At 37.1% G+C, this 66208-nt stretch overlaps 2 protein-coding genes across 2 annotated transcripts; both read left to right on the top strand.

Annotated features, from left to right (window-relative positions):
* The first annotated feature begins 5903 nt into the window (after nt 1–5903).
* Nucleotides 5904–26459, top strand: LOC103514761 (homeobox protein EMX2-like). The gene is made up of 3 exons (XM_026827647.1): nt 5904–5919; nt 7369–7568; nt 26125–26459. Exons 1-3 carry the CDS (start codon nt 5904–5906, stop codon nt 26377–26379), a joined length of 471 nt encoding a protein of 156 aa, XP_026683448.1. The 3' UTR covers nt 26380–26459.
* Nucleotides 26460–26852: 393 nt separating this feature from the next.
* On the top strand, nt 26853–32479 carry LOC108253068. The gene is made up of 2 exons (XM_017446350.2): nt 26853–27044; nt 32159–32479. The coding sequence occupies exons 1-2, from the start codon at nt 26853–26855 to the stop codon at nt 32411–32413; spliced, it is 447 nt and encodes a 148-aa protein (XP_017301839.1). The 3' UTR covers nt 32414–32479.
* The last annotated feature ends 33729 nt before the right edge of the window (nt 32480–66208 follow it).

Here is a 66208-nt window from a genome sequence, read left to right as displayed (position 1 = left end):
CAAAAAAAGAGAATGAAAATGAATTATTAAGGGTTTTTTTTTTTTTTTTTTTTTCATATATTTATGAGAGTGTGCCAACATTGAATGATATTAATCTTGGTGTAAGGGCTTTAACTACTGGCCGATGGCATGGTCATTCACCCTGGTTCCGAGTTGCTGTTAGATTAATTTGAGGGCATCAATGCGTTTAAGGTAGGTAAATAGGGACTCTATGCCATCGGGGTCGTCACCTAGGTTCGGTTGAGGAGAGAGGGATATACGAGCAGGCGTTAATGTTGGGCATTCCAGGATGTGAACGACGGTTAAAACAGAGCCACATTGACAGATAGGAGGGGGTAATTTCTTGAAGAGGTGATTATGGGTCACTCTAGTGTGACCGATACGAAGTCTGGTGAGAACCACTTCTTCGTACCTATTGTTTCTGAAGCTGGATGTCCATGAGTCTACTGTCGGTTTTATTCTTTTTAGCTTGTTGCTAGGAGGAATAGAGTTCCACATATCAACAATGTCTTTTTTAACAATAGCTTTAATCCAAGGTTTTAGGTCATCTGTGGAGCAAAGATTGACGTGCCGGGGATGTGTATGATGATTCGCAGCTGAATCGACTGCTTCATTCCCGTCTATCCCACAATGGGAGGGACACCACAAAAATACGACGTCGGTACCACGAGTGACTATTAGTTTCCAAAGTTGGTATATTTTGGAGATGAAGGGGTGAGAAAAACAAATGTTGCCTAAGGCAGATAAGACACTAAGGGAGTCACTTATGATTGCGATACGAGAGAAAGAATGGAATTCGGATATCTCTTTTAAACATAGATAGAGCGCGAGGAGTTCTGCTGAAAAGATAGAATTTATTTTGCTCAAAGAGACGGAGGAGACGGTACCGTCGATACTGAACGCACAACTAGTGGCGGATGGTGTTTTCGAGCCATCGGTGAAGCAGAGGGTGTAATTAAGGTACTTGGAATGAATAAGATCACTATAATGGGAACGGTATATGCTAGGGGGAGTATCACTTTTCTTGTATTTAGATAGATGGATGTCAATTTTGGGAGTTTCGGAAGACCAGGGTGGGATACAAGGAGAGAAAGGTGCGATAATGTGCTGATCAAGGGCAGTATGGAATTCATTAACAGATTTGTACCGGACAGTGAGGGGAATAGGTTTAGAACCAAAGTTGTCGGGAAGCAGGTTGTTATCGAACATCAATTTGAATACAGGATTAAGGGGGGAGGCTGCAATTTTGGCAACATAATTCATCATGAGTTTCTTACGTCTAATGGACAGTGGCGGAATACAGGATTCGACATACAGGCTAGGTATCGGACTAGTGCGAAGTGCACCGGTAACAATGCGAATGCCCGCGTGATGGGCTGGGTTTAGTTTGTCTAACAAACTTTTCCTCGCACTACCGTATACCATGCACCCGTAATCAAAGATAGGTATTATATATGCACAGTAGAACCTCATGAGCGTTGCACGCCCAAGGCCCCACTTTTTATTACACACCATTTTCAACATATTGAGGGCTGCTAGGGCGCGTTTTTTCACGTATTCAATATGGAAGTTCCATTTTAATTTAGAGTCCCATTGGAGACCAAGAAATTTGGTATGAGAGAGAAAGTTCAGCTGTTGACCAGCGTAATAAAGGGATGGGGTGATACTGTTCCTTAGTCGGTTGAAATTCATACAGACCGACTTCTGAGGGTCAGTAGAAAAGGTTACCCCGCTCAGATTGGCCCAACTTTCAATATCATTAAGAGTAGATTGCAGAATATTTTGCATGTAGGTTAAATCTTTTCCTTTCAAGAGAATTAATAGGTCATCGACAAATAGAAGGCATCTTACAGGCAGTTTGATGACCGATAGTAGGTCATTTAGATAGACTATAAACAGCAGTCCGCTTAGACTGCTGCCTTGGGGTAAACCGTTACATAAGGGGTAGGGATCAGAAACAGTGCCGTTGCATTTCACAGAGATTCTTCTGTTTGTTAAGAAGCAGTGTAGGTATCTTAGTAGATTTCCGTTCATTCCAAAGGATAGTAAGTTCTGGATTACTTTATATCTCCACGTACAGTCGTACGCTTTTTGGATGTCCAAATAGAGGGCGAGACAATACTCACGATCCACTAAACCAGTGGCGACCATATGCTCTAGGTAGGCCAAATTATCAACCGTGGAGCGCGCCCTACGCCCACCACTTTGGAATTGATTCAGAAGGGTTTTTTGCTCAAGATGAAAGGACAAACGTTTGTTAACAATTTTTTCCAAGATTTTACTACTACAGTTAATGAGAGAAATCGGACGATAAGAAGAAGAATCTAATTTGTTTTTGCCCGGTTTAAGAAGAGGTACTATTAAGGAATTACCCCACGCCACTGGGAACCTCCCTGTAGACCAGATGAGATTATAGATATCAAGTAGTTTGGCGAGAGCATTGTTAGGTAAGTTTTTCAATAAAATAAAGGAAATACCGTCCGGACCGGCGGCTTTAGATGTGCAAGTTTTGAGGGCTAGAAGTAATTCATGAAGTTGAATAGGACTGTTATAAGATTCAGTATTGTTACAATCAAAGGAGAAAGAGTTTTTTTCACAGTCTTTTTTATGTAGGATGAATTGGGGAGGATAGTTCACATCAGATGAGACGGAAGAGAAATGACGAGCAAGTACGTTGGAGATATCCTTCGAATCAAATGTTAAAGTGGCGGGGTTAATATCACTCTGTAAGGCGGTAATGTGACGAGGTACATACTTTCCACGAAGTTTATTCATTTTGGAAAACATTTCACTAGAGGATGTGGACTGGTCGATGGATGAGACAAAATCTGTCCACCCTTTTTTCCTTTTTATCGCCATTGTCCTTCGGGCGGTTCTCGAGATAGAGCGATCAGTGTGTGAACTATGAAATGTGAAATGTGAATGAGTGAATGGATCTCGTTCTTATAATATAAGATTACCTCATTGCATGGGGTCTGTCTCCCCCTCCTTCCTTCACTTCCCCTTCCTCCTCCTCGTATATTAAACCCTTAAACCAAGAGATATTAGTTAAACCAGTTTAATTTTAACCATTAAACCTATTTAATCAGTTTATTGGCCAGTGATGTGTGCCCTGGACAATGTAACAAGATGGATCTTTGTGAGAATCGATTTTATTTTGAAAGGGCCTCTGGGGGATTGCCAGAAAATCTGGAGAGAAAATGGCTTTTGTGTAGAAGATACCTACTAAATCTCAACAAAATCAGACTAATGGTACGAGAGATATTGTGGAACAAATAGACAAATAAATAACCAAACAGATAGATTTACTAAATAAAATCGACCCGCAGACGAACTGAAAATCTGTGACTGTTTGTGTCCACTTTTACAAAACTCCAAAAGTCACCCTTAACGCTCCGCCACTGGCCATTGGTCGGCCTCCCCAAAATGCTATCTATAACCTAATGAGAGCCTCCCCAAATGAGCAACTTATCAAAGTCAAGATAATCTCTGCCAACATTGCTAACACAACTTTTCGGAAGCAAAGTAGACGGGTAATCAGGACGTAATGGGGGCGAAAACTATGTTTAAATTACCTTTGGCCCCCCCACCCGAACTCACCTTTGACTTTAGGGTAATATGGGGTACTGCCATTTCTGTGTAATTTATAGACGAAAAAGAGTGAGGGCATTATAAGTAATAGAGGGTAATTTTTCTCAACCTTTTGATTAATTGTTTATTGCTATATTACACTCGTGTAATATACCAAGTGCTGTAAGTATGCTTTAAGTACTGGTAGGCAGGAGTAATTCGTGCTTTTATAGACCTACCCAAGGCTTTTGACGAATGAGAGCCTCCCCAAATGAGCAACTTATCAAAGTCAAGATAATCTCTGCCAACATTGCTAACACAACTTTTCGGAAGCAAAGTAGATGGGTAATCAGGACGTAATGGGGGCGAAAACTATGTTTAAATTACCTTTGGTCCCCCCACCCGAACTCACCTTTGACTTTAGGGTAATATGGGGTACTGCCATTTCTGTGTAATTTATAGACGAAAAAGAGTGAGGGCATTATAGGTAATAGAGGGTAATTTTTCTCAACCTTTTGATTAATTGTTTATTGCTATATTATTACTGCCATTTCTGTGTAATTTATAGACGAAAAAGAGTGAGGGCATTATAAGTAATAGAGGGTAATTTTTCTCAACCTTTTGATTAATAAAATTGTTTATTGCTATGTTACACTCGTGTAATATACCAAGTGCTGTAAGTATGCTTTAAGTACTGGCAGGCAGGAGTAATTCGTGCTTTTATAGACCTACCCAAGGCTTTTGACGGTGTAGCATTCACACGAATTACCGTAAAGGTTACAATGATTTCGTTGTAATGAGCTTGTAATTCAGTACAGGGGATGTAATTAGACACCCTTAGGGGGTCTTAGGTAGGTAGGTAGGTATATGAGGTAATAGGTAAGTGTTCATATAGGGCAGAAGGAGTACCTCAGGGTTGGTACTTACCACATTGTTATTATCTTTATTTTGACGATTTGTTCATCATTTTTGCTTTGGCTTTTGACGGTGTAGCATTCACACGAATTATCGTAAAGGTTACAATGATTTCGTTGTAATGAGCTTGTAATTTAGTACAGGGGGTGTAATTAGACACCCTTAGGGGGTCTTAGGTAGGTAGGTAGGTAGGTAGGTATATGAGGTAATAGGTAAGTGTTCATATAGGGCAGAAGGAGTACCTCAGGGTTGGTCATTAGGTCATTAGAATTATTTTTTACTAAATTTTTAGGTATCTACTTACCACATTATTATCTTTATTTTGATGGTAGGTATATGAGGTAATAGGTAAGTGTTCATATAGGGCAGAAGGAGTACCTCAGGGTTGGTCATTAGGTCATTAGAATTATTTTTTTACTAATTTTTTAGGTATCTACTTACCACATTGTTATTATCTTTATTTTGACGATTTGTTCATCATTTTTGCTTATCATAACGTTAAAACCCTACAACGGAGTAGCATAATGTGGTAGATAATGAGCTATCTAATCTGAGCCTTTGCGGAAATGGCCAAGCCAAGATAATTACAAGCCTGTTATCAACAGATTTACTAGGATGGACGTGCTTATCATAACGTTAAAACCCTACAACGGAGTAGCATAATGTGGTAGATAATGAGCTATCTAATCTGAGCCTTTGCGGAAATGGCCTGGCCAAGCCAAGATAATTACAAGCCTGTTATCAACAGATTTACTAGGATGGACGTATAGATAATGAGCTATCTAATCTGAGCCTTTGCGGAAATGGCCAAGCCAAGATAATTACAAGCCTGTTATCAACAGATTTACTAGGATGGAAGTATTTTGTGATAATTGTTGCGTTGTTGGGAATATTTTTTAGGATATCAATTATACGGAGATTACATAATATCCTGTTAATTTTGTTATCTATGACTTTCTCATCGTTGTTTTTTTAGTTTTTGGAATACCCAAGTTTTAAATTGGCCATGGAATTATAAATGACAAAAATTTGTTTCATCTATTTACTATCCTCTTTTAAGTCTAAATTAAGATTCTAAATTTTCAAGACAAATGGAAAAACGGAAGAGGGGAAGCCATTTGGCGAAAATATAAAAATGAATAAATTAATCATTTAAAAAACATACATAGATTCTTAAGGGCTTATTATAAGTAAATATTCATAATTAAAAAACTACCTACACAGGTACCTACCTAATAACTAATAAGTGATGGGTACTTAAGTTACCTGCGGCGACTTAATACTTAATGAACTGCTCACTTAACCCAATGATTTTTTTTTTTTTACTTCCATGATCAAATAACTAGACATTAAGGCCTACGGATAATAATATGACTATTTGACTATCATATGGCTAGGTAATATTACAAGACTATAATATGGCTAATGGTATACGTAAGTCCTTTGGCCAATAGCCGTGTCTAATGTCTTACGTCCGGTAGGGAGTCTTACGTCCGCCTTACTTTACTAGTAGGTATTTACTGCGTTAAATACATAAATATATACATAGTTAAATACATGGGTGCAAAATAGACATAGAAGTAAGGTAGATATTTTAATGAATACACACTCATCGCTTGAACGTCGAACGAAGCAAGGTCCAAAATCCAAACCAAGGTAGAAACACACACACGTCACGTGAACTTATGGGGAGTCAGAAAGATGTGGTTCAAAGTTCTCCCATAATATAGTAGATGATTTTGTTCACGATAGCTGCACTGCCCTCACGTGACGTGACGTGACGTGACGTGAGGGCAGCGTGTTTCTACTTCTTTGACGAAAACAGACGATGAGACATTGAGACACTTTGGTAACTCTCCTGTTACGTGATTCCAGTCTAGACAAACAACACATTAAAATATGCATTTATGCATGTATAGTATATACCTCTATGCACGTATAGTAAGAAAACACGTAAGTATACCTATGGGTTTCTAATCAAACTCATAACTTATAATATAAGTATTCATGTACATAATTATGCATTGTATAAAATTTGTGTGTTACAAAATGATTATCAGTTATTACAATGATGCTGAGAAGGGGGATTGGGGCCTGATTTCAGGAGGGTTTTGCCCAGAACTCGTTGATTCGTATAAGCTTAACCCAACCTTTAGGGCTGTTTGCCCCTAACCTAAGCCTCAGCGTAGGCTTTTTGTGTACAAACACGAACAGACACAGTCTTATCGTCCCGAAATCGAAGAGAGAAGAAAGACAGAATAGGAGAAAGCCAGCCGTTCCGAGAACGACCATTATCAGTTCGGAATAAAATCCGCCCCGGGCGGAAATCCAACCCGCGGCCTATCGCTTACAAGGCAGACGCGCTACCAAGCAAGCTAACTAGGCTGGCAATTATCTGATGTGTATATGGAAATGATATTGTTTGGATATAATGTGTTAAAATTGAAGTGACAGAATATGATAATTTTACGCTAAACATTAACATTGTGTGTATATGGAAATGATATTGTTTGGATATAATGTGTTAAAATTGAAGTGACAGAATATGATAATTTTACGCTAAACATTGTACGAGTCCATATCATAACTAGAAAAACAAAGATTTCGCAAAATAATAAGAAAAATAAACGGAGCAGAAAAGTACGATGTGCACAGTTCGAAAGCTGAACTCGGAATCGTCAAGGAGTTTAACTCCGAAGGAAAACTCAAACCAAACTCGTATTTAGTGCAGTCATTTGGTAGGATTGTATGGAATACTTTAATAGCGAAAGGGGCCGAGATGAAACCAATGTTACTCGTAACTCGTAAACTATTTTTATTAATAATAATAAAAAATAAATAAATAAAACTATTTAGTAAAACGAAAATAAAGCAAAAAACTAGCTTTTCAATGTCTCCTTTTTTCCACAGGTCCCGACATTCCCGGATTTCTCCTGCAACCATTTCGCAAACCAAAGAGGATTCGTACTGCGTTTAGTCCGAGTCAACTGTTGAAGCTGGAGCACGCATTCGAGAAGAATCATTATGTGGTCGGAGCGGAAAGGAAGCAACTGGCGCAGTCACTGAGTTTGACGGAAACACAGGTAAGAACTCAATTCATCTTATTAGTATTATTATTTTCTCATTTCTAAACTATTCTAGGTATTTTTTTTTTTTTAATTTTTTCTATTCTATTTTTCTAAATTTTAAACTTTTTCTATTCTATTTTTCACATTTCTAAACTTTTTCTATTCTATTTTTCATATTTCTAAACTTTTTCTATTCTATTCTTCATATTTCTAAACTTTTTCTATTCTATTTTGCTTATTTCTATACTTTTTCTCTTCTATTCTATTCCAAGTTTTAGTAAACTTTGCATAGGTATTGGGTCTCTTTTAATTTCCAATGGATTGCTGCCATTTTAGATGGTTTGGGCCGTACTAATCGAATCGATTCTGTCTTTCTGTCGTTTTCCTTTTAAGTTAAGTACATCTAAGTTTAGGTAGTGCTTTTTTCTGTAGTTTAAGTTAAGTACAACTAAGTTTATAGGTAGGTAGTGCTTTATTTATTTAAGTAGATTTTGGACTGTCGATCCAGGACAGGAGTCTTCATATCAAGAGCACGTTTATAATTTAGATAACAGAAAGAATGGCACAATTAGGTAGTAGTAGTAATTGTAGCAACATTTTTTCTATTCTATTTTGCTTATTTCTATACTTTTTCTCTTCTATTCTATTCCAAGTTTTAGTAAACTTTGCATAGGTATTGGTCTCTTTTGATTTCCAATGGATTGCTACCATTTTAGATGGTTTGGGTCGTACTCGTACTAATCGAATCGATTCTGTCTTTCTGTCGTTTTCCTTTTAAGTTAAGTACAACTAAGTTTAGGTAGGTAGTGCTTTATTTATTTAAGTAGATTTTGGACTGTCGAAGTGTCGACCCAGGACAGGAGTCTTCATATCAAGAGCACTTATAATTTAACATAAAGAATGGCACAATTAGTAGTAGTAATTGTAGCAGTATTAATTCTCTCATGTCATTGTTACTGAAATTATATCAATGAATAGTTGTATTATAACAATTATAACAAATGAATATCTTATTTATTTATTATTATTATTTTTTTTTTTTTCACTTTCGTGGCTTCTGAATAATTACTATTATCTGGTTAATATCTTGGGTCTAATACTTTTTTTTGGTCTTGATTGTAGGGTAGAGTAAATTTGGTGATTTCCTATTTGGAAAAGCGAAAGCAATTAGTACGACTGTTGTTCAAATATTTCAAAAGTTAGTACCTACATATGGAGGTCTTATTTTGGTAGGTTTGAGAGACCCTACTGGTAGACTCATCTCATTACGAGGTTCCTTTTGCAGACCTTAGCTGTGGATTCTGATTATGTTTTGTCACCATTAATATCTTCCATCTTTTCAATCAGGAAGAATATCAACTAGAAGAAACAGGATTTACAAGCAGAAATACAGTAGCAACAGCAAAAAAATAACAGGAGAAATGACGAGTGTTGTATCTGTCGCATTAGAAACACATGATGTGAACAGAGTAGGAATTGAATTTGTTGACTTTAAATCGGTCCGCGGGGTCAGTGCAGAAGAGGTGACATTCATATTCAAAGTAATTTTATTGCTTGAACGCCAATATTCTCTCAGGTTTTTCCTTCTCACTAGGCACATCCTTTGAGGTTTTAACAGTACAAATTAAATTGATCCCAAGGGCAAGGAAAACCTAGAGGGATTTTTTGTGAATACAAAAAAGCTTTTATATTCGGTTATTTTGGGATGTTTTGCAAAGTAAAATTGAAAGATGATATTGTGATCCACTTAATGCTGTGATATCTATTTTGGAAACGCTGAGTCTACATTGTAGACTGATCGTTTTATTAAATCTGTTAAGTCAGGATAAGAGATACCTAATGTAACCGTGCATACCTACATTGCACGTTCGTCTCGAGCATTTTTGAACATATTTCAAGGTGAAATTGGCACATCCACCAACTAGGTATTAAACGCATTAAATTTTTTATTGTTAACAACTTTTTCGCCAATTTTTACTATTATTTCCTTATGATCAAATAACTAGACATTAAGGCCTACGGATAATAATATGACTATTTGACTATCATATGGCTAATATTACAAGACTATAATATGACTAATGGTATACGTAAGTCCTTTGGCCAATAGCCGTGCCTAATGTCTTACGTCCGGTAGGGAGTCTTACGTCCGCCTTACTTTACTAGTAGGTATTTACTGTATTAAATACATAAATATATACATACATAGTTAAATACATGGGTGCAAAATAGACATAGAAGTAAGGTAGATATTTTAATGAATACACACTCATCGCTTGAACGTCGAACGAAGCAAGGTCCCAAATCCAAACCAAGGTAGAAACACACACACGCCACGTGAGCTCATTGGGAGTCAGAAAGATGTGGTTCAAAGTTCTCCCATAATATAGTAGATGATTTTGTTCACGATAGCCGCACTGCCCTCACGTGACGTACATAGACGTAAGGTATAGGTTTTTTAATGAATATTTACATCAATACACACTCTTTGAACGTACGTCGAACGAAGCAAGGTCCAAAATCCAAACCAAGGTAGAAACACACTACCCTCACGTCACGTGAGCTCATGGGGAGTCAGAAAGATGTGATTCAAAGTTTTCCCATAATATAGAATATAGTAGATGATTTTGTTCACGATAGCTGCACTGCCCTCACGTGACGTGACGTGAGGGCAGTGTGTTTCTACTTCTTTGACGAAAACAGACGATGAGACATTGAGACACTTTGGTAACTCTCCTGTTACGTGATTCCAGTCTAGACAAACAACACATTAAAATATGCATTTATGCATGTATAGTATATGCCTCTATGCACGTATAGTAAGAAAACACATTAGTATACCTATGGGTTTCTAATCAAACTCTTATAACTTATAACTTATAATATAAGTATTCATGTACATAATTATGCATTGTATAAAATTTGTGTGTTACAAAATGATTATCAGTTATTACAATGATGCTGAGAATGGGGATTGGGGCCTGATTTCAGGAGGGTTTTGCCCAGAACTCGTTGATTCGTATAAGCTTAACCCGACCTTTAGGGCTGTTTGCCCCTACACCTAAGCCTCAGCGTAGGCTTTTTGTGTACAAACACGAACAGACACAGTCTTATCGTCCCGAAATCGAAGAGAGAAGAAAGACAGAATAGGAGAAAGCCAGCCGTTCCGAGAACGAACATTATCAGTTCGGAATAAAATCCGCCTCGAGCGGAAATCCAACCCGCGGCCTATCGCTTACAAGGCAGACGCGCTACCCAGCAAGCTAACTAGGCTGGCAACGCGTGGCATTGACGCAATGAAAATTCCCTTGTTTGGTCTTAGCCTCGTGAGGACGATTTGATTAGCAGGTAGTTTGAATTTCAGCGAAAAATGCAAAGTGGCAACACCTCGAATTATTAATATTATTATTAGTAGGTACGTAGGTAGTGCTGACGAGATGAAAAAATAGTAGAAAGAGCTAAAGAAGAATAAGTAGGTAATATTATGTAGAAGAATTCATAAATGTTCAATATTTTTTTCACAATAATTGAGGTGTGAAAAAATAGTAGAAAGAAGAACATTTTTTTAATAGAAGAATTCTTAAAATGTTCAATATTTTTTCGCAATAATTTTGCCGATTCTTAAAACATAATATAAGTATTCATGTACATAATTATGCATTGTATAAAATTTGTGTGTTACAAAATGATTATCAGTTATTACAATGATGCTGAGAAGGGGGATTGGGGCCTGATTTCAGGAGGGTTTTGCCCAGAACTCGTTGATTCGTATAAGCTTAACCCAACCTTTAGGGCTGTTTGCCCCTAACCTAAGCCTCAGCGTAGGCTTTTTGTGTACAAACACGAACAGACACAGTCTTATCGTCCCGAAATCGAAGAGAGAAGAAAGACAGAATAGGAGAAAGCCAGCCGTTCCGAGAACGAACATTATCAGTTCGGAATAAAATCCTCCCGAAATCGAAGAGAGAAGAAAGACAGAATAGGAGAAAGCCAGCCGTTCCGAGAACGAACATTATCAGTTCGGAATAAAATCCGCCCCGGGCGGAAATCCAACCCGCGGCCTATCGCTTACAAGGCAGACGCGCTACCAAGCAACTAACTAGGCTGGCAACGGGTGGCATTGACGCAATGAAAATTCCCTTGTTTGGTCTTAGCCTCGTGAGGACGATTTGATTAGCAGGTAGTTTGAATTTCATCGAGAAATGCAAAGTGGCAACACCTCGAATTATTAATATTATTATTAGTACGTAGGTAGTGTTGACGAGATGAAAAAATAGTAGAAAGAGCTAAAGAAGAATAAGTAGGTAATATGTAGAATTTATAAATGTTCAATATTTTTTTCACAATAATTGAGGTGTGAAAAAATATTAGAAAGAAGAACATTTAATAGAAGAATTCTTAAAATGCTGTCTTCCTTCTCTCTTCGATTTCGGGACGATAAGACCATAGCAGTTACAGTTCCCTCTGTCAAACCTCTTTTTTTTTTAAAAAAAGAAAAAAGTGCTTGATAGAAAGATGGTAGGTAGGTAGGTAGGTACTGATACAGTCCGTGGTAGTCGTTTTATATTAGGGTCTACTGTAGATTAGACAGACCTTTAGACCTTATAGCCTGTACGTTAATTTCGTGTCAAGATGACCCAGTATGTGAAAGTTGAACCTTTCTACATTTTCTACTAGTATGTACTTTGTTATTTTAACTCCTGGGAGAGGGAGGGAGAGGAAGAGAGAGGGCAGGGTTGTTATTTTAGGGCAAAGGGTGTGAGACAGAGGAGGGGAATGTTATTGCAAGGAGAGAGAGAGACGTTCCTATGTTATCATGATATGAAATGAATAGGGCAAACACAATTATGTTGTTTATTAAGTTAGATGGAAACTAACCCAATACAACAACGAGCAACTGTTACACAGCTGGAAAAAACTTGTGCGCCGTCAAAGGACGTTAGTTTTGCACGCGAAAAGCAACTTTTGAAACTATAGCAAGATCGAATTGGTCTTTATTAGAGCTAAGATTCTTTAGATGCATTGCCGTTTTTGCTCGTATTTCTTTCAAGAGCTGAGAGGAGCTGCTCAATTGCCCTCACAAGGTTGAGTGCACCCCGAAATAATTGGGGTACCCAGTTGTTCAGCCATCCAGGAAATTATTAGCTTCAAAGATGATTCCCTCCTTTAAGGCTTCGTTGACGACGCGCCTCCCTTTGAACCGCTAATTTTAGCCATTTATCCTTTAGTGTCATCTTCTTGTATCCTATTTAGATTTGAACCCAATAAACAAAATCCGAAATAACTGCCTCAAATAATTGTCCCAAAATAATTGCCCCAAATTCTTTTCTCATAATCTCATTGATACAATCACACTAGTAGGCAAATGGGATTTTTCATATTTCTAAACTTTTTCTATTCTATTTTTCATATTTCTAAACTTTTTCTAAGTATTCTATTTTTCATATTTCTAAACTTTTTCTATTCTATTTTGCTTATTTCTATACTTTTTCTCTTCTATTCTATTCCAAGTTTTAGTAAACTTTGCATAGGTATTGGTCTCTCTCTTTTAATTTCCAATGGATTGCTACCATTTTAGATGGTTTGGGCCGTACTAATCGAATTGATTCTGTCTTTCTGTCGTTTTCCTTTTAAGTTAAGTACATCTAAGTTTAGGTAGTGGTTTTTTCTGTAGTTTAAGTTATGTACAACTAAGTTTAGTTAGGTAGTGCTTTATTTATTTAAGTAGATTTTGGACTGTCGAAGTGTAGACCCAGGACAGGACTCTTCATATCAAGAGCACGTTTATAATTTAACAGAAAGAATGGCACAATTAGTAGTAGTAATTGGTAGCAGCATTGATTCTCTCATGTCATTGTTCCTGAAATTATAACAATGAATAGTTGAATAGTTCATCTCCAAAGGGGATTTAGCTAGAAAAGTCAAACGTGAAAATCCAAGTATTCTGCCATGATTAATCGACGTAAATGAGACCCCTCCCCAGCGGAGTTGCCATTGTTCTCAATCCTGTTTTTCGCTCCCCATTTTTTAAAAATCATACGCGCATTTTCGCTTTCAATAATTGAGAGTAACAAACACAATACACAATGTAAATGGGAGAAAATTAGGGTGACGAAAATTATTAGAGGCAATAAAAAAATGTATCCAATAAATTAAAACTGGAAAGCGGAAAAAGCAACAAGGGTGGACTGGAAATTTTGGCGAGTCACTGAAAGGCTGAAGTTGTTGGTCGATGGAAGAAATCAGTGAGAACTGATGTTAAGTAATGCCAACCTTGGTTCTCTTCTGGCTGGGTGACTCACCTTTGTGAAGTACCTATTAGTATTAGGAATAGATCATTATTCAGGGTAGTTTTTTATGTTTATCTTTAGGTACTACTGTTATCAATGTGTTTATAAAATAAAAATGTATCTAATAAATTAAAACTGGAAAGCGGAAAAAGCAACAAGGGTGGACTGGAAATTTTGGCGAGTCACTGCAGAAAGGCTGAAGTTGTTGGTCGATGGAAGAAATCAGTGAGAACTGATGTTAAGTAATGTCAACCTTGGTTCTCTTCTGGCTGGGTGACTCACCTTTGTGAAGTACCTATTAGGAATAGATCATCATTCAGGGTAGTTTTTTTATTTTTATCTTTAGGTACTACTGTTATCAATGTGTTTATAAATACCTGTCTGTCGAATTAAAGCAACTAAGCAACATTATCGACTTCACGAAAGTCACAATCAGGCTTTTATGTCACCTCGCCTTTTTGGCCTGAAATTTCAAACCAGCTTCTCAATTGTCCTCATGAGGCTGATTGCACCCCGAAAAGGCCATCAACACATGAATATTAGAATACCTCTGTTTATACTGCCCAAATATAGTGTTATGTTAAAGTACAAACTTTTCTGAGCCATCCTGTAAGGAAAATCATAACAAAAATGGCGCATTAAGAGTTTTTCTGGAACAAAACCATTTCATCACGAGGGATTTATTCAGCAGGGACATTTTATAATTGAGTTATATGAAGTGGAAGACTATTATTATTGTTACATTATTCCCCACCCTTATTATCATTACTACCCCCTCTATCCCGACGTTAAAATTTCGCCCCTCTTTAAACGGAGATAAAACCGATCGGTTATGAGAGTCCCGAGAGTATTTTGTAACAATTTCATCAAACTTTGAACAAAGTTAACGATATAATTTCGGTATTAATTTGTAACAAATTTCCCCAACTTCTTATCCCGAAGAATACATTGTTGGGGAAGAATATTTGACTTTTAGGTACATATACCTACCTATCAGAAAAGCTTTGTGCCATCTCTGAAAGGTGCTTGATCGGTTATGAGAGTCCCGAGAGTATTTTGTAACAATTTCATCAAACTTTGAACAAAGTTAACGATATAATTTCGTTATTAATTTGTAACAAATTTCCCCAACTTCTTATCCCGAAGAATACGTGGTTGGGGAAGAATATTTGACTTTTAGGTACATATACCTAATACCTACCTATCAGAAAAGCTTTCCTTTGTGCCATCTCTGAAAGGTGCTTGATAGAAAGATGGTAGGTAGGTAGGTACTGATGCAGTCGGTGGTAGTCGTTTTATATTAGGGTCAACTGTAGATTAGACAGACCTTTAGACCTTCTGGCCTGTACGTTAATTTCGTGTCAAGATGACCCAGTATTTGAAAGTTAAACATCTCTACATTTTCTACTAGTATGTAGATACTTTGTTATTTTAACTCCTGGGAGAGGGAGGGAGAGAAAGAGAGAGAGAGAGGGCAGGGTTGTTATTTTAGGGCAAAGGGTGTGAGACAGAGGAGGGGAATGTTATTGCAAGGAGAGAGAGAGACGTTCCTATGTTATCATGATATGAAATGAATAGGGCAAACACAATTATGTTGTTTATTAAGTTAGATGGAAACTAACCCAATACAACAACGAGCAACTGTTACACAGCTGGAAAAACCTTGTTCACCGTCAAAGGACGTTAGTTTCGCACGCGAAAAGCAACTTTTGAAACTATATCAAGATCGAATTGGTCTTTATTAGAGCTACTAAGATTCTTTAGATGCATTGCCGTTTTTGCTCTTATTTCGTTCAAGTGCTGAGGAGCTGCTCCTTAATTGCCCTTGTGAGGTTGAGTGCACCCTGAAATAATCGAGGTATTTCCTGGAAAATATTAGCCTCGAAGATGATTCTCTCCTTTAAGACTCCCTTCAAGACGCACCGTGCCGTTTGAAAGATTTTAATTTTTGAAGATGATTTTGAGGAACCGTTAACCAGTTAGTTCTAGAGTGTCATAAAGCCACTAATATTAGCCATTTAGGTATTCTTTTAATATCATCTTCTTGTATCCTATTTAGATTTGAACCCAATAAACAAAATCCAATAAACAAAATCCGAAATAACTGCCTCAAATAATTGTCCCAAAACAATCCTATTTAGATTTGAACCCAATAAACAAAATCCGAAATAACTGCCTCAAATAATTGTCCCAAAATAATTGCCCCAAATTCTTTTCTCATAATCCCATTGATAAAATCACACAAGTAGGCAAATGGCCCAGTATCTCATTTGTAACATCATCATTATGTTCTATCCGATTAGAAAATTGCAAAATGAAAAGCGGCGTGCTCTCTAAATCAACGGCAAATAAAAGCCTACCCCTTCCCGTGCTTTTATTACTGGGGGGAATGCCTCCCTTCTGCCTGCTGCTTGTTTGTGTTCAGCCATTTGCTATCATTTCGTTCAGAACATCCCTAATTGTTCAGGGTGGGAAGATTTGATCAGGGTTTTATGTTGCCCTACTTAAATCGTTTAACGAGCGCTTTTCAGAACTGGTCGAAAGGCTCAGACCGTTCCCAATTGATGACTCACTGATATGGGTTTTACCAACTTACTTTTTAGCCCCTAACAGCCTCTTGAAAAAAAGCCTAAAAAGTTGTCAAAAAAAGAAGAAGAGGAAATAAAAATAGGTAGGTACAACTTTCCATGTAAAATCTAACGTTGTTGTTTCAAAACAAAAGATTCCTTGATTCCTTCCTAAAGATTTCTAGAGAAAAAGATACAGAAAACCATACAATGGGCCCCTGGAATCCCTAGATTAAAAAGACCTATCTGAGATAAATACGTTGTTTGAGTAAAGTTGTTTCACCGAATCGCCCAAGACTGTTTGGTCCTTTAGGGGCTGGATTTGCTTTTTCAAAGTTTGGTCCTTTAGTGGCCGGGTAATCCTGGTCCTTTAGTTGCAACATTTACTTCTTCAAGTTTAGTGCTAATTTCAAGTTGAAAGTTTTTGAAACTCCTTTACTTATTCTCATCCATATTTTTAAATGTTTTATTATAATACTAAAATATATATACAAGTAGAATCCATAAACTTACTAGGGAAAACGAATTTGGGTATTTTCTAATTTCCCAATCGAAACAATTTTTCAGTTCTATTGCATTTTATTCCACTCACAATTTCGTCTATAGCTGCTAATTTAATGTGATTTCCTCTGAATACCCAAAAGCGGTAGAATTTTGGGAATGCTTTTGATACATAATACAGAATCGTACAGCATCCAAAGTTGGTTTTCAGCCATTTGCTATCATTTCGTTCAGAACATCCCTAATTGTTCAGGGTGGGAAGATTTGATCAGGGTTTTATGTTGCCCTACCTAAATCGTTTAACGAGCGCTTTTTAGAACTGGTCGAAAGGCTCAGACCGTTCCCAATTGATGACTCACTGAGATGGGTTTTACCAACTTACTTTTTAGCCCCATCAGCCTCTTGAAAAGAAGCCTAAAAAGTTGTTAAAAGAAGAAGAAGAAAAGAAAAAATAGGTAGGTACAACTTCCCATGTAAAATCTAACGTTGTTGTTTCAAAACAAAAGATTCCTTGATGCCTTCCTGAAGAGTTTCTAGAGAAAAAGATACAGAAAATCATACAATGAGCCCCTGGAATCCCTAGATTAAGAGTTTAAAATTTCAAGCAGGATGAGTGAAGTTAATCGACGAGAGAAATTTTCAAGCCGAGATGAACAGAACTTTAAAACAACAATGAAATTCGGTCATCATTTTTGGCGAAAAAACATTATCTCCGTATTTATATCTAGTATGTAAATATTGTTTGTTATTTGGACCATTAATTTGAATTGTAAATTAATTTCAGTGTAATGGATTTATTTATTTTATTTTCCAATAATAGGTACTGTGTATTTTGTAATGGAAATAATGCGCTCATTGTTATTGGGAATGTTTTGTTTACACGCTTCTGGATATGTGTGGTGGTTCGTAATTGAATAATATCACGAAATTTTCGGGATAAAATAGGTATAAAATTTAGAACTTGTTTTTTTATGTTAGAACGTAATAACGGCTTAACAAAATGGATTAACGATTATATACGTACATATAATATAGGTATATCTAATATAGGTATATCTAATATACGAGTATTAGGTTATTAGATGATTTATTTCTTCACAGACTTGAAGCTATATCATAAGCTTTCGTCACTATTGGCCCCGAAAGTACAAGTTAAAGGTATTTTCACTTATTTTTTGCTGATTTCAATGAGTCAAATCCGATGAGTTCGAAGTTGATATTGATACCCATTTATCAATGTTCCTAATTGATCACATTAAGCTATAGGATTATGTAGGACTACCTACTTGGGGAGGTGACCAAGAGATGTTTTTTTTTCTTCTTCTTCTTCTTCTTCTTCTTCTTCTTCTTCTTCTTTTTTTGCTGATTGATATTCAAATAGCCTGCCTCATTCATTTCTCATTTTACGCATTCGAAACACTTCTTCGCAGCACTTTCCATGATCTCTTGTCTACTTTGGTCATCTATGTGTCCCTTATTACATTAACTTGATCTCCATTGTACCTAGCAGATATAAAATTTAGAACTTGTTTTTTTTTATGTTAGAACGTAATAACGGCTTAACAAAATGGATTAACGATTATATACGTACATATTATATAGGTATCTAATATACGAGTGTTAGGTTATTAGATGATTTATTTCTTCACAGACTTGAAGCTATATCGTAAGCTTTCGTCACTATTGGCCCCGAAAGTACAAGCTATAGGTATTTTCACTTATTTTTTGCTGATTTCATTGAGTCAAATCTGATGAGTTCGATGTTGATACCCATTTGTCAATGTTCCTATTGATCACATTAAGCTGTAGGATTATAGGACTACTTAGGGAGGTGACTAAGAGATATTTTTTTCTTATTTTTTTGCTGATTGATATTCAAATAGCCTGCCTCATCATATCGTAAGCTTTCGTCACTATTGGCCCCGAAAGTACAAGCTATAGGTATTTTCACTTATTTTTTGCTGATTTCATTGAGTCAAATCCGAAGTTGATAAATTGATACCCATTTATCAATGGTCCTATTGATCACATTAAGCTATAGGATTATAGGACTACTTGGGGAGGTGACTAAGAGATATATTTTTTTTTCTTCTATTTTTGCTGATTGATATTTAAATAGCCTGCCTCATCCATTTCTCATTTTACGCATTCAAAACACTTCTTCGCAGCACTTTCCATGATCTCTTGTCTACTTTGGTCATCTATGTGTCCCTTATTACATTAACTTGATCTCCGTTGTACCTATCCTTCTTGGGGACATCTCCTGCATCCAAAGCGATCCCAAAGCTGTTCAGGTATTCATTTATTCCAATCAAAAAACTAGATCTCTCGAGAGAACTCCACGTTGCCCTGTTAGGTTGACTGTTAGTGTGAGACCAATTATCCTGGACTCTAACAAATTCAGCGATGTTCTAGCGGGCAACTTCCATAGGACAGAATCAGATAAAAATTAGCCTCATACAAACTCAAATCTGACACGACGGAAGCTGATTGACAAGAAATAGACAGACAGGGGTCCTCAAACATCAGTTATGTTGGATTTCACCAATATTTAGAACGGCTGGCTTTCTCCTATCCTGTCTTCCTTCTCTCTTCGATTTCGGGACGATAAGACCATAGCAGTTACAGATCCCTCTGTCAAATCTCTTTAAAAAAAACCTCTTAAAAAAAATGTGCTTGATAGAAAGATGGTAGGTAGGTAGGTACTGATACTGATACAGTCGGTGGTAGTCGTTTTATATTAGGGTCAACTGTAGATTAGACAGACCTTTAGACCTTCTGGCCTGTAATACGTTAATTTCGTGTCAAGATGACCCAGTATGTGATAGTTAAACATCTCTACATTTTCTACTAGTATGTACTTTGTTATTTTAACTCCTGGGAGAGGGAGGGAGAGAAAGAGAGAGGGCAGGGTTGTTATTTTAGGGCAAAGGGTGTGAGACAGAGGAGGGGAATGTTATTGCAAGGAGAGAGAGAGACGTTCCTATGTTATCATGATATGAAATGAATAGGGCAAACACAATTATGTTGTTTATTAAGTTAGATGGAAACTAACCCAATACAACAACGAGCAACTGTTACACAGCTGGAAAAACCTTGTGCACCGTCAAAGGACGTTAGTTTCACACGCGAAAAGCAACTTTTGAAACTATATAGCAAGATCGAATTGGTCTTTATTAGAGCTAAGATTCTTTAGATGCATTGCCGTTTTTGCTCGTATTTCTTTCAAGAGCTGAGAGGAGCTGCTCAATTGCCCTCACAAGGTTGAGTGCACCCCGAAATAATCGGGGTACCCAGTTGTTCAGCCATCTAGGAAATTATTAGCTTCAAAGATGATTCCCTCCTTTAAGGCTTCGTTGACGACGCGCCTCCCTTTGAACCGCTAATTTTAGCCATTTATCCTTTAGTGTCATCTTCTTGTATCCTATTTAGATTTGAACCCAATAAACAAAATCCGAAATAACTGCCTCAAATAATTGTCCCAAAATAATTGCCCCAAATTCTTTTCTCATAATCTCATTGATACAATCACACTAGTAGGCAAATGGGCCAGTACCTCGTTTGTAACATCATCATTATGTTCTATCCGATTAGAAAATTGCAAAATGAAAAGCGGCGTGCTCTCTAAATCAACGGCAAATAAAATTCAAAAGCCTACCCCTTCCCGTGCTTTTATTACTGGGAAATGCCTCCCTTCTGCCTGCTGCTTGTTTGTGTTCAGCCATTTGCTATCATTTCGTTCAGAACATCCCTAATTGTTCAGGGTGGGAAGATTTGATCAGGGTTTTATGTTGCCCTACCTAAACAGTTTAATGAGCCCTTTTCAGAACTGGCCGAAAGGCTAAGACCGTTCCCAATAGATGACTCACTGTGGGTTTAATCATCCTACATTTTAGCCCCCAACAGACTCTTAGCTAGCCTTATTAAGCCTATGGGTAAGAATCAAACAGAATCCCTACATTAAACGAAAGGCTCAGACCGTTCCCAATTGATGACTCACTGATATGGGTTTTACCAACTTACTTTTTAGCCCCTAACAGCCTCTTGAAAAAAGCCCAAAAAGTTGTTAAAAGAAGAAGAAGAAGAAGAAGAAGAAGAAGAAGAAGAAGAAAAAAAATAGGTAGGTACAACATTCCATGTAAAATCTAACGTTGTTGTTTCAAAACAAAAGATTCCTTGATTCCTTCCTAAAGAGTTTCTAGAGAAAAAGATACAGAAAATCATACAATGGGTCCCTGGAATCCCTAGATTAAAAGTTTAAAATTTCAAGCAGGATGAGTGAAGTTTATCGACGAGAGAAATTTTCAAGCCGAGATGAACAGAACTTTAAAACAACAATGAAATCCGGTAATCATTTTTGGCGAAAAAACATTATCTCCGTATTTATATCTAGTACCTATGTAGATATTGTTTGTGATTTGGACCATTAATTTGAATTGTAAATTAATTTCAGTGTAATGGATTTATTTATTTTATTCTCCAATAATACTGTGTATTTTATAATGGAAATAATGCGCTCATTGTTATTGGGAATGTTTTGTTTACACGCTTCTGGATATGTGTGGTGGTTCGTAATTGAATAATATCACGAAATTTTCGGGATAAAACAGATATAAAATTTAGAACTTGTTTTTTTTTATGTTAGAACGTAATAACGGCTTAACAAAATGGATTAACGATTATATACGTACATATAATATAGGTATCTAATATACGAGTATTAGGTTATTAGATGATTTATTTCTTCACAGACTTGAAGATATATCGTAAGCTTTTGTCACTATTGGCCCCGAAAGTGCAAGCTATAGGTATTTTCACTTATTTTTTGCTGATTTCATTGAGTCAAATCCGATGAGTTCGAAGTTGATATTGATACCCATTTATCAATGTTCCTATTGATCACATTAAGCTATAGGATTATAGGACTACTTAGGGAGGTGACCAATGGTGTTAAGCATACTCAAATGCTTGTCACAAATATCGTTCCTCAAATTATTACACCTAGGTAAATTTCATGACTTGACTTGGACTTGAACCACCAACCTCCAGATCCAAAGTCTAACGTGTTAACCACTCTGCACCACTATTCAAAATACAGACGGAATGATCGCAGCAAAGACAAGGTGGTATAATATTCAAAACAAATCAACAAAACGATGCGTGGTATTCAAGACAAACTCGATCCATACAAACAACTAACAACATTCAAACAGAAAATGAGATTCGGAAACGACTCTGCTGGAAATGGATACAAAAACCATTCAAACAAATCGGACGGGAAAGAGGGGAAAAGGAAAATTGAATAATAAAAGATGGAGACAAGATAAGTAGAATAATAGAAAATTTGGAAGGAGAGAAAGAGGAAGCGTTGGAAAATTGTCGCAAACAAAAAAGGTCGGAAGAGAATTGTAAAAAGTTTGCGTGCGTGTTCCCCGGGTTTTAGGAGCAAATTGAAAAAAGAAGGGTAAAAGGGATTTTTTGTGAATACAAAAAAGCTTTTATATTCGGTTATTTTGGGATGTTTTGGAAAGTAAAATTGAAAGATGATATTGTGATCCACTTAATACTGTGATATCTATTTTGGAAACACTAGTCTAAATTGTAGACTGATCGTTTTATTAAATCTGCTATGTCAGGATAAGAGATATGTAACTCCCGTACCGTGCATACGTTGCACGTTCGTCTCGAGCATTTTTTAACATATTTCAAGGTGAAATTGTCACATCCACCAACTAGGTATTAAACGCATTAAATTTATTGTTAACAACTTTTTTAAATGGACCGAAGTTATGGGTCACCCTATAGTCGACATATGAACTCGTACGACGGGTGTAGTAGCGATGAAGAAGACATGGTCGATTGCGACTAAATTTTCGAGACAACTTATAGTTGAAATTTTTTTCGGTGTCTAAGGATGTACAGAAGGTAAAGGTTACCCTGTGGTAGCATTATTTATGAACTCGAATTCAAGGGGAGGACAGAAATTCTGGGACATCCTATAGTCAATATAATTTCGTATCTTGTGTGTTACTCCCAATGTTAATAGTGGTACAAGCACATCCACTAATACCTATCAAAAGCATAATATCACCTATTATGTGCAGTTGGCACATCCACTAATGTGAGAAAAAAAAGAAGAAGATTTTTTTGTACATTAATAACAAACTATCGTGTTTGAACAATATGAGTACCTATCTTGTTTAGATTTCCAATTTTTCCCATTTCAAAATGTCTAAATTGGGTAGGATTGGGTATAATCCACCTATACTTAGCTACTTTCTGTTTGAAATTTTGAATGCAAAAGTGTAGGTATAGTTCCTCCTAAATTTTCCTATGTAAACTTATAAATGTGTAGGTAGATTCTAAAAAATTATACAGAAATTAAATGTAAAAAATGTGCTGTTTTATAATGTAAAATGTTTTTGAAAAATAGTCATGTAATTGTGCTGTATTATAGTTCCACTTGTAAAATTGACTATCTTCTAGTAATACAGGGTGGTTCAAGGTTCAATATAACTTACAGACCATCCTGTATATTTATTTTGCCATATTAGCAAGTAATGTTTGCCGTTCTGATGTAACAACACTTAGGTAGAAAAAATAAAGATCGAAACGAGCTTTTAAAGGAGAGAGAGAATGAGAAAGAGTTTTAGGGGGTTTTTTTTATTTTTTTTTTTTTTTTTTTTTTTTTTTTTTTTTCATTTTGGTCATTTTTTTTCTGCCTGCTCTTCAGGCTCAAGTATTTGAGGCTGATACTTGATACGCTTTCAAAGTTTCAACAATGGTAGAAGAAAGAAAGACTTTTAAGCTTTTAACTATGTCCGTTAGATCAGTCTCTCTTTTGTTGTCACCCCTAAAACTTTTTTAAAATCTATTTTCAAAATTTTCACCCTTACAACTCTGATACTTTCATTAAATCCTCAAGTGGGTGTACTTAGCTATGACTTTTTGGATTGAATTCTTTTTAACTATGTCCGTTAGATCAGTCTCTCTTTTGTTGTCACCCCTAAAACTTTTTTAAAATCTATTTTCAAAATTTTCACCCTTACAAATCTAATACTTTCATTAAATCCTCAAGTAGGTGTACTTAGGAATGACTTTTTGGATTGACCTCTCAAACCTGTCAAAAAGTAATCGAAGCAATCAGCCTCGGAACTTTCTTCCTCAAAAAATTTATGGAGCAAGATGTTTGCTTCTAATTTCCATCGCTGCACCCGCAGAACTCGCAAAGATTTAAAAGCTCAGTCCATCAATGTTGGAACAGAAATGATAGGCAGGTTAGCCCAGAAGCAATCAGCCTCGGAACTTTCTTCCTCAAAAAATTTATGGAGCAAGATGTTTGCTTCCAATTTCCATCGCTGCACCCGCAGAACTTGCAAAGATTTAAAAGCTCAGTCCATCAATGTTGGAACAGAAATGATAGGCAGGTTAGCCCAAGGTATTTATTCGAGCAGGTTTTGTACATGCAAGAATAAATAAATACATTATTATTTCACTTTGGCATACGGTAATAATAAAGCGTGTACGCTAGGCTTTCTTTACATCTGTGAACATAGTTGCGAAAATGTACGGGGTGACTTCATGATAACTTTGATCTTTTTTTTTTAGAGAGATTTGATAATTGCTAATCGCTAATCGTCCCGAAATCGAAGAGAGAAGGAAGACAGGATAGGAGAAAGCCAGCCATTCCGAGAGCGAACCTTATCCCTTCGGAATAAAATCCGCTCCGGGCGTGAATCGAACCTGCGGCCTAGCGCTTACAAGGCAAACGCGCCACCAACCAAGCTAACTAGGGTGGCTCAAGAGATGGTTGAAGTTCAAAATAACAGAGTCACTTTGTTTGGTTTTTGCTTGGTATTATATTGACAATGAGTATAGTTCCATTATCAGATCCTTGGCCAATCCTTCCCTCAAGAATATCTTCAGCCAAACTCTTTCCCTGTATCACTCCGCTTCTATTTGAAACATGATAGGAACAAACACTTCACCACGTACATAGTATCTATGCATATTATAGCCGTTTTATATAAAAAAAAGCGTTTGTATTTCTGTAAAGAGAATAAAAATAGGAACAGCAAGAAGCAGAAGAAACATCAGATCAAGCAGAAACACGTTAATAGACTAAATTACATATTCACAAACAAATTACGCCGACCATTTGAAAACTGTTTACACACACACTTATTATGTAGAAACCAAAACAGAAATATAGAAAACACTAAATTTTATTAGTCAATATAGGCACCTAATTTTGGTATCTGTCTTGTGTTGTGTGTTACTCCCATTGTTAATGGTGGTACAAGCACATCCACCAATATCAAAAGCATATAATATCACCTATTATGTGCAGTTGGCACATCCACTAATGTGAGAAAAAAAAAGCAGATTATTTTGTCCATTAATACCAAACTATCGTGTTTGAACAATATGAGTACCTATCTTGTTTAGATTTCCAATTTTTCCCATTTCAAAATGTCTAAATTGGGTAGGATTGGGTATAATCCACCTATACTTAGCTACTTTCTGTTTGAAATTTTGAATGCAAAAGTGTATTGTATAGTTCCTCCTAAATTTTCCTATGTAAACTTATAAATGTGTAGGTAGATTCTAAAAAAAATATACAGAAATTAAATTTAATGTAAAAAATGTGCTGTTTTATAATGTAAAATGTTTTTGAAAAATAGTCATGTAATTGTGCTGTATAGTTCCACTTGTAAAATTGACTATCTTCTAGTAATACAGGGTGGTTCAAGGTTCAATGTAACTTGCAGACCATCCTGTATATTTATTTTGCCATATTAGCAAGTAATGTTTGACGTTCTGATGTAACAACACTTAGGTAGAAAAAATATAGATCGAAACGAGCTTTTAAAGGAGAGAGAGAAAGAGAGAGAGAGAAAGAGAGAGAATGTTTTGGGGAATTAAGTAAATAAAAAAATTGAGAATTAAATAAAAGGTAAAAAAAGAGATGAGAGAAAGAGAGATATTTCTATTTTAACTTTTAAAATAAAAATAATTCGGAATGAAATAAATTAAATTTGATATTTTGTCAAAATCGGTGATTTTCCCAACTTCAATCTTACCTTTTTATAACGCCACGAAATTGATCTGTTCCATTTTTCTGTTGTGAATGTTAAATTTTAAAAATAAGTAAAGCACAACTATTACTATTACTATGTTTCTACAACTTTTCCACGTTTTTTCTGGTTTCAGGTGAAAGTCTGGTTCCAAAATCGGCGGACGAAACACAAGCGGATGCAACAGGAAGAAGAGGCAAAAGTGCAACAGAACTCCTCGAGCAACAAGAACTCTCATCACGTGAACAAATGGAAACAGGAGACGCAAAACGGGAGTTCGAGTGAACATCATGACGAAATGGACCGAAGTTATGGGTCACCCTATAGTCGACATATGAACTCGTACGACGGGTGTAGTAGCGATGAAGAAGACATGGTCGATTGTGACTAAATTTTGACACAGCCTGTATCCGTAGGCGAAATCTTTCTGTGTCAAATTCATCGGTCAAAGAGTCAAAGTAAGAGAGAAGTTATGAGACTAAATTTTAAACTTTTATCTTTTTTTTTTTTTTTTTTAGAGAGAGATTTGATAACTGCTAATCGTCCCGAAATCGAAGAGAGAAGGGAGACAGGATAGGAGAAAGCCAGCTATTCCGAGAGCGAACCTTATCCCTTCGGGATAAAATCCGCTCCGGGCGTGAATCGAACCTGCGGCCTAGCGCTCACAAGGCAAACGCCACCAACCAAGCTAACTAGGGTGGCTCAAGATATGATTGAAGTTCAAATAACAGAGTCACTTTGTTTGGTTTTTGCTTTGTATTATATTGACAATCTAAAATCCGCTCCGGGCGTGAATCGAACCTGCGGCCTAGCGCTTACAAGGCAAACGCGCCACCAACCAAGCTAACTAGGGTGGCTCTAGAGATGATTGAAGTTCAAATAACAGAGTCACTTTGTTTGGTTTTTGCTTGGTATTATATTGACAATGGGTATAGTTCCATTATCAGATCCTTGGCAAATCCTTCCCTCAAGAATATCTTCAGCCAAACTCTTTCCCTGTATCATCTCCGCTTCTATTTGAAACATGATAGGAACAAACACTTCACCACGTACATAGTATCTATGCATATTATAGCCGTTTTATATAAAAAAAGCGTTTGTATTTCTGTAAAGAGAATAAAAATAGGAACAGCAAGAAGCAGAAGAAACATCAGATCAAGCAGAAACACGTTAATAGACTAAATTACATATTCACAAACAAATTACGCCGACCATTTGAAAACTGTTTACACACACACTTATTATGTAGAATAAACCGAAACAGAAATATAGAAAACTACCGAGGTAGAAATTCCATACCTCGGCTGGGATTGAACCCACGCCCTCCTGTTTACCAGGCGAGCGCCTTGACCACTACACCTCCGAGATAGGTTGAATCGTACAGCATCGTACAGAAATCGTACAGAATCGTACAGCATCCAAAGTTGGTTCTACTCTTCGACCAGAAGAGGACTCCTCGACGCATATTATTGTGTAAAAGGAATTGATGGCAAAACACACATCATTAAATCCAAGCCATCATCTCGCAAATACAAGAATCACCATCCATCCTGACAAGATGAATGGTCTGTCAATCAATTCGATTCAATTCAATTCCGAGAGTGACTGAGTGAGGACGAGAAATACTTCTGCTAAAGTGCTGCAGGAATCTCGGGTAGACGAAAGAGAAGCAAATCATGCCAATAGGCCGAGAGTCGAATAGCCAGAGCTAGAAGGTGCATGAGAGTTGAATATGGAATAACCGATGCATTCAATAATCCAATCATTTTTTAATGGAAATAAATAGGTATCAATTTGAAAATGAATGAAAAAATGGAATTAGAAAAACCTAGAAAAAAACTAATAATTTTTTTTAATAAAGAAAAGAAGTAAATCATAAATTTTAAATCCCTTAAAAAAGAAATACTTAATTGAAGAAATGTGCCTCAAAATTGGCAGAATCATAATCAGGAAATAAACAAAATAGGAAAAGGAATTTTTAATGGTGTTAAGCATACTGAAATGCTTGTCACAAATATCGTTCCTCAAATTATTACACCTAGAAATGGTGTTAAGCATACTCAAATGCTTGTCACAAATATCGTTCCTCAAATTATTACACCTAGGTAAATTTCATGACTTGACTTGGACTCGAACCACCAACCTCCAGATCCAAAGTCTAACGTGTTAACCACTCTGCACCACTATTCAAAATAACAGACGGAATGATCGCAGCAAAGACAAGGTGGTATTCAAAACAAATCAACAAAACGATGCGTGGTATTCAAGCCAAACTCGATCCATACAAACAACATTCAAACAGAAAATGAGATTCGGAAACGACTCTGCTGGAAATGGATACAAAAACCATTCAAACAAATCGGACGGGAAAGAGGGGAAAAGGAAAATTGAATAATAAAAGATGGAGACAAGATAAGTAGAATAATAGAAAATTTGGAAGGAGAGAAAGAGGAAGCGTTGGAAAATTGTCGCAAACAAAAAAGGTCGGAAGAGAATTGTAAAAGTTTGCGTGCGTGTTCCCCGGGTTTTAGGAGCAAATTGAAAAAAGAAGGGTAAAAGGGATTTTTTGTGAATACAAAAAAGCTTTTATATTCGGTTATTTTGGGATGTTTTGGAAAGTAAAATTGAAAGATGATATTGTGATCCACTTAATGCTGTGATAACTATTTTGGAAACGCTGAGTCTAAATTGTAGACTGATCGTTTTATTAAATCTGTTAAGTCAGGATAAGAGATATGTAACTCCCGTACCGTGCATACGTTGCACGTTCGTCTCGAGCATTTTTGAACATATTTCAAGGTGAAATTGTCACATCCACCAACTAGGTATTAAACGCATTAAATTTATTGTTAACAACTTTTTCTTTATTGTAAAAGTTTAAAATACTTTATAATTAGGTATGATTTATATGCAAAGACTCAAGTATTTAAATTCAAAGACTTAAGTAAACACATAGGCGGTTCTTGCCTAAATTTTTGGGGGGGCTTGATTTTGAAGGTACACCTTCAAAATTTTGATTTAGCTTTATGTAAAAAATCTGGTGTTTACGAAGTGAGCGTCTTGATCACTACGCCACCGAAGCACGTGTATAAAAAGTTGTTCTTTTATGAATGTTCTGTATGCTACGGTGTGAACATCACACGACTTTCCTTATCCTATTGAATGATGCTTATTTGAATATTATTTTACCCTAACTTTTACCATATCTCTAACCGTTTAGTCGGTATAGCTAAAAACTACAAAAAACGTTTAGCGTAGTGCATTAAGCAGGGAACGACATTTGTGACAAGCATTTATGCTTAACACAATTAAAATTCCTTTAAATTGAATTTCAGAATAATAATCCAAAACACCATTTTTACTTTCCTTATCCTATAGGAAGGAAAGTAATGTAATCGGGTCAAATTTTTGATGGTCAGTTTTTGATGCCAAAACACGTTTTGAGGTAGAGCCTAAATCCAAAGTTTCAGCCATTGGTCCGTATGTGTGTCTGTCTGTCTGTAAACAAAATATCTCGAGAACAGTCTTATAAGAGCTAGAGACTTGAAATTTGGTATGTGGATGTCAAATGTGACAAGGATGTGACACGAAACTTTTGGATAAGATCGGTGCATTGGTTGGCGGCATTTTACCACTTTTTGGCGGTTTAAATTTCAATGTAGTTTAACAATATCTCGGGAACGGTATGAGCTAGAGACTTGAAATTTGGTATGTAGTTCACAAATTAATGTGACAAGGATGCAATAGAAAACGTTTAGTTGAGATAGGTGCTGCGGTTGGCGGCATTTTGACCGCTTTTGGACGGATTTCGACCGTTTTTTTGGCGGTTTTCAGCTATACCGACTAAACGGATAGAGATATGGTTAAAGTTAGGGTAAAATAATACTCAAATAAGCATCATTCAATAGGATAAGGAAAAAGTCGTGTGATGTTCACACCAGATTTTTTACATAAAGCTAAATCAAAATTTTGAAGGTGTACCTTCAAAATCAAGCCCCCCCAAAAATTCAGGCAAGAACCGCCTATGTTTACATAAAGCTAAATCAAAATTTTGAAGGTGTACCTTCAAAATCAAGCCCCCCCAAAAATTTAGGCAAGAACCGCCTATGATTTTTTACATAAAGCTAAATCAAAATTTTGAAGGTGTACCTTCAAAATCAAGCCCCCCCAAAAATTTAGGCAAGAACCGCCCATGGTGCTATGGAGTTTTATACAGTCGTAAAATTTTGTATTTAAATTTACAAACAATTATGATAGGTAAGTATCTTTAAGGAAGCGTTTATCTGAAGCGTTTATTACTCACTTTATCAAGTATTTGGTTGACTTATTTGTCCTTGATTTACACTAAAAGCTGTCTGGATCATCCTCGGATCTTCAACCTCCTCTTTACATTACTAGGTACCTATAGGTATACATACTCGTAGGGTCGTAGGATGCAAGGAGTTCTCGCATTCTGATTGGTTCTTTCATTTTGGGTCGATGACTCCTTGCTGCCATATTCAAATGGATGAACCATAGGTATATACTACTTACATACTCGTAGGTTTTCCCTTTCCACATTTCAAAATCTATGTTACTTGCACAGACAGTTTTAATTTTTAGCACTTTAAAATCCGTTTTACCACCGTTCTCATTTCTAACTCTTTGTGTAGTTTTCGAGACTCTAAACCCCCTTACTTTTTTAATTATTTCAAAACAGGAGCTCATATCCTACTTATCATAACACAAAGCATTGGATGGATGTAATTCGATATTATTAAAGCCATGTCATTTTCAAAACAGGAGCTCATATCCTACTTATCATAACACAAAGCATTGGATGGATGTAATTCGATATTATTAAAGCCATGTCATTTTTTAATTTTTAATATTTCACTAGTATAATCTTCTCAATTTTATAATCCCCCACTATCATATCTGCTATGAAATGTGTTGGAGATTTTAACAATAAGCTCATAATGAGTTGACTGATAAAAATTAAATGGCTATTATGTGATATAAGCCAGATTTGATTTTCTGACATATAGATTTTAACAATAAGCTCATAATGAGTTGACTGATAAAAATTAAATGGCTATTATGTGCTATAAGTCAGATTTGATTTTCTGACATAAACTTATATCTCTGATCACATCCTGCATCCTGATTTCACAATTCTATTTAAATAAATATTAAAAAATTGATAATCTTATATCAAAGGTCAGATTATGCTTGGATAAATTTCATGAAAAGGGTTAGGGTTGCTGCTTCGATTTTGATGGTCGCTTAAACTAACATCAATAAAATCGACATGTGAGGTTTTCTGTTTTTAATTTTTATCGATAGGGCACATCTTTTAAAGTCATTTGTTTATGTTGCTTTTTTTTAAATTAAATTATTTTTCAAAAATTGATAATCTTATATCAAAGGTCAGATTATGCTTGGATAAATTTCATGAAAAGGGTTAGGGTTGCTGCTTCGATTTTGATGGTTGCTTAAACTAACATCAATAAAATCGACATGTGAGGTTTTCTATGTTTTTAATTTTTATCGATAGGGCACATATTTTAAAGTCATTTGTTTATGCACAATTCTATTTAAATAAATATTAAAAAATTGATAATCTTATATCAAAGGTCAGATTATGCTTGGATAAATTTCATGAAAAGGGTTATGGTTGCTGCTTCGATTTTGATGGTTGCTTAAACTAACATCAATAAAATCGACATGTGAGGTTTTCTATTTAATTTTTATCGATAGGGCACATCTTTTAAAGTCATTTGTTTATGTTGCTTTTTTTAATTAAATTATTTTTCTTTGATTTTTGTGTCAAAATTTTATAAAATCATTTGTTTATGCGCAATTTTTCGATATTATTATTTTTTCCGTTGATTTTGTGTTAAAATTAAAAATGTTTCCCCTTTGTAATATTTGTAAAGGTTTCCCCTTTAAAACTTTAAAAATGTTTCCCCTTTAAAACTTTATGGTCGTTTGTGGTCTTGATATTTTGTCAAAATCGGTGATTTTCCCAACTTCAATCTTACCTTTTTATAACGCCACGAAATTGATCTGTTCCATTTTTCTGTTAACGACACGAAATTCCATCATTATGTGTTGTTAAATTTTAAAAATAAGTCAAACACAACTATTACTATGTTTCTACAACTTTTCCACGTTTTTTCTGGTTTCAGGTGAAAGTCTGGTTCCAAAATCGGCGGACGAAACACAAGCGGATGCAACAGGAAGAAGAGGCAAAAGTGCAACAGAACTCCTCGAGCAACAAGAACTCTCATCACGTGAACAAATGGAAACAGGAGACGCAAAACGGGAGTTCGAGTGAACATCATGACGAAATGGATCGAAGTTATGGGTCACCCTATAGTCGACATATGAACTCGTACGACGGGTGTAGTAGCGATGAAGAAGATATGGTCGATTGCGACTAAATTTTGACACAACCTGTATCCGTAGGCGAAATCTTTCTGTGTCAAATTCATCGGTCAAAGAGTCAAAGTAAGAGAGAAGTTCCAGAAACTTTCTGTTACCTACGTACCTACACTACATAGGTACCAATGTACCTTTAAAGATGAAAATCACAATCTCTTGAAAAATATCTACAAAAAATATGTGACTATGTATTCAGGCAGATCAATATAATACCAAGTTGACAGACAAAAGGACTTCTAAATCTTCAAATTCTCCTGAAAATTGTCTGGAAAAACAGTGCAAGGCAAAACGGTGAAAAAAGCATCCATCAAATTTGACCAAGGGTTTCCCAAAGTTGTGAAGCCCATGTATGAGTGCAATTATAAGATTATCTCAGATACTCATCATTATAATTAATTGATCTTCAAAACGTGATGGTGAAAACCTTGCCAAGATTATCTCAGATACTCACCATTATAATTAATTGATCTTCAAAACGTGATGGTGAAAACCTTGCCTCGATACCTGTATTATTAGGTACTTATCAATAATTTTGTAGATTAGATTTTTTTTTTGTTTCTCGTTTTTTTTCTTTTTAAGAAGTTTGATAAAGGGATCTGTAACTGGTGGGGTCTTATTCTTATCGTCCCGAAATCGTAGAGATTGAAGTTATCGTCATAGGTATCAATTACCGTGCCTAAACAATGTTTATAACTACATACCCGTTTACTCATGACTTGCTTCTAATACTTTTACCTAATCGATCTTTTTTCCGTGTAATCTCTGTACTTAAAAACTCCTGAGTAAATAAATTTGTGAAATTATTCCTATTTTGTAAAGATATAAATGAAAAAATCCAATAGTAATTCTCAATTCTATATTTATTGTACTTAAATTACCTTATGTCCTTTTTTTTCAATGAAAATTCGAAATAAAAGAATGACTGAATAGAGTATCCTGAGAGATTTTGTCCTTACACTTGGGAAAAATAATAATAATAATAAAAAGTAAAAATAAAACGAAGATTGTACCTCAAGGTCACCGCTTTCCAATTCATCAAGGTCACATTTTGGACCCAATCAGGCTTTTGGTAGCCTCGGACGAACCCTTTTGCTGAGTACGATTTACTGAACCCCAAGTTACTTACTTCAAATCTCTCCGGATATTTCTGTTCTTTCAAAATATACATGTTTGTGATGATAAAAATATATAAAAACGATTTCGTTTTGATTTCCTCCTCAATTTTATCTCATAGAAATATTAAGCACTGCGCAGTAATTGGCACCCACTTTGAGTAGTGCTTTGCAACATGATCCATTAAATTGCGGGTTCGATTCCCGCCTGGGGCAGATGTTATCCTAAACAGATAAGTTTCGTTCTCGGAACTCTTCGCTATCAGGATGATAAGACCTTAGCAGTTACAGCAGTTACAGTTCCCTCTATCAAATCTCAAAAAAAAAAAAAAGTTAAAAAAAAAAAAAAAAAAAACATTAAAATGGCCTGAAGTGTCTGTGCCTTTTCATCACTTACTGAGTCAACACGGAACAGAAAAACAGTTCTGTAGAACAGCGGTTTCCATTTTTTTTTCTACGCGGCCCTTTTTCTACAACTTTGAAGGCGCCGCGGCCCCTTTACTATAGGTATTTTATGTGACTCAACTTTACCAGAGAGCCATTTCCAGGGGGCCTTACTGTCCCCTCGGGGTCCGCGGACCCCAGTTTGGGAACCGCTGCTCTACAGTGTAGCCAATAATTACAACGGAGCTCTATGGTGATTGATCTACAGTACATAGGGACGGGTATACAATCTATATTGCACAATGTAATCAGCGCAATATTACGATCGGGCACATTATCATAATGATCGATTCTAAAGTAAATAGAAGAGATAGGAAAATTACTTCTCAATATACAGGGTGGTCAATTGGTCATAGTTCATAAACCAAGGGTACACGGTTCAGTGGGAACATACCTGTTTGCCATGCAAAAGATCCTATTAGATTCAATTCCTAATATCGACGAAAAATAGCATTCATATATCGACTGTGTTTCAACGGATTACTTTCTGGTGTTTCTCGTGTAGACATTTAGGCCAGCCACACACTATCAGGTAGACCTGTCGACAAATACACCTGATCAGGTCTCTGATCGATTCTAAAGTAAATAGAAGAGATAGGAAAATTACTTCTCAATATACAGGGTGGTCAATTGGTCATAGTTCATAAACCAAGGGCACACGGTTCAGTGGGAACATGCTTGTTTGCCATGCAAAAGATCCTATTAGATTTAATTCCTAAAATCGACGAAAAATAGCATTCATATATCGACTGCAAAAATGTGTGTGTTCAACGGATTACTTTCTGGTGTTTCTCGTGAAGACATTTAGGCCAGCCACTCACTATCAGGTAGACCTGACGACAAATACACCTGATCAGGTCTACCTGATAGTGTGTGTCTCATCAGGTATCAGGTGTACCTGTCAGGTCTACCTGATAGTGAGTGGCTGGCCTTATAGGTACATAGCAACGAAATGTCTTCACACTTCGACAAAGACTCTGAAAATCCAATGCTTCATCGCTACAAAATAAAAACACTCACTCTTAGCTGACGTTGTATACGGAGGAACTTAGAAAACAAACCGTGTGTCCAATTTCTTTCCTGACCACCCTGTCTAGGAGCCGCCCTAGAGCATTTAGTCGTAAATAAATCGATCAGGTATACTTCAGAATTCAAGCAGCCTGGCTGGCCTTATAGGTACATAGCAACGAAATGTCTTCACACTTCGACAAAGACTCTGAAAATCCAATGCTTCATCGCTACAAAATAACACTCACTCTTAGCTGACGTTGTATACAGAGGAACTTAGAAAACAAATCGTGTGTCCAATTTCTTTCCTGACCACCCTGTCTAGGAGCCGCCCTAGAGCATTTAGTCGTATAAATAAATCGATCAGGTATACTTCAGAATTCAAGCATCCTTAGCAGTTAGCAGCAATTTAGAATTTAGTTATCCCAAGCAGGAATTTTCCTTCGTAATCGGATGATGGCGAAGTATGGTTTATGGTTCAGTCATTATTTTATGGTGTAGGGACATTAGTTTATGGAAGTGTAGTTTAGGGTAGAAACACCCATTTACGCTTACTGTCCGTACCTCTGAGATAGGCGTGATATCCGTTTACTCTGAATTTCTTTCCTGACCACCCTGTCTAGGAGCCGCCCTAGAGCATTTAGTCGTAAATAAATCGATCAGGTATACTTCAGAATTCAAGCATCCTTAGCAGTTAGCAGCAATTTAGAATTCAGTTATCCCAAGCAGGAATTTTCCTTCGTAATCGGATGATGGCGAAGTATGGTTTATGGTTCCGTCATTATTTTATGGTGTAGGGACATTAGTTTATGGAAGTGTAGGGTAGGGTAGAAACACCCATTTACGCTTACTGTCCGTGCCTCTGAGATAGGCATGATATCTATTTACGCTACTCCTTCGTAATCGGATGATGGCGAAGTATGGTTTATGGTTCCGTCATTATTTTATGGTGTAGGGACATTAGTTTATGGAAGTGTAGGGCAGGGTAGAAACACTCATTTACGCTTACTGTCCGTACCTCTGAGATAGGCATGATATCCATTTACGCTAGTAGGGACATTAGTTTATGGAAGTGTAGGGTAGGGTAGAAACACCCATTTACGCTTACTGTCCGTGCCTCTGAGATAGGCATGATATCCATTTACGCTATGCCCTACGATACACCTATTCGCGTCAGCCCGAACTTAGGTCCTGCTTAGCGTGAACTTAGAACCTACTCTCCTACGTGAGCGGGAATAGAGGGATTATCAATATCTGTGAGAGTGGGTGTTTCAAGCAAGAAACGCTTTTTGTGTCCTATGTGCTCGCGATTTTACGAAACTGGTGGAAAACGTTTGTCTCGACAGAAATGCCTTACCCGCTCACGCACTCCGCGATTTTACGAAACTGGTGGAAATCGTTTGTCTCGACAGAAATGCCTTACCCGCTCACGCACTTTTGTAAGACGGCCCGTTAGACGCGGAATAACAATACCTAACTGGATAGTTGACCCATTGACCAATTAAAACGACAGTATTGAGGAAGTTTTATCGCGATGTAGGTACTCACGCACTTTTGTAAGACGGCCCGTTAGACTCGGAATAACAATACCTAACTGGATAGTTGACCCATTGACCAATTAAAACGACAGTATTAAGGAAGTTTTATCGCGATGTAGGTGCATATTTGCAACTGGTGTAGTTTTTCTGTTTCGTGAAAAATCTCGAACAGTCAGGAGGATTCATTACAAATAGCTATAGGAACTCTAGGGAGAACTGGTAGAAACTGCAAAGACAAATGTGTCCGAATCTCACGCACTTTTGTAAGACGGCCCGTTAGACTCGGAATAACAATACCTAACTGGATAGTTGACCCATTGACCAATTAAAACGACAGTTTATTATCGCGATGTAGGTGCATATTTGCAACTGGTGTAGTTTTGTCTGTTCCGTGAAAAATCTCTAACAGTTACGAGGATTCATTACAAATAGCTAGGAACTCTAGGGAGAACTGGTTGAAACTGCAAAGACAAAATGTGTCCGAATAATTGTGTAAGTCCGTTCTTTTCGTTCCTTGGTTCTTCTTTATTTTTTTCTTCTTCTGTATTTAACATCACTTTGTAATTTATTGCATTTCGAGTGTGGATATTCAGCATCTCTACCAGTGTAGGAACGGTATACAGAGTCTCCTTGGGAATTGCATCTGAAATCACTTTTGGATTCACTAAATTTCATTTTCTTCTTGGAAGTTCTATGTTGTGCTTTATGGAATTATTTTCAGTCCCTCTGATTGGATGTTAGACATCATTGCTGTCCGATTGGGACCATGGGATGGACCGTGGATACTCAAAGCATCCAACAATATTTTGCCTGTTTTTTTCTCTGGATCTTACATAGAATCTTTATTTTCAGTATTAGTTTGAGCATTGGGTATCTGTCTATGTTTAGTATGATAGTATGTACATTGTTCATAATTATATGCCTCTCTCGATTATCCGGATAGTTGACCCATTGACCAATTAAAACGACAGTATTAAGGAAGTTTTATCGCGATGTAGGTGCATATTTGCAACTGGTGTAGTTTTGTCTGTTTCGTGAAAAATCTCGAACAGTTAGGAGGATTCATTACAAATAGCTAGGAACTCTAGGGAGAACTGGTTGAAACTGCAAAGACAAATGTGTCCGAATAATTGTGTAAGTCCGTTCTTTTCGTTCGGTATCGGTGATGATTTTCGTTAAATTATTTAGTCCGTTCTTTTCGTTCGGTATAGGAACTCTAGGGAGAACTGGTTGAAACTGCAAAGACAAATGTGTCCGAATAATTGTGTAAGTCCGTTCTTTTCGTTCGGTATCGGTAATGATTTTCGTTAAATTATTTAGTCCGTTCTTTTCGTTCGGTATCGGTAATGAGTTTCGTTAAATTATTTATCTATTTAACCGTGATCGCGTGTGTTTAGTGTTACTCGTAAGATTCTGTGTGAATTGACTCCCTCCGTTAATTGTCGTTCCCGCCGTGCCGTACTTGCCAAATATGCCGTTAGGCGAAAAAGATTGAAACACATCTCAAGGTAAGCTTTTTCTTGACTTCTCGTTCGGTATCGGTAATGATTTTCGTTAAATTATTTAGTCCGTTCTTTTCGTTCGGTATCGGTAATGATTTTCGTTAAATTATTTAGTCTGTTCTTTTCGTTCGGTACCTATCGGTAATGATTTTCGTTAAATTATTTATCTGCTTAACCGTGATCGCGTGTGTTTAGTGTTACTCGTAAGGTTCTGTGTGAATTGACTCCCTCCGTTAATTGTCGTTCCCGCCGTGCCGTACTTGCCGAAGATGCCGTTAGGCGAAAAAGATTGAAACACATCTCAAGGTAAGCTTTTTCTTGACTTCTTCACTTCGCCACTGGTGATTAAATTGGCCAATCATATAATTACACCGATATTGGCCAGGCTAGATCGATTCTCTACCTCTGTGTGCATTGGAATTCATCATCCTCAATTAGGGCCGCCAATCATATAATTACACCGATATTGGCCAGGCTAGATCGATTCTCTACCTCTGTGTGCATTGGAATTCATCATCTTCAATTAGGGCTCCGATATCGATCAGGCACAATAATTGCCAAGTACTTTACCTACATAGAAGCTCATAAAACATGATTATTCTGATTATGAAGGGGAAAAAAGTTCACTTCCTTGAGCTTTTTATAAAAATGCTTCCTTGAGGTGGCTCACGATTTTTCGAAAATAGAATAGATTATACTTAGAAGTAGTTTTATTTATTTTTTCAAACCTAGGTGTACTTATCTGGACGTTGATGGTGCGTTTAATGTTGTAGACGAGATCCTTTTTCATTTGAATTTGATGCTCAATCATTTTAAAATGATGGTAGCTTGAGAAAGGTAAACATTGTAAACTTTAGAACTATGTATTAATTTTCAGTAGAAATTTAGCCCGGTGGCAAAATGTTCAAGATTGTCGGGGATACCACAAAGGTGGGTTTTTCGCCCATTTACTTATGGAAGACTAATTTGTGTAGGAACTTCATCTTGTAAAAACCATGTTAAAAATAAGGAAAAATCCACACCTATCCACCTATATCTTTGCGTTTGATGTTGTAGACGAGATCCTTTTTCATTTGAATTTGATGCTCAATCATTTTGAAATGATGGTAGCTTGAGAAAGGTAAACATTGTAAACTTTAGAACTATTAATTTTCAGTAGAAATTTAGCCCGGTGGCAAAAATCAAAATGGTCAAGATTGTCGGGGTTACCACAAGGGTGGGTTTTTCGCCCATTTACTTATGGAAGACTAATTTGCATAGGAACTTCATCTTACAAAAACCATGTTAAAAATAAGGAAAAATCCACACCTATCTAATATCTAAGCCCGAAATTCAGCTTTATCATATAATAATGGACTCTTGGAATTCCATCTATTGAAGATATTGAAAATTGCAGCAGATAATTAGGGGCGATTTTAAACTACGATTAAAATGGAAAATAATAGCAATAATAATTGATACCATAAACCAATAATAGGTATCTAGCTATCCAGTGATCAGATAAACCAGAATGCACTTAAAAATAATATCCTTACTGTTATTGATATTTACAATGAGATGGTAAGTAGATATTATGGGTTTTGAGAAGTCTATAATCAGAAACTTTCTGTTACCTACGTACCTACACTACATAGGTACCAATGTACCTTTAAAGATGAAAATCACAATCTCTTGAAAAATATCTGTATTCAGCCTGATCAATACATATAATACCAAGTTAACAGACAAAAGGACTTCTAAATCTTCAAATTCTCATGAAAATTGTCTGGAAAAACAGTGCAAGACAAAACGGTGAAAAAATCATCCATCAAATTTGACCAAGGGTTTCCCAAAGTTGTGAAGCCCATGGATGAGTGCAATTATAAGATTATCTCAGATACTCACCATTATAATTAATTGATCTTCAAAACGTGATGGTGAAAACCTTGCCTCGATACCTGTATTATTAGGTACTTATCAATAATTTAGTAGATTAGATATCATAGGTAAGTATCATAGAAATTACTTATAATATTTAATAGATAGATACCTACCTATAAAATATTTAATATCAAGTTTCTGTTTGACAGTATTCTTCTGCATCATTAAATTAATTTTAATTAATAAGTGTCATGATCAGAACTGTCTTGTCCAGAAAAAGTATCTGCTAATAAAAATAAAATTATAATTCCTCATATAATGATTATCGAGATACAATAGGCACATAATTTCCTAATGACATCACAGCATAGAACAGCTTTATTGATTTTATTCAATCAGGTATTATATCCAGTCTACATAATTATCCCATGTTTTTTTCATAATGATGGATCACTTTATGCTAATCAAGACTATAATTTACTAGCCACGAATAAAATGAAATAATATTAATATTAACCCTTTCACCCCGACTTATTCTAGGAAGTATCCCATGTTTTTTTCATAATGATGGATCACTTTATGCTAATCAAGACTATAATTTACTAGCCACGAATAAAATGAAATAATATTAACCCTTTCACCCCGACTTATTCTAGGAAGAATCTTTCAATTTTTGTGATCAGGCATTATTATTTGGGCTATAAAGGAGGACTCTACAAAGTTTCATGTCCTCCTATTAGGACTTCTGAACAAAAATCGATCTGGAGTCAAAACCAGACAAGTTAGCCAAGTGATTTTTTTTAAGATCAATTTTTCTGATCAGGCATTATTATTTGGGCTATAAATGAGGACTCTACAAAGTTTCATGTCCTCCTAGGACTACTGAACAAAAATCGATCTGGAGTCAAAACCAGACAAGTTAGCCAAGTGATTTTTACTGAGGTTTTAGTTCACAAAAGAAACATTTGAAAAACACTGAGAACGGAATTTTTTCGATAGGTCTGGGATGATAATATGTATATCCCATTTTGAGAATCATGTTTTCATGTTTCTGTGGGACGTGTTGTCCCTTTAGGGGTGAAAGGGTTAATACTAGTGATGCTAGGTTATGGAGGTAATTAATTGAGAAGAGGCTATAATATTATAATTGTACGTTTCATTTATGAACATATGACAGCATGTTAGGTGTAGACTCGTGTATTAAAATTTAAATTTGAAGAGGTTTGTTCAAGAAGGGGCAAAAAACGAAATTTGAGTTTTGAGTTAAACAGTGCCCGAAAAGGGACAATAAAAGCCAATACTCTACTCTTAATTTTAGTATATTACTACATAGGACCAAAAAAGTGGACCCAATGGACTCCGAAAATAGGTACGGCCCTGATTGGGGTATTCTGCAAGAGCTCATGTAGTTATATCTTTGAATAAAATTGACATTTGACGTATCATGTTTATTTTTATACTGATTTTTAACGTTCATCATTAAAAAATCCATTTCACCCAAAAAGAACCTGAGTAGGTAGGGTTAGGTCATTCTTGAATTGAATCTTTCAATTACTCTCAAGAACTCAAGACCGGGAATGGCAATGGCAAATAGATAAATGTACCTACTAATGTTATTATGTATCTAAATTCTAAGCTTAACTTCGAGGTAGATATTTATAATCCTTCCTGTACTAAGAATTAAATACCTAAAATTAAGAAAAAATATATCTAGGTATGTAATGTTTTAGGTAGCTACCTCGGAAATATTTAGAATTGAATAACGAGAGTAGGTATTATTATGAATTGAATAGGTAATTCCATCTTTCCATCACAAGTTTGCCTAATAGGTAACCTATATACAATGTACAAATAATGTACATACCTAGATACCTAGTCCCTACATGATTATAAGTTACGTACCTACATTTTCCAAACTATTCTTTTTCGCCTCTTGTATCCCTTTTCTACAATGAACATAACAATAAATTGAAAGTAAAAATGCAAACACACACACCCGTTCTTTTCGTTCGGTATCGGTAATGATTTTCGTTAAATTATTTATCTATTTAACCGTGATCGCGTGTGTTTAGTGTTACTCGTAATGTTCTGTGTGAATTGACTCCCTCCGTTAATTGTCGTTCCCGCCGTGCCGCCCGTTTTTCGATCTCGTTAAGGCTCAATCTCTTTGAGGCTCATCTAGATCTCTTCATCAGATAGATAGTCTTCAGTGCTACTGCCAAATACAGAAGACATTTAGGTCAGTCCAACCATAAATGAGGATTTCCCTATGCCCTTCTTGTTCTTTTCCTTCAAAATTCAAAATATAAATATCAGGTTCTATCTTGGATGTAACTAAATCCCAAGATTCCCAAGATGATCCGCCGTGGTAATTCTCAACTCGAGGATTCCTCAACCCCCATTTCCCCTCAAAGGACAAATCCAATTGATTCTGTCCGACCAATCAAACTGGAATTCGGGCACTTACTGGACGCCAAAAGTGTTCAGGTACACTTTGCCAAAAGTCAGCTTGACTGTCTATTACTTCCTAACTTCCGACTGGCCTCCTCTGAGCCGGATTTAACCACTTAACCACACAAAAAGTCCAATCCAAGGCTTAGGTGTAGGGGCAAACAGCCCTAAAGGTTGGTTTAAGCTTCTTCGAATCTAACCACTAAACTACTTGAGTCCCAGTGGTTTTTCGCATTTCAGAAACCTCAACAGAGTTCGGTAGTTGGTGAAGTTTGCACGATGTCAATAGATTGACTGTCTTTTACTCCGTTCTGGCCCAAGCCATCAACATCCTAATTTACAGTCCACCACTTACTACTACACTTTGATTTGCGCTTAGCTAAGGTTCCTGTCACGATACACTAAAGAAATTTGCAGTAAGTATTCAAAATAGGACTTCCTGGGTCTTCCTCTCGGTCTTCTTCCTTCCAGTATATTAGTGATGAACTCATTATGCCTCAGCAGACGTCCCACTAGCTTTATCTTTCTTTTCATCAATGTCTGCAATTCCTACAACCAACTCAAGAGATCAGCTTTAGACAGATCAAATTGGCCTTTAGTACATGATGAAGTGAGACCCTAGTGGTTTTTCACACTTTAGGGACACCAACCGAGTTCGGTCGTCGGTGAAAGTTGAAGTCGTTCACCCTGTATGCATGTACACACTGAGAATCATTCAACAATCAACACAAACATCAAGTAGAATGCATCCAATTATGCTAGCGCGCTGTGAAGAGAAATGATAATAACACCATCTCGGGCAGGGTCTGAGGTAGGAGACAGGCCAAAAGGTCCGGTAGCGATAAAGAAACTGGGCAAAACTCAGGAAATAGGATGTACTTTGAGGCTTAGGTCTCAGAAATACTTTGGAGACTCTAGGCCAAAGCCAAATTCAGGAAATAAAGAAGGAGGAGGAGGGAATTTTTAATTGTGTTAAGCATACTTAAATCCTTGTCACCCTTTCCCCAATTACCTACACACCTTCTGGAATTCCCTTTTTCTGCCCTAGGACGAAGTAGTCCTGCCCGTCTAGGAAGCTTCACTACCCGAAACCACCCCCATAGCTTCGATCCTGGTGCTCCCCGGGTTAAAGTTTTAGAACCAGTTGTATCCTAACAAGACAGCGAGACGACAGAAAACCCAACCTAGGCTGCTCCGAGAGCCCAAACAGGTTTTTATAATGGACGTTCAGGTTTGCGTATCATTTCGATTTTCGGAATTAATATATCTTATTTGTTCAACAATGACCTGCGGTTCCCCCTGCACGCTTCCCGCTAATACTGCGTGGATGATTCTTATTATTATCTTTTTTCTAAAAAGAGGTTTGATAGAAGAAACTGTAACTGCTAAGGTCTTATCGTCCCGAAATCGAAGAGAGAAGGATAGGAGAAAGCCAGTCGTTCGGAGAACAAACATTATCCGTTCAGGATAAGGTCCGCAACGGGCAGGAATCTAACCCGCGGCCTAGCGCTTACAAGGCAGACGCGCTACCAACCAAGCTAACTAGGCTGGCTAGATGATTCTTACTGAACCTTTGAGGGGAAATGGGGGTTGAGGAATCCTCGAGTTGAGAATTACCACGGCGGATCATCTTGGGAATCTTGGGATTTAGTTACATCCAAGATAGAACCTGATATTTATATTTTGAATTTTGAAGGAAAAGAACAAGAAGGGCATAGGGAAATCCTCATTTATGGTTGGACTGACCTAAATGTCTTCTGTATTTGGCAGTAGCACTGAAGACTATCTATCTGATGAAGAGATCTAGATGAGCCTCAAAGAGATTGAGCCTTAACGAGATCGAAAAACGGACCCAATATTAGACTATACGAAGGTGTCTGCTAAAATTCAGTACTTCTTTAATCTCTCCATTTCTTCTTCCAGCACTTCCTCCTTTCGAAAATCCAATAAACCATTAGATACCCTGTTTGACATGTCAAGTCCAACCAAACTCCCTCCAGGGCACCAATTAGAAGTTCCAGTTGTACCAGAGTCCCCTCCAACACAAATATTCCAACCAATTAAAATACCTTCAGTAATCACACAATTAAAAAAATAAATGTGTCTTAACGCAAACACTAATCTGAGAAACAAGCATTGAAAAAAAAAAATATATATATATAAAATAATAAACACTAAAAAACAAATTATATAAAGATACAAATTAGAATCAAATAAAACTCAATCATAAATAAAGATAATTCGTTTACTTCACAACCTTTAAACAATTATTAATAACATTCCAAGATTTCGAGTTTGAAAAAACTAACTCCTAATAAATTGGCGTTTTATCTTGTTGTGTTTGTTGAACTGAAATTTAAATTATATAAAACTACAGGATGGTTCAAAGCTTGTTGAATTAGAACTTTGAAGTGTTAATGTGGATTAGGATAAACTTCCAAAATTTACTTTGGATCATAGGTGCTGAAAAATTACCTGAAATAATAGCAAATATTAGCATTAGAATCCAAGCGTTAAAGCGTTTGATAGCAACCAACTTTAGACAAACCTACTCAGGTTAGTTGAGAGGGCAGAAATTTGGTCAGGCTCTAATGGATGGAAAGATATCCGGTTTTAGTTTTAAGATGTAGAAAATGTATGTGATTCCCGAATTCACTTGGACAATATTCCTTAGAAACTTTTGGTTAAAAAAAGATAGGTAAAAAAAAAGGATCAACTATCCAATATTATGGAAGGTGCTTAAAAGGGGGTAAAAAAAGATCTAATAATGACAGCTGTACCACCTACTCGTATGACTCTCGGTAAGAACAAAAGACAATGCACATCCTTTAAAGACACTCTCAGCCGACCAAACAACAAAGCTCAAATGATAGAAGTGTTAATAAGGCATCACAAGAATGACGAGCTGGAGAACAGACCTTGTTTGTTTTAAAAGTTCAAGCATCAAATAGAGGTAATTGAAGACTGTAATAAAAAGAGCAGAAGAAAAAATTGTAGATGGAAATAATACACTTGTAATCACTGTGCACTCATTTACACATTTGTTAAACATGCCCGCAAGCATCTGGAGAAGAAAAAAATAGAAGAAGAAATGTAATTTGTACTGAAAAAAAAGAACAGAAAAAAAGAGAAGAAAAAATTGTAGATGGAAATAATACACTTGTAATCACTGTGCACTCATTTACACATTTGTTAAACATGCCCGCAAGCATCTGGTGAAGAAAAAATAGAAGAAGAAATGTAATTTGTACTGAAAAAAAGAACAGAAAAAAACCAGCCATGAAAAAAATGACTCTAAAGCTTCAAAGAGAGATGTTTAAAGTTTTATATTAAGGACTTGAGATGGAATTCTTCTCACTCAATCAAGCTACTCAATTTGGTTAGATCCAACTGACTCAGAGCGGATTTTATATTAAGGACTTGAGATGGAATTCTTCTCACTCAATCAAGCTACTCAATTTGGTTAGATCCAACTGACTCAGAGCGGAAAAAATACTGTTTACAAGTTTCAGAATATAATTGTTCATATTAAATGGTAGAAAACGAGATGTTGTGAACTTGTACGTATGGTGTGTTGAAAACAGGTGTGAGTATGATATGGACGTGACGGTAATACGGGGTGTGACCAAATTGGGTGCCTCTCCTCCTAAATATCGTTGAATCATGGATGAAGAATGTAAGTATACCTAAATAGCTACCTCATGCAAAATCGCATGCAATAAAATGAAAATGATATGTTCCAAGCTGACAATCTGAGTAAATTACTACTTAGGATAATCGAGAGAGGCACATAATTATGTACATACTAAACATAGACAGATACCTAATGCTCAAACTAATACTGAAAATGAAGATTCTATGTAAGATCCAGAGAAAAAACAGGCAAAATATTGTTGGATGCTTTGAGTATCCACGGTCCATCCCATAGTCTCAATCGGACAGCAATGATGTATAACATCCAATCAGAGGGACTGAAAATGATTCCATAAAGAAAAACCTATAGAACTTCCAAGAAGAAAATTAAATTTAGTCAATCCAAGTGATTTCAGATGCAATTCCCAAGGAGACTCTGTATACCGTTCCTACACTAGTAGAGATGCTGAATATCCACACTCGAAATGCAATAAATTACAAAGTGATGTTAAATACAGAAGAAGAAAAAAATAAAGAAGAACCAATAATTGTAACTCATAATAGGTGATTAAATTCTCACTTTGAACAATGCTCCAGCTTAGCCCGTTGGGGTCCCAAGAAAAGGATTTTCAATAATGGCATTAACCCATTCAAAGTCTATTCATATCCTATCCATCCCTTCATGTACTGTGCAGGTTTCGTCTAGATTATGATTGTCGTCAACAATCTCAACACTTCGGTCATAGAATCATCTCAGCTGACTGGTGAAATTTCCCTTTATTCCTTTAAGTAACTCATAATAGGTGATTAAATTCTCACTTTGAACAATGCTCCAGCTTAGCCCGTTGGGGTCCCAAGAAAAGGATTTTCAATAATGCCATTAACCCATTCAAAGTCTATTCATATCCTATCCATCCCTTAATGTACTGTGCAGCTTTCATCTAGATTATGATTGTCGTCAACAATCTCAACACTTCCGTCATAGAATCATCTCAGCTGACTGGTGAAATTCCCCTTTATTCCTTTCATTTTCTTGTATTTGGTTTAGTCTTTTTCTTCCTAGCCTTTTCCTACTTAAATAGGGTCGGCGTTTCTTGTCAGTCTCTTCCAGGCAGTCCTATTGTGTATTAGTATTAGACGAATAATATATATCTTTCTATTGACATTGAAATTCTCATTTGGTTTGGTATTAACACGAACAATATCTTCAATGTCTTCTCTGTCATTCAAAGTTTTGGATGAATCACATACTAATTACACGTAATTTACAATTTTTTCTTCTCATAGTGCTCAAAAGTGAGGCGGTTTTTTTACTTATCCATATCCAACATGGTAGTGAGGACGTTAACTTTTGGAAAAGGAAATTTTCTTGTATTTGGTTTAGTCTTTTTCTTCCTAGCCTTTTCCTTCTTAAATAAGGTCGACGTTTCTTGTCAGTCCCTTCCAGGCAGTCCTAGTGTGTATTAGTATTAGACGAATAATACTATTGACATTGAGATTCTCATTTGGTTTGGTATTAACACGAACAATATCTTCAATGTCTTCTCTGTCATTCAAAGTTTTGGAGGAATCACATAATTACACGTAATTTACAATTTTTTCTTCTCATAGTGCTCAAAAGTGAGGCGGTTTTTTTATTTAACCATCCATATCCAACATGGTAGTGAGGACGTTAACTTTTGAAAAGGAAAAACCGGTGTCAATACCATTAATCTCACGCTTGTCATTATGATCGTTATCATTATTATTAACATTATTATCATAAGTGTCATCATTATTATTATCATCATCATAATCATTACCTATTATTGACATTATTATTATTATTATCTTCAACATCATAAATAGTTTTTCAAACTTGACTTGATTCTCACAATAGATATGAATTTCGCAAAGATTGATTTCTCGCACAAAAGACCGATTGTTTTTGTTCAAACGTGTTGTAGGTACTTGCTGCTCCCGATGCGATGTGGAGTTTGGTATGCCATTATCATTTTGGTCCATGTGTTGTACAACATATTGTTGTATAGGTTTCTCATCGCAACAGGTTTTCACGCAACACTTTAATAAAGACTTCAATTTTTTCTCTTCCTCTTCTTCTTCTTTCACATCTTCAATGAATTATTCATCAATGTGTTCGTTGATTTTGTTGAACTTTCACAAAAATGTGGTTGAAAACTTTTTTTTGTGTGTGTTTGAATTTTTACTTTCAATTTATTGTTATGTTCATTGTAGACAAGGGATACAAGAGGCGAAAAAGAATAGTTTGGAAAATGTAGGTAGGTAACTTATAATCGTGTAGGGACTAGGTATCTAGGTATGTACATTTGTACATTTTATATAGGTACCTATTAGGCAAACTTGTGATGGAAAGATGGAATTATCTATTCAATTCATAATAATACCTACTCTCGTTATTCAATTCTAAATATTTCCGAGGTAGCTACCTAAAACATTACATACCTAGATATATTTTTTCTTACTTTTAGGTATTTAATTCTTAGTACAGGAAGGATTATAATTATCTACCTCGAAGTTAAGCTTAGAATTTAGATACATATAACATTAGTATTAGGTACATTTATCTATTTGGTATTGCCATTCCCGGTCTTGAGTTCCTGAGAGTAATTGAAAGATTCAATTCAAGAATGACCCAAGTACCTAACCCTACTCAGGCTCTTTTTGGGTGAAATGGATTTTTTAATGATGAATGTAAAAAATCAGTATAAAAATAAACATGATATGTCAAATGTCAATTATTCAAAGATATACATGAGCTCTTGCAGAATACCCCAATCAGGGCCGTACCTATTTTCAGAGTCCATTGGGTCCACTTTTTTGGTCCTACATATGTAGTAATATAATAAAATTAAGAGTAGAGTATTGGCTTTTATTGTCCCTTTTCAGGAACTGTTTAACTCAAAACTCAAATTTCGTTTTTTGCCCCTTCTTGAACAGACCTTTTCAAGTTTAAATTTTAATACACGAGTCTACACCTAACAACCTAACATGCTGTCATATGTTCATATGAAACGTACAATTATAATATTATAGCCTCTTCTCAATTAATTACCTCCATAACCTAGCATCACTAGTATTACCCCTTTCATCCCTAAAGGGACAACACGTCCCACAGAAACATGAAAACATGATTCTCAAAATGGGATATATTATCATCCCAGACCTATCGAAAAAATTGCGTTCTCAGTGTTTTTCAAATGTTTCTTTTGTTTTTCTTCTCCAGATGCTTGCGGGCATGTTTAACAAATGTGTAAATGAGTGCACAGTGATTACAAGTGTATTATTTCCATCTACAATTTTTTCTTCTGCTCTTTTTATTACAGTCTTCAATTACCTCTATTTGATGCTTGAACTTTTAAAACAAACAAGGTCTGTTCTCCAGCTCGTCATTCTTGTGATGCCTTATTAACACTTCTATCATTTGAGCTTTGTTGTTTGGTCGGCTGAGAGTGTCTTTAAAGGATGTGCATTGTCTTTTGTTCTTACCGAGAGTCATACGAGTAGGTGGTACAGCTGTCATTATTGGATCTTTTTTACCCTCTTTTAAGCACCTTCCATAATATTGGATAGTTGATCTTTTTTTTTTACCTATCTTTTTTTTAACCACAAGTTTCTAAGGAATATTATCCAAGGGAATTCCGGAATCCATCCATTAGATCCTGACCAAAATTCTGCCCTCTCAACTTTTTTCTAATCCAACAGGCTTTGAGCCACCCTGTAGTTTTATACAATTACCTCTATTTGATGCTTGAACTTTTAAAACAAACAAGGTCTGTTCTCCAGCTCGTCATTCTTGTGATGCCTTATTAACACTTCTTATCATTTGAGCTTTGTTGTTTGGTCGGCTGAGAGTGTCTTTAAAGGATGTGCATTGTGTTTTGTTCTTACCGAGAGTCATACGAGTAGGTGGTACAGCTGTCATTATTAGATCTTTTTTTACCCCCTTTTAAGCACCTTCCATAATATTGGATAGTTGATCCTTTTTTTTTACCTATCTTTTTTTAACCAAAAGTTTCTAAGGAATATTGTCCAAGTGAATTCGGGAATCACATACATTTTCTACATCTTAAAACTAAAACCGGATATCTTTCCATCCATTAGAGCCTGACCAAATTTCTGCCCTCTCAACTAACCTGAGTAGGTTTGTCTAAAGTTGGTTGCTATCAAACGCTTTAACGCTTGGATTCTAATGCTAATATTTGCTATTATTTCAGGTAATTTTTCAGCACCTATGATCCAAAGTAAATTTTGGAAGTTTATCCTAATCCACATTAACACTTCAAAGTTCTAATTCAACAAGCTTTGAACCATCCTGTAGTTTTATATTTGGGCACCAAATTAACCACTTTTGGTGTATGGAGTTCCAGCCTCGGAAGTAACGAATTGCCCTGATAGCGGGGTCTACGGTCTACTCCATCTTGGTTTCTCTCGTGTTTGGGTCTGCGTTGTTGGTTGTTGGGTTCCCGTGGGTGGAAATGGTTTATTAGTCGCACAAGAGCCATGATGTTTATTTTATAATCGTTATCGCGTTATGTGCGTCAGTGGCGAACTGAGGAATGTTAATTTGGTTTCCCAGACGAAGTTTACGCCGGTCGTGTGGCGAAAAATTACTATCGAGTTTTTCGAGGTCGAGCGGATTTCGAACACATTTTCATGTCTTCTGACAGTTTCATTTGTCCATACACGGTGGGTTTTGAGTCAGGTATGTGTGAAACAATCCTGGGGTGTATCATGCCCATGATTAATTTACCAAGCTTGGAGTTCATATTCAAAGTATGGACATAGTGGAGATGCTAAAAGTTCTAAACAACAACCATGTAGTTCGGAACAAAAACAAAGATTAGTGGAGATGTCACAACTACCGATTTGTAATTGAATTGGTGGAGATCGGGAGATGTCACAACTACCGATTTTTTAATTGAATTGGTGGAGATGTCAAATCTCCCATGTCAGTGTATTCCAACACTGTTTCCCGTGATTCCTTCGAACTTCGATGAATTATCTTTATTTATGATTGAGTTTTATTTGATTCTAATTTGTATCTTTATATAATTTGTTTTTTAGTGTTTATTATTTTATATATATATATTTTTTTTTTTCAATGCTTGTTTCTCAGATTAGTGTTTGCGTTAAGACACATTTATTTTTTTAATTGTGTGATTACTGAAGGTATTTTAATTGGTTGGAATATTTGTGTTGGAGGGGACTCTGGTACAACTGGAACTTCTAATTGGTGCCCTGGAGGGAGTTTGGTTGGACTTGACATGTCAAACAGGGTATCTAATGGTTTATTGGATTTTCGAAAGGAGGAAGTGCTGGAAGAAGAAATGGAGAGATTAAAGAAGTACTGAATTTTAGCAGACACCTTCGTATAGTCTAATATTGGGTCCGTTTTTCGATCTCGTTAAGGCTCAATCTCTTTGAGGCTCATCTAGATCTCTTCATCAGATAGATAGTCTTCAGTGCTACTGCCAAACACAGAAGACATTGCTTAGGTCAGTCCAACCATAAATGAGGATTTCCCTATGCCCTTCTTGTTCTTTTCCTTCAAAATTCAAAATATAAATAGGTATCAGGTTCTATCTTGGATGTAACTAAATCCCAAGATTCCGAAGATGATCCGCCGTGGTAATTCTCAACTCGAGGATTCGTCAACCCCAATTTTCCCTCAAAGATTCAGTAAGAATCATCTAGCCAGCCTAGTTAGCTTGGTTGGTAGCGCGTCTGCCTTGTAAGCGCTAGGCCGCGGGTTAGATTCCCGCCCGTTGCGGTTGCGGACCTTATCCTGAAGTTCCTGAACGGATAATGTTCGTTCTCCGAACGACTGGCTTTCTCCTATCCTGTCTTCCTTCTCTCTTCGATTTCGGGACGATAAGACCTTAGCAGTTACAGTTGCCTCTATCAAACCTCTTTTTAGAAAAAAGAAGGTTCAGTAAGAATCATCTAGCCAGCCTAGTTAGCTTGGTTGGTAGCGCGTCTGCCTTGTAAGCGCTAGGCCGCGGGTTAGATTCCTGCCCGTTGCGGACCTTATCCTGAACGGATAATGTTTGTTCTCCGAACGACTGGCTTTCTCCTATCCTTCTCTCTTCGATTTCGGGACGATAAGACCTTAGCAGTTACAGTTTCTTCTATCAAACCTCTTTTTAGAAAAAAGATAATAATAAGAATCATCCACGCAGTATTAGCGGGAAGCGTGCAGGGGGAACCGCAGGTCATTGTTGAACAAATAAGATATATTAATTCCGAAAATCGAAATGATACGCAAACCTGAACGTCCATTATAAAAACCTGTTTGGGCTCTCGGAGCAGCCTAGGTTGGGTTTTCTGTCGTCTCGCTGTCTTGTTAGGATACAACTGGTTCTAAAACTTTAACCCGGGGAGCACCAGGATCGAAGCTATGGGGGTGGTTTCGGGTAGTGAAGCTTCCTAGACGGGCAGGACTACTTCGTCCTAGGGCAGAAAAAGGGAATTCCAGAAGGTGTGTAGGTAATTGGGGAAAGGGTGACAAGGATTTAAGTATGCTTAACACAATTAAAAATTCCCTCCTCCTCCTTCTTTATTTCCTGAATTTGGCTTTGGCCTAGAGTCTCCAAAGTATTTCTGAGACCTAAGCCTCAAAGTACATCCTATTTCCTGAGTTTTGCCCAGTTTCTTTATCGCTACCGGACCTTTTGGCCTGTCTCCTACCTCAGACCCTGCCCGAGATGGTGTTATTATCATTTCTCTTCACAGCGCGCTAGCATAATTGGATGCATTCTACTTGATGTTTGTGTTGATTGTTGAATGATTCTCAGTGTGTACATGCATACAGGGTGAACGACTTCAACTTTCACCGACGACCGAACTCGGTTGGTGTCCCTAAAGTGTGAAAAACCACTAGGGTCTCACTTCATCATGTACTAAAGGCCAATTTGATCTGTCTAAAGCTGATCTCTTGAGTTGGTTGTAGGAATTGCAGACATTGATGAAAAGAAAGATAAAGCTAGTGGGACGTCTGCTGAGGCATAATGAGTTCATCACTAATATACTGGAAGGAAGAAGACCGAGAGGAAGACCCAGGAAGTCCTATTTTGAATACTTACTGCAAATTTTGAGGTTATACCTACACTGCAAATTTCTTTAGTGTATCGTGACAGGAACCTTATCTAAGCGCAAATGAAAGTGTAGGTAAGTGGTGGACTGTAAATTAGGATGTTGATGGCTTGGGCCAGAACAGAGTAAAAGACAGTCAATCTATTGACATCGTGCAAACTTCACCAACTACCGAACTCGGTTGAGGTTTCTGAAATGTGAAAAACCACTGGGACTCAAGTAGTTTAGTGGTTAGATTCGAAGAAGCTTAAACCAACCTTTAGGGCTGTTTGCCCCTAAGCCTTGGATTGGACTTTTTGTGTGGTTAAGTGGTTAAATCCGGCTCAGAGGAGGCCAGTTGGAAGCTAGGAAGTAATAGACAGTCAAGCTGAGTTTTGGCAAAGTGTACCTGAACACTTTTGGCGTCCAGTAAGTGCCCGAATTCCAGTTTGATTGGTCGGACAGAATCAATTGGATTTGTAGCTGTATAGAAGAGCAGTTTGTCCAACTGGACTGGAATGTTCCTGGACGTAATTGGTGTTTATAAGAGGCCCAAGGCCAGTAGCTGGAATGCCCACTGGCCACTCGCTTTGTGTAAAGCAACTCTAAGGCCGTACAACTTTCGTGTCGTTTGGGGAAAAAAATCGTGTCGTGTGTAGTGGGAACACTCGCATTTATATTACATTGCCTACAGTCATTACTCCCTACAGGACATTCGGAAAAAAATCGGATCTTTTCCCGTGTGTAGACGGGTTCGGCGTTTTTCGTCAGCCCTGAGGTGATCAATTTTGGGCTGACATTTGGTTTTGCCTCAAGCCCTTCGCACTCAAACTTCGCTATTGATATAGCATAGGGAAATTTGGACTAGTATACTCCCTGTTTATAGTCCCCTCTGTTTATAGTCTCTCAGCCAGACTGTCGCGCCATTCCACCCCGTACAAATTCTGTACATCTAATAATACCAAAGTGCAATGTTATATGTGTTGTTTAGGATGTGTTAAATTTGTTTTCTTCCTATCGAGATACATACTTCGTTGACTGAGCATGGACTCAAATACATAGCTCAGATATGTAGCATTGTTAACACGTACTCAACTTTATTATGACACCTTGGGATGAAACTTGTTTGAGATGGGTTTTTTTGTGTTTGAATTTATTTTTATTGCTTGTTTCCAATGTTGCCTCGAAGCCTTCTGACGTGATTTTCGAGTCTGAGCGAAGGAGACGAACGGATGGTCATCTGAGTGGTGTACTTCAGATCTGGAGGTTGGTGGTTCGAGTCCATGTCATGTCATAAAATTTAGGGTAGTTTATTAAGGGGGAATGACATTTGTGACAAGCATTTATGATTGATACAAAATTCTTTTTCTCTCTCTGAGTATTATTTGCTGAATCTGGGGACTACTATGTATGTCCTGCTGGCAAATTTGGATGCACGGCTTGTTGGCTACTCTTTTTAGAGACGTGAAAGTTAGAAAATGGCAAAGGGACTCTTTTTACAGGGGTTTAAAGCTTTAAAGTTTAAAGTCATTTTATAAGGTCTTTATTTTAGTGACGTAGGTGTTACCCCCTATTTGGGGACAAGTCACTTGCCTTCTCATATCAACCTCACCCAGTCAAAGTGGGGTCGGAAAAAGCCAACAGTACGTAACTTCCTTACCATGCAGACATTTTTTGAGATACAGGGGTTTAAAGCTTTAAAGTTTAAAGTCATTTTATAAGGTCTTTATTTTAGTGACGTAGGTGTTACCCCCTATTTGGGGACAAGTCTCTTGCCTTCTCATATCAACCTCACCCAGCCAAAGTGGGGTCGGAAAAAGCCAACAGTACGTAACTTCCTTACCATGCAGACATTTTTTGAGATTTTTCTCAAGGTCTCGCAATTTTCAGTTCACTTTTCAGTCCATTCAGCAAAAAAGTCTCGAAGATTAATCTTTTATTAGCACAGGTATAAGAGCCTCAAACCATCAAGCTCGAAACACAAAACACCTTGAGCAGAAAGACACTTAAATAAACAAAATAAACGAGTGCTAAAACAATCGTAAAACACTTGTACATCCCACACGCATCCTGGTTAACACGAGTTTTATCTCTGTTGATTAATTTGTTAATCTAATTCAGCGATGAGCAATCTAGAAAAAAAAAACGTCAAAGCAGTTTTGATTGGGCACCAAATTAACCACTTTTGGTGTATGGAGTTCCAGCCTCGGAAGTAACGAATTGCCCTGATAGCGGGGTCTACGGTCTACTCTACTCCATCTTGGTTTCTCTCGTGTTTGGGTCTGCGTTGTTGGGTTCCCGTGGGTGGAAATGGTTTATTAGTCGCACAAGAGCCATGATGTTTATTTTATAATCGTTATCGCGTTATGTGCGTCAGTGGCGAACTGAGGGGATCTTAATTTGGTTTCCCAGACGAAGTTTACGCCGGTCGTGTAGCGAAAAAATACTATCGAGTTTTTCGGGGTCGAGCGGATTTCGAACACATATTCATGTCTTCTGACTTCTGACAGTTTCATTTGTCCATACACGGTGGGTTTTGAGTCAGGTATGTGTGAAACAGTCCTAGGGTGTATCATGCCCATGATTAATTTACCAAGCTTGGAGTTCATATTCAAAGTATGGACATAGTGGAGATGCTAAAAGTTCTAAACAACTACCATGTAGTTCGGAACAAAAACAAAGATTAGTGGAGATGTCACAACTACTGATTTGTAATTGAATTGGTGGAGATGTCGGAACTACCGATTTTTAATATGAAATTGAATTGGTGGAGATCTGGAGATGTCACAACTACCGATTTTTTAATTGAATTGGTGGAGATGTCAAATCTCCCATGTCTGTGTATTCCGACACTGTTTCCCTTGATTCCTTCGAACTTCGACTCTGGTTTTGTGTTTTATATGCTTTTGAATATAATGATCATTATTGTCGTTAAATACTTGTGTCTCTAATTTTATTAAACACTTGAACATATTTAACATTAACATGTCTATTAAACCAATTTTTATGTTCTGTATTAAAGAGATTTTTATTGCCTCTTTTCCAAGCTAGATTCTTTTCCCAATCGAATATTGGACGAGGGAGACTTACAGGAATCAGAAAATTTAGATCTTGAATTGATATAGAGATAGAGGTGGTTATGGTTGGGTTGGATCGATATCTATAATCTATGATCTTTCACACAAAAGTGATTATTGTTTATTTAACACCACAACAAGTAAAATTTTACAGGAGGGGGTTATTTATCCTTTAACACGAGAATTTTATTGGGTACTTTGGAGATAATTGGGTTCTGAAGGAAATAAGACAAGACGATGAAAATAATGGAAAAAGATTAGCTTTTATGAGGTTTCTTTGTACATTCTAACATGGTGTATTTTTACACTGTGTTTGTCTATATGGGGTATTTTGTATGCTGTAACCAACAACATGACTGTTGTATCAGCAATATAAAAGAGTGTCATTGAAGCAATAGAAAATCATGAGTAAATATAGGGAAAAATGGTGTGTTTTAACAAGTCTGTCTGAGTAGTATGCTGTCATTCTGTTTGGGCAGCTCATCAATAAAATTCTATTGATTGTTTACTCTAATTACTCTCTATTAAATGGAATGATAAGTTCCATCAGAAGTATCAATAAATTTTGATACATCATGTCGCTAACGATCCAGCTTTCTAAGTTATTTTCTCAATAGAAAGCACTCTACAAGGTCCAGAACTCACCTGAAAAAACCCTCTTTAGGCACAGCTTTTACTTAAAATTTGGGGTTCACCAGCCTGTTATTCCTTTTTAACTTCCTTATCCTACAGAAGGGAAAGAAATTCCATTTCCTACCTTTTAAAGGAAAAATATCCCTTTCAAAAGGAAACATTGGCACCAAGTTCCGTCAGATCAAAACAACATCCCTAATCTCCTTCTAAACACAATAATCAGCCTGGAAACCATCCATCTTTTGCCGTGATATCTCAACTTGTTAAAACCAACAAAAAACCAAATATAAATCCCTACGACACATGTGTCCACAGAGAATGCACCCAACCAAACAAGTTAAGATGTAAAAGACCAGATAAAAATGTGAAAGATTAAAATGGATAATCAAACAAACATTGAAAACATAATCAAAATGATAAATATATTAGAAGGAAAGGTGTGGAGGCAGAGAAAAAGAATAATAGACTGTAGGATGAAATAAAAAATATATAAAGGTACACAAAGATAAAAATCACAAATTAGATATAAATATACATCTAAATTAAACGTTTTGTATTATTATTTAAATGATAACATCAATTATACAGGATGGGTCATGCTTTCTTCACTGACTCATACAATGACACAAGTTACAGTTCTTACTCATGTTGTTGTTGTTGTTGTTGTTGTTGTTGTTGTTGTTGTTGTTGTTGTTGTTGTTGTTGTAGCAGCGGCAGCGGACTACTGTTCCTCTCCACACTCCCTCTCTGTCTTGAACTCCAGGAAGGAGACAACCTGGGTTGGACTTGTCCAGAGATCAAGTGGTGTTAGGCTGGTAGGGTTTGCCGGGCAGTTGAAAAGATGGTTGGTGTCAATGGGGCTCTGGGGGCTCAGTGCTCTCTCTCTCTCTCTCTCTTCCTCTCCCTCTAGAAAATTTACTTTTCCCAGAACTTCTCTGTACTCTCAACTTTCTTTTTTGTTTTGTTTAAAGTGGGAGGATTCTCCAGATTGAGCCCTTCTACCTTCTACCGAACCACTGAAATCCGAAATTTTCGAATCTTCCCAAATTTTCATTATTTATTTTTTTAAAAAAATAGATGATTTTTTTCCTAACCTCTATATTCTTAATTCTTACCTACCTTTCTCTTTTCCTCCTAAGGATAGGTTAATTATGGACAGGGGAAAAATATTTCTCTTAATACTTAAAAAAAATCCTTTTCTTCTTTCCTTTCTCTCTCTCTCCCCCTCTCTCTCTCTCTCTCTCTCTCTCTCTCTCTCCTTTTTGTCCTTTCTTCTTCTTCTCTCTCTTTCTTCCTCCCCTCCGCCCCTTTGTCCTACTGGTTTATTCTCTTTATATTATTTATTATTATTTAACTTTTATTTCCCTTATTATTCTTTTTATTATTATTAAAAAATGGTTAAAAAGTTTATGTATTTTTTTTTCTTCTCAATAACTCTTTGAAGTTTGAAATAAAACTTGGTCCCCCCCTCCTCCTCTTCATGGTGATAACCTACACCTACAAGACCGCCGAAAATACTACTGACTACAGGTAAGTACAAAGTTAATATCGAATGAGAGCCTGCTCCCACTTGTTCGGAAAAAAAAATCGTGTCGTGTGTAGTGGGAACACTCGCATTTATATTACATTGCCTACAGTCATTACTCCCTACAGGACATTCGGAAAAAAATCGGATCTTTTCCCGTGTGTAGACGGGTTCGGCGTTTTTCGTCAGCCCTGAGGTGATCAATTTTGGGCTGACATTTGGTTTTGCCTCAAGCCCTTCGCACTCAAACTTCGCTATTGATATAGCATAGGGAAATTTGGACTAGTATACTCCCTGTTTATAGTCCCCTCTGTTTATAGTCTCTCAGCCAGACTGTCGCGCCATTCCACCCCGTACAAATTCTGTACATCTAATAATACCAAAGTGCAATGTTATATGTGTTGTTTAGGATGTGTTAAATTTGTTTTCTTCCTATCGAGATACATACTTCGTTGACTGAGCATGGACTCAAATACATAGCTCAGATATGTAGCATTGTTAACACGTACTCAACTTTATTATGACACCTTGGGATGAAACTTGTTTGAGATGGTTTTTTTTTGTGTTTGAATTTATTTTTATTGCTTGTTTCCAATGTTGCCTCGAAGCCTTCTGACGTGATTTTTGAGTCTGAGCGAAGAAGACGAACGCATGGTCATCTGAGTGGTGTACTTCAGATGTGGAGGTTGTTGGTTTGAGTCCATGTCATGTCATAAAATTTAGGGTAGTTTATTAAGGGGGAATGGCATTTGTGACAAGCATTTATGAATGATACAAAATTCTTTTTCTCTTTGAAAATCTGGACCGATTGCAATACTTTCTCATTACTAGTAAAACTTTGCTATACTGTAATATTAAGTGTACTATACATATACTGTAGTAATAGAAAGTAAAAAAGGTAAAGAGAGAAACATACTGTTAATATTTTTCTGAATGTAAAAAAAAAGACGTATTTATTTTGTTTTCTGTATTAAACACGTTTAGTATTCATGTTTTATGTTTAAACAATACCTAACCTAACACTAAATAACACTTTAATCACAACGGGGCGGGCCGTTCATTCCTCGGTGACTGGTTTAGGAAAGGGCGAAAGTTTCGACAAGTTGTGGGCGATTTTTTTTTCCAAAGAGGTTTGATAGAGGGAACTGTAACTGCTAAGGTCTTATCGTCCCGAAATCGAAGAGAGAAGACAGAATAGGAGAAAGCCAGCCCTTCCGAGAACAAACAATATCCGTTCAGGATAAAATCCGCCCCGTGGCCTAGCGTTTACAAGGCAGACGCGCTACCTACCATCCAAAATAACTAGGATGGCGCTATTTCCTTCTTAATTCGGTCACTTCAACTAAGGTCATCTGATTTGAGGCTATCGGAGGTGTAGTGGTGTGACTTCCATTTGCGCAGAGTTGCGCCATGCTGGCCACCGCGACTAGTCTTGCAACTTTGCGAAAGGTCTAGAGAACTTACAATCAGCAAATGACTCCTGTAGGTACCCCTTCGCGTATTATTTTTTGTGGCACTTGATTTATTTTGGGAGGAACGACTTGGCGGGGTCTTTTTTATGCCACGAAGTGGTATTTTTTGGGGGTTGTAAATACTTTTCCATACTTTGGTGATTTAGGGCACTGTAGGTACCCCTTCGCGTCCCGGAGGACCAAAAGGGCAGCGAGAACATTGTAGCTTAAATTTCAGCAGACATGGGTATGGGGCACTTGTGAACTTTAATTTGCCAATTATAATAGCAACATGGCAAACATGCTAGCATAATTTAATCTTAATTGTAACTCATTGTACATAATCTTTGTGCTTTTTCTCTTCTCTCCAACACTTTTTACAAGCGAAGAATTTAAATCTTTGCTTAAAAAGGATGCCCATATTAAAATTCCTTTTGGGCGACTGCGTTGGGAGAGAGTGGGAATTTGGAGAATGTGTGAGCAAGACAATCTTTGGTCTTTATCTATGTTTCGTACGTACATATGTACTTAACGTATTTATATACTTTTAGTCTCTAGCTATGTATTTATATGTACCTAGGTATGTTTAGCATCTATATCAATGTACTTGAGATTTATCTTCATAACTCGGGACCTGGCCGGTGATTAATATCGTCTCATTAGTCTTCGCTCTAATCACATTACGTACAGGGTCACTTTTTGGCCCAAGATTCACAGCCGTGCTGGAACTTGGCCTGGCGCACTGCCGTACGCTCTGATTTTCTGTACCTTGGAATTGGCTTTTTGGTGGAAATCTGGAAATAGATCACAGAAGAGTGACGTTTTCGGAGACAAACGTTGGCTTAAAGGTCAATGAAGTGACAAATCTAAGTGTTTCACACACAGTCTTTCATTTATAAATAGGTGTGTCCACACATAGTCGATGACCGTCGATCGAAGAGGAATCTATGTTGTCGAGGCAGTAGGGAAGACTTTAGTCGACACGACGGCCATCGATTATGTGTGGACACAGCTTTATAGTGATAATTGATAAACATCTGTTTCATTAGACTTTGTGGGTCTGTGTCCTAACAGGCCCATCCCATTCCGTAGTGTGTCCCTCATCTGAGCGAGAAAACCCACAATACTAATTTAATTTTCAACGTCGGATAATACCAATGTTTGAACCTAAACTACACAGCCTAACTATAATAATAAAGTACATTTTAAATCTATTTACCAATGTTTGAACCTAAACTATACAGAAATCACAGACCAACTTTAATATAATAATAAAGTTCGTTTCAAATCTTTGATATAATAACCTGAAGTGTTGAACCATGCGTAGGTTGTTTTGTAGGTTAGGAATCTCAACTGCCTCCTCTAGATATTTAAAGTCTTTTAAAACCAAACATTTAACCTAACCTAAGCGTATTCCAAAGCAAATAAACGTATTTAGTTCAGAGGGAACTTCTAACTTCTCAGATGAATGATATAAATTGTAAATTTAATTATTGGGTTGATACGAGCCTGAGTCTGATGATATATTGGTCATGAAGTTTAATATACCTGCGATATCGTCTGTAGAGAGAGAGAGAGAGAGAGAGAGAGAGAGAGAGAGAGAGGGAAAGAGAGAGAAGAAAAGCAAGAGAAATAGAGGAAGGGGGAGAGCAGGGCGTATTGTTTTCAAATACATACTTAAGTAGTATAAATAATCGAATCATTTTTTTTCCATGTTGGAAAATGCTAATGTTCGCCCATTAATGAAATAATTATACACTCTGGACCTGTGTATGTTCTCAATTACGATATTAATGAGGATCGAAATTATTAATTTCAGGCCACTTAGCAGTGTACCTCGCAGGCAATCGTTTGCCCAGTCAATCTAATAAGAAGTGTAGAACCTACTCGTATTTCAAAGCTCGTTATGGCGTGCTGATAATTAGTTTTGTTTTCTGTGTTGATAGTGGCGTAGCCAAGTGGTCTCTGTGGAAACTAGAGAAGCACAGCTTCTAAAGCTGTGTCCAAACATAGTCAATAAGAAGTGTAGAACCTACTCCTATTTCAAAGCTCGTTATGGCGTGCTGATAATTAGTTTTGTTTTCTGTGTTGATAGTGGCGTAGACAAGTGGTCTCTGTGGAAACTAGGGAAGCACAGCTTTTAAAGGTGTGTCCAAACATAAAAGACCGGCCGTCGATCGACGAGGTGAATCTATGTTGTCGCGGTAGTGTGGACGGTTCAGTCGACATCGATCGATGGCCGGTCACTATGTGTGGACACACATAAGTGCTTCCTTTGTAATCAATTTCCATATTTCAATAATCTTTTTACATTGGTAAAGCCGCCACTGGTCGCTACTCGATTAAAGTAGCCACTCAATTGTCCTCACGAGGCTGAGTGCACCCCGAACTCCAAGCAAGGAGCCGAAAAAACTTCAACCCCGCCGGGAATGGAACCCAGGACCTCCGGCGTGCAAGCCTAGTGTGATACTCACTCGGGCACGGAGGTTGTAAGTGTCTATAATCCCTTTCCCTTGTGAAAAGCTCACCCCACGCCACTGGTTGCTGGTACCTTAAAGTCATTTCGTTCTGTGTTTAGAAGTGTGTAAAAATATGTACTGTAATTTGTGCCACGTTTAGATTTTCGAATTGCAAACATTGACAGACAGGTAGCAGGAAAATTCCGAGACAGAATCACGGAACTCTGGAATACGAGGAAAAACTTGGGTTCCCAAGTTGGTTTGGTTGGTATAATACCTGCGCTATGTTAGCAGCATTAAGAATGTTATTATTAAAATCCGATATAACTTTGTCAATATCTGAGACGTCACTAAGATCAACACTGAAAATAATCTCATTTGTAAAAGCAAGATTCGTAGATTGGTAGTAGCTTAACCCATCCTTAGCAACTTTGTCTTGTATTGTTGGTATAGAATTCTTAAAGATTAGGTGTCCAATTTTGTCCAAGTAGGTACCTATTATGTATCTATTACTCGTACACTAACCTGTCGAAATCACATTGAAATTGAAAGCGCAGACTTACTAGTTCAGCTGATTGATTTTGGTGCTGTCTCAGTTATCTTCAATCAAGTTTGTCGGGAGATGAGCGAAACTCAAGACTACACCCGGCCTTTATAACAGTTTTAAAGCTTTTCCGACATTTTCATCTCATTTAACAGTCAAAAACTAACTCTCCAAGATCAACTTCTCGTGATCTGTACAAGTGGATAGATATACAAATTACAAAAAATGGCAGAAATATCGGATGTGGTATGGGTGGTTGACACATCGTTACCGAAGACAATCTGTTGTCTATTTTTTGTTCTACATGACGAGATGTACAGGGTGAAATTTTTGTTGAAGTCATTATCATCATCGCTCCAGAAATGGGTCATCTTTCCAGAAATTTGTTGAAGGCACACCCCGTATAAGTAATATAATATATGGCGAACTTTCCGAAGTTCATATATGCGAGACACTGGCGTATTAAACAAACAACAGACATCTCATCAACACCCAGCCGGAATTCTAAAGTCAAAACTGCTGGCTGGAAATGAGGCTCTTATTAATGATATAACGAGCCCCGGACTTCTAACAGCGCAGCCAGGCTTGGATGACGAAGAGATTGATCCAGAAAATGATGAAAATTGAGGAGAATGATCATGAAAATGCGAGATTGTTCTTGAAATTTGGCAAACATCATTATGACAATTTCCTTATTGAATCTCGAGACCAATCGGCAAAATAAAAACAAAAAAAAGAGGGTTTGATAGAGATAGAAAGAACTGTAACTTCTAAGGTCTAATCGTCCCGAAATCGAAGAGAGAAGGAAGATAGGATAGGAGAAAGACAGTTGGTCCGGGTACGAACCTTAAGTTTTTAGGATGAAATCTTCCCCGGGCGGGAATCCAAGCGGCTTAGCGCTTACAAGGCAGACCCTCCAAGCTGACCAGGCTGGCATGGATAGTACTTCAAGGGCACTTGCGCTCAAGTTTAAGATGTCTTCGGATAGCCTTTTCCAAAAGTAGGTACATGTTGGCGTCTCACAGACTGTATGGCTAGGGGACGTTAAGTAAAGAGTAGACTAGTGTCTATCTGTGGGACTATAAACAGGGAGGAGAACAGATAACCAGCCTAACTACCTGGCAGTTCTTCAAAGGGTTCTCTCTGCTTTTAAAGAACAAGCACAAGTCCTCACGATGCGATGGTGGACTCTTGCGTTTGTATGATTCATCTGCCATACAAAGATATCTTTTCTTTACCACCCTAACCAGCCTAACTACCTGGCAGTTCTTCAAAGGGTTCTCTCTGCTTTTAAAGAACAAGCACAAGTCCTCACGATGCGATGGTGACCTCTTGCCTTTGTATGATTCATCTGCCATACAAAGATATCTTTTCTTTACTCTGCCATCACCATTCGACTACAGATGAAGCCACTACAACAACTCCACATTTCGTTCCACGCCTGGGCCAGAAAGTTTTGATGAATCACATGTATTTAACTCGCTGCCTGTATCACTAACATACACCATACTTAGCTAAATAATCATGTTTGTATGATATTTTAATGAATAAACACATTAAGTTCTTCAGTTCTCTCGTGATATCTTCATAACTCGGGACCTGGCCGGTGATTAATATCGTCTCATTAGTCTTCGCTCTAATCACATTACGTACAGGGTCACTTTTTGGTCCATCTAAAGATACATAGGTTTGTTGGAACTTGGCCTGGCGCACTGCCGTATGCGCAGTGGGGTATTTGATCCAAAAACTGGGCAAAACTTAATTTTACAAAAGTGCTTTCGTACGCTCTGATTTTCTGCACCTTGGAATTGCCTTTTCGGTGGAAACAGAAAATAGACAACCGGTAGTGTGACTTTATTTCGGAGACAAACACTGGCTTAAAGGTAAAATGTTCAAGAGAGACCCTCGACCCACCTGCGGGTGCGGTGATACGGCTGGAACTTGGCCTGGCGCACTGCCGTACGCTCTGATTTTCTGTACCTTGGAATTGGCTTTTTGGTGGAAATCTGGAAATAGATCACGGCAGAGTGACGTTTTCGGAGACAAACATTGGCTTAAAGGTCCATGAAGTGACAAATCTAGGTGTTTCACACACAGTCTTTCATTTCTAAGTAGGTGTTTCCACACATAGTCGATGACCGTCGATCGAAGAGGAATCTATGTTGTCGAGGCAGTAGGGAAGACTTTAGTCGACGCGACGGCCATCGATTATGTGTGGACACAGCTTTAGTGATAATTGATAAACATCTGTTTCATTAGACTTTGTGGGTTTTGTCACAGAAAGTCAACGTTCATCACACAGGGCCAGAGTTTAGATGCTTCCGCATGAAATCATCTTTGAAGCATTTATCCATCGGGGCCTTATATACATCATACAATGAACGATGAACTCACTTTGACCTGTCCACCTAATTTTTAGAGCATTCTTATGTGGTCATTGTCTGACACGAATGAATAGCTAAGAGACAGAGCGGAAAAAAAGCGTTTTGAGATCAATTTTGAGATAAATGCAGGAGTTAAAGTTTAGGATTAGCCTAAGTTTGAATAGAGATGGCCATTTTGTTTTTACTCTCATTTCAACACTAGGTAAAGGGAAGTTAGAAACCAATTAAAAAGTAAAAAGAAGATCTCTTCGTGCTGTTTTTAGTTCACCCGCGGCGCGAAGATAGCAGAGTTAGCAGAGGGATCAGGATCAGTAATAAGTTCACCCGCGGCGCGAAGATAGCAGAGTTAACAGAGGGATCAGGATCAGTAATAAGTTCACCCGTGGCGCGAAGATAGCAGAGTTAGCAGAGGGATCAGGATCAGTAATAAGTTCACCCGCGGCGCGAAGATAGCAGAGTTAGCAGAGGGATCAGGATCAGTAATAAGTTCACCCGCGGCGCGAAAATAGCAGAGTTAGCAGAGGGATCAGGATCAGTAATAAGTTCACCCGCAGCGCGAAGATAGCAGAGTTAGCAGAGGGATCAGGATCAGTAATAAGTTCACCCGTGGAGCGAAGATAGCAGAGTTAGCAGAGGGATCAGGATCAGTAATAAGTTCACCCGCGGTGCGAAGATAGCAGAGTTAACAGAGGGATCAGGATCAGCAATAAGTTCACCCGCGGCGCGAAGATAGCAGAGTTAGCATAGGGATCAGCATCAGTAATAAGTTCACCCGCGGCGCGAAGATAGCATGTAGAAGGTACCAGATTGCAGCACCAGTTTCCAAGGGATCACTTAATGTTAGGATTAGGGACCGTCACGCGTGATTGGTATATCTGGATGGACGACGTTCTGGGCAATCGCGTTCGACTTTTCCCGCCTTCCTCATATTATTATTATTAAAGTGTGCGTCAACAAAAGACCTTAATGTTAGGATTAGGGACCGTCACGCGTGATTGGTATATCTGGATGGACGACGTTCTGGGCAATCGCGTTCGACTTTTCCCGCCTCCCTCATATTATTATTATATTAAAGTGTGCG

The sequence above is a fragment of the Diaphorina citri genome, unplaced genomic scaffold (genome assembly GCF_000475195.1).
Source record: "Diaphorina citri unplaced genomic scaffold, Diaci psyllid genome assembly version 1.1 scaffold1220, whole genome shotgun sequence".
NCBI lineage: Eukaryota > Metazoa > Arthropoda > Insecta > Hemiptera > Psyllidae > Diaphorina > Diaphorina citri.
Note: the sequence above shows the minus strand (reverse complement) of the source record. Positions and strands in the feature narration are given on the sequence as shown.

Coding starts and splice junctions, on each gene's coding strand:
- LOC103514761 (XM_026827647.1), top strand. Junction 7,569..26,124: donor TGAGTTTGACGGAAACACAG/GTAAGAACTCAA, acceptor TTCTGGTTTCAG/GTGAAAGTCTGGTTCCAAAA.
- LOC108253068 (XM_017446350.2), top strand. CDS start 26,853: ATGATTGAAGTTCAAATAACAGAGTCACTTTGTTTGGTTTTTGCTTGG. Junction 27,045..32,158: donor AACACTTCACCACGTACATA/GTATCTATGCAT, acceptor TTCTGGTTTCAG/GTGAAAGTCTGGTTCCAAAA.